At 35.9% G+C, this 72089-nt stretch overlaps 3 protein-coding genes and 4 long non-coding RNA genes across 8 annotated transcripts; 3 read left to right on the forward strand and 4 right to left on the reverse strand.

Annotated features, from left to right (window-relative positions):
* Positions 1–5764: 5764 nt before the first annotated feature.
* On the reverse strand, positions 5765–12500 carry LOC147557097 (uncharacterized). Its single transcript, XR_015233854.1, has 2 exons — positions 12019–12500; positions 5765–6137 (listed from the first exon to the last, which is right to left on the reverse strand). It is a non-coding gene; the product is annotated as an uncharacterized LOC147557097 (long non-coding RNA).
* A 24736-nt stretch (positions 12501–37236) lies between these two features.
* Positions 37237–37644, forward strand: LOC147557098 (uncharacterized). The gene is made up of 2 exons (XM_086658752.1): positions 37237–37404; positions 37498–37644. Exons 1-2 carry the CDS (start codon positions 37237–37239, stop codon positions 37642–37644), a joined length of 315 nt encoding a protein of 104 aa, XP_086514878.1.
* Positions 37645–39046: 1402 nt separating this feature from the next.
* LOC147557099 (uncharacterized) lies at positions 39047–40057 on the reverse strand. Its single transcript, XR_015235045.1, has 4 exons — positions 39988–40057; positions 39821–39872; positions 39382–39579; positions 39047–39280 (listed from the first exon to the last, which is right to left on the reverse strand). It is a non-coding gene; the product is annotated as an uncharacterized LOC147557099 (long non-coding RNA).
* A 3897-nt stretch (positions 40058–43954) lies between these two features.
* LOC147557100 (uncharacterized) lies at positions 43955–46608 on the forward strand. The gene is made up of 3 exons (XM_086658753.1): positions 43955–44062; positions 46207–46368; positions 46462–46608. The coding sequence occupies exons 1-3, from the start codon at positions 43955–43957 to the stop codon at positions 46606–46608; spliced, it is 417 nt and encodes a 138-aa protein (XP_086514879.1).
* A 1475-nt stretch (positions 46609–48083) lies between these two features.
* LOC147557101 (uncharacterized) lies at positions 48084–50847 on the reverse strand. 2 transcript variants are annotated; one of them, XR_015235046.1, is made up of 6 exons: positions 50533–50847; positions 49814–49929; positions 48952–49020; positions 48785–48836; positions 48346–48543; positions 48084–48244 (listed from the first exon to the last, which is right to left on the reverse strand). It is a non-coding gene; the product is annotated as an uncharacterized LOC147557101 (long non-coding RNA). The 2 variants fall into 2 exon arrangements; XR_015235047.1 differs by having other exon boundaries at positions 49814–49943.
* Positions 50848–52916: 2069 nt separating this feature from the next.
* LOC147557102 (uncharacterized) lies at positions 52917–55570 on the forward strand. The gene is made up of 3 exons (XM_086658754.1): positions 52917–53024; positions 55169–55330; positions 55424–55570. The coding sequence occupies exons 1-3, from the start codon at positions 52917–52919 to the stop codon at positions 55568–55570; spliced, it is 417 nt and encodes a 138-aa protein (XP_086514880.1).
* A 1402-nt stretch (positions 55571–56972) lies between these two features.
* On the reverse strand, positions 56973–57983 carry LOC147557103 (uncharacterized). The gene is made up of 4 exons (XR_015235048.1): positions 57914–57983; positions 57747–57798; positions 57308–57505; positions 56973–57206 (listed from the first exon to the last, which is right to left on the reverse strand). It is a non-coding gene; the product is annotated as an uncharacterized LOC147557103 (long non-coding RNA).
* Positions 57984–72089: the final 14106 nt, after the last annotated feature.

Genomic DNA, 72089 nt, shown 5'->3' on the forward strand with positions numbered 1-72089 from the left:
CAATCTCTTGAATTGTCATAACTCTTCTATTACGACATTCAGCCTGAAAATGCCCAAATCTTTGACATTTAAAGCACTTCTTCTTCAAATTCAGATCCATAGATTTTACTGAATTCTGAACGTCTGGCTTTTTGTTGCTCCCACTAACATCACCTTTCACAGCTCCTTTTGGAATTAAAGAAGAAACTAGATTGTAGGGTCTGGTGTAGTGCTTCTTCCCTACTTTGTTTTGCTTCTCTACCTTGATAGCAAGCTTCTTGACGTCATCAAGAGTCCAGAAAGGTTGCAGCTCCACCTTGGCTGAAATCTCATCATTCTAACTATGTTCAAAGTGTACAATAGTCCTCTCCTGTGGTTCTTGAACATCACACCGTAATTGCAGAAGATCAAACTCCCTTGTATACTCTTTTACTGTCTTCTTTTCTTGCTGCAAGTGTGTAAGCTTCAAGTACAAATCTTGCCTGTAATCATCGGGTAAAAATCTTCTCTTCATAAGTCGTTTCAGCTTCTCCGAAGACCTGATTCTGGTCTTGCCTTCTCTTAAACGCTGCGCTTTAAGAGTATCCCACCAAAGGCTAGCATAACCCTTTAGCCTTAAGGTTGCTATTTTATACTTCTTTTCATCATGATATGTATTGTATTCAAATGCTCTCTCCACTGATCTTAACCAATCAAGAAAGTCATCTGGATTTAGATTACCTTCAAAATCAGGAAATTAACTTTGAATTCTTCTTGACGATGTTGCTGTTGTGGACGATTGTCTCTTCTCCTTCTCCCATGTCCAGACCTGACACTAATATCGAAATCAGAAACACGTTCGTCGTTACTATAAGATGAACGGTCATCGTCTACTCGTTGTCTCCTTGGCGGCGCTTGCATATTCATGTTATTGAATGCCTGAACCATTTGCTGCCTCATTTCCTCCATTTCTCCACCAATACGTTCAGTGTGTGCTTGGTCGATTCAGTCCTCTGGGAAAATCCATTTTAATAAAACAGGCAATATAGTAACTTCACTCCAACAACCTGAATTATACCTCTGATACCACTTGATGCGTTTCGCCGGAAGCGTGAGTACGGAGTGAATGTAAAGATCGTAACCAGTAACTAGGAAGATCCGGATCACCAAAATTTGATAAAGTTGCCACCACAAAGTGCTGAAGAAACCGATTGAGCTAACACCATACCTAGATAAAGTTTTCACCACCAGATGATAAAGACGCTCGAAATCCACCACCAATGGCTCTTCCAAAACCAGAGGATAAAGGAAATGATCTAAACAGATTTAAAGTTACAAAAGACTCTACAATTTCTCAAATTTGTTTTCTGATGTTTCTATTGATAATAAGCCTCATTATATAGAGGATAATACATTGAAAGGAGTCATAAAAGCTAATCTACATGCATAGGGACTAGATACATTGGAAACAACCTAGTTTGAATGCATGAATGTAGAAATAAAAGACTAAACTTAATGTAGATGCATAAAAACGTAAATGACTCTTCAAGTCTTCGCTAATCCTCTTTAAAGCCCATATTTAATCACTGCTTAGTTGGTAATTATGACTTAGTTGGTCCAACTTCAGCAAAGTAACGCTCAGCCCGTTGGTAGGCTTGTCTGCGTATTCTAACGCTGCTTGCTCTGGTTCTGATTGTTCCAACCCTGGCTGATCCAGCACTGTTGCCCCCGCATCAGATTCGAGGAGCACTTCCATTTCTCAAGGGATCGAAGGCAGAGCAAAGCAACCCCTATCTTCTTCTCCACTCGCTTACTGTTCTTCGATTGTTCTTAAGATGTTTGCATACGAGTTCACCTGGTTCTGGTCGTTGACATTATTAGATGCCTCAAGGGTGTTAAAGCTTCTCCTTGCTCGACTCTTCCCGTGATCGTCAAAAAGATCAAAACCTTCTCGACACTTCTAGAAAACATCAAGGAGGTCATAGCTTCCTTCTTGCTCGACGCTAGTGGTAACATCTACTCTCACACTTCTGATCATTTCACTCCCGTAGACTCGAGCTCCGACCATTCTACGAGCCTGGCCACTCTCCGATTACACGTCAACGGTTACATCCCCAGCATTCTATTTATTATCCTTTATTACAGTTTGCTGACTTGACCGTCGGAGGGCCCTTGGCAGCCACCATCTACACGGGTTTGTTCGTGTCTGTTCACCTTCTTTTGCAGGTTTCTTCCATACGTTGCTGGTGTCCATCAATCAAGAATTCAACGTTTGGAATTCCAGAAGACGTTCACGCTTCTGACCTTCTGACTTCCGATCTGTAGACTTCTCACCGTCTAGAGATATCATTCTCAAATCGAAGCAGCTTGATATACATATAACTTCATCACATTGATTTAGTTTGCTAATATTTCAACATGAAAATTAAAATCTATATAACAACAGAATACAAAATATAGAAGAGACACATGTAACTAATTATATGTGTAGTTGCATAGAGAAAGATAACTACATAGCTAACCAGACTAAAGAGGAGGGTAGCAACACTTTGAGGAACTACCATAATTAAGAAATAGGGACTCGACATTGTGGGTCATATGTATCATATTGGAGAGAGAATAAAGATTCTGGGATGAAGTAGTAGTTTTATGTTTGATAATGCTATAAAAAACGTGAAACATGAAAATCCGAATTTTTTGTAAAGAAAATAGTTGAGAGGGAAAGTGGAGATAGAAAGTTCAATGAATGAAAAGAGAAAGAAAAATTGAAAAAATTGAGAATTATGAGAATAATTAAGACGAAGGTTCATAACCATCACAAAAAATAAATTTTGATCTGTTTATGTGGCAGTCTAGTCAGCATCTAGAAAAATTTATTTTGTCCTAGTCATATTGATCTGTTTTGTATAATAGACTGGGTATGACCCGTGCCTCCGGCACGGATGTTCTTGTAGAGCACTTTGAGTGCTATAATAACCCATAGATATTATAAATACACTTCTTACCAGCTATTATTAATTTGGTTTCAGAATATAACGTGAAACGAAACCTAGAGGTAAGTCATAAGTGATATTGGAAGATTTATTTTATAAAATAACCTACAATTTCCAGATAAACTGATGCATATTCTACACAATGGTAGCGTGTTATACCGATAAGTTGATGTATATATAGTAACTTAATCAACAATTTATTTATCAATTGAACGATATACATCATTTCTTGCATGCGACGTATTATCACCGATAAGGTTGTTGAGAATTCTTCATGCTCAATATGTCCAACATAATACTAAAGAGGGCCCATATTTCCCCCTCGCGTGCATATCTTCTCCAACTAAACAAACATTGTAGTGCCTTAATCTCTGCTGCATATTTCCTTCCTCGCATGCATATTTCCTTCGCTGACTCTAAAGTTCTAACTAACTAAGTACACAAAAACACCAAACTCACTCAATGGGCAGAGAGATTATATCACCAATCTCTGCTGACGTATTTGACGTATTCAGAAATCATGTCTTTGTTGATTTAGAATTGGATTGCCTCATTTGAAACAGATGAAATGGAGTAGTTGCAGAGTTCTTTTGTCCATTGAGGCGTGGAATCAAACATCTTCAAGATCTTAAATGGCCGCAGAAAAAGCTTTTCAAATGATTTCATATCTTTTTAACATGTTATACTGATTTAAACATCAAAAACTCTTACACTGAATCACTTCTCATGCCAACAACCAGTGTCTATTGGTGATCAACTTGGATCACATGTTATAAAGTGTATAGTTCAACCCGAGGACCTAATTTGTTGTCTAGAAACAAAAAGAACTCTTTGAATGAATCATATTCTCCTGCCAACAACCAGGCTCTATTGGCGAGCAAGGAAATATGAAATTCAATATCAGGTCTACAAATCAAAGGCTAAACACTGGTCATTTGCTCGAATACAATGTGCGTCGTTGATCACTTAAACTTTGAACTCAAAATAGTGCAGCATCCAATAACTCACATGACGAAACTTTATATTAGTAAGTCAAAACGACAAAAAATATAAGCTGACATACATCTCTCTTTTAACTTAGATAATGGGTAACAAAAATCGCTTAAAATCTCTCCACAAATCCACCTCACTATGTTGTTTTCAACCCAACCACGCTATCAAAGTAACAAACACCATAATCTCACTGAAGCAAGGTTTCACAGAAGCAAAAAATTAAAAGAAGTAAAAATATTGACCACCAAAAGCGCATTGGAGGGTCAAAATTCAATAGATTACATTGATAAAGCAAAGAAATCGGCAATTGTTCATGAAAATATAACGAAATTCTTACACATCTGCAAAATGTGTTAAACAGAACATAACAATATCCGCACCTTTTCTTCTCTTCATTCTCATTATTTGTAAAGAAATTTATAGATATCTCTAGATGAATCTTTCCACTAATCTTATAAAAGAATCCACAACTATTTGCAAGTATATAATCTTCAGGTAGAGAAGAAAAAGAAAAAAGAAGATACGAAAGCTATAGAAGTCCAACTTACCATAGTTGCAAGTTGATGGGGAGGTTGAGTAATACCAAAGGCTGCAACAAAGTGAAAGAATTGGAAACTGAAGATCAACCCACCTAAGTATCAAATAAGGTTGAAATTGAACACGATCATCTAAACCGTGCTAACTGCAGTACACCTTTTCCAGACAGAAACAGACAATCATTAAAAAAACTTCACTTAAACATTTAAATTAAAATTGGAATGGGGGTAACAATTAATTAATCTTCAAATAGTGTTAATCCTAACTTCAAGCAATCATAGGCATCTACTTCCAAATTAAAAAAGTGAAAAGGTTCATTCCTCTTTTGAGGAAAAACCAACTGTAAAATGAGAAAAAAAAGGTTAATATTTGTCTCGCCAATCCAATAGTGGATGATTCTCGCACACTTACAGGCAAGAAACTTGGCAAAACTTTTATGCTACAAAAGAGAGTAAAAGGTTAGTACGAAATCAGATTAACTGAGATAAATTCATGAAATAAGAATAACCGAGATAGTGAGAAATAACAGAAATTATAGGTGCATTTGGTCTCTCTAATTCAAAATGAAACACTTGCTCTGAATTAAGTCTCACAATAACAACACGCTTATGAAACTAACCTACTTACAATTATAGGTGTAATTTATAGTGTGATAGAAAGAATCACTCGCTTACTTGGTTTATTTGGTCGCGATTTTGTTGTTATGAAGGGGTTAATGATGTGACACGAATGTCACATTTGGAGAGCCTAACTTAGACTAATTATTCCTTTTCGAGTGTTATCAATAATATTTTATGTGTTTTTCATGTTAGGTACCTATTTTGGAGTTAGACATGAAAATCGGAATAAAGGGAACGAATTTCCACTATCATTTCATATCCCCAAAATGAGAGAAAAAGATTTCAAGCAAATCAAATGTCAAGTGGAGTCAATGACGAGTCCGACGGTAAAAACGGAAGTTGAATCGGAGTTCGGACGGGGAAGTTATGAAAGAAAGAAGCCAATGTCTTTTCTTGAAGGCACTCCCCTTGGTTCTAAATGTAGAGACAAGATGGAGGCACCTCTTGATTTCTAAACCAAGCCCAAAGCCCACAAAAATCAAAGAAGAAGTAAAGAGTAGAAAGTATATGGGCACCCTTCTTTATGGTCCAAGTCAAAATAGTCAAGAGTCAAAGTCAAGATGGACCTAGGGTTTGAGTAGTAAAAGAAGTAGGCTACTATTCATCTTCTTCTTCATTTTTTTGATTGAACAACCAAGCACTAAGCAAGAGAGAAAAGGAGACAAGGGGCTAGGGTTCTTCATCACCAAAAGAAGAGCTTGAAGAAAGAGGGAAAAGGAGAGCAAGAGGAAGGAGGAGCCGGCCCAAGCATAGGGCGGCCAGCACACTAGGCCGGCCGAGCAGCAGCTCGGGCTGCTGCTCGAGCAGCTAGAGAGCATGGGATGTGCAGCACAGACCAGACTGCACGGGACAGCAGCTGCTGTTCGGAACCAAGGAGCAGATCTGGCATTGGGAAGCTTCAAAAACACGAGCAGCAGCTCGGAGCTTGAAAAACAGCTCGGGATTTGAAGCCTAGAGCTCGGACGGTAGCTGCTATCACACGCGAAGCCACGAGACGGCAAGAAGAGATCGCGACTTGCTCGGATCTGGCCGAGACCTGGCCGGATTTTTGTGTTCTTGGATTTTTACCGGAATTCATCATATCTTGGCCGTACTTTAAAGAGCTTTCTGGCAACCTTCTTGACCGGAAACTTTAGGGCTTTTACTCCCCATCATCTTGGCTTGCTTCCTATATGGTTTGATTTGATTTTGAGCTACAAATTTCTAGAGAGAGAAAGCTAGGGTTAGCTTTAATGGAGGTTGTGTTCTAAATGGAGAAGATGATGGTGGTCGCTATGGGGAACCCAGAATTTGCTAAGGGGGGATCGGCTGCACCTTAAAGACTCGTATTTTCCGACGATCTTAGCCTCGAACCACATCGAAAAAGGTGGATTCTCTCATCATCTTCTTTCCATTTCTTATTTAATCACCATGTTTAGCTAACTTTAGTGAGTCGATTATATGAGATGAAATGTGATGAATTCGTGATTATGTTTAATATGATTTGATGTTTTGATTATAAATTGATGTTCATTTATTTCGATTATCGTTTCGATCGTATTTTCATGTGTCTTGTCAAGCACTTCGCATAGTTAATAGACGAAACGAAGTATTCGATATCGATTGTAGTCTAAGTCATAATTTCATGTGTTTTGTCATGCACTTCACATAGTTAGGCGACTAGACAACACTTTCGTTGACTCGGGATTAACCGATTATGACGCTTGTTTGACTAAGTATGATCCTCGGATATACGTAGTGCTTATGGACATCACCTTAGGAGTCGAATATCGATTATACTTTGGAACATTAGATCGAACCATACATAGTTATAGATTTATCATTATCGATTCCCGGAAATCGACACCTCTCTCGCTTATTTGTTGCCCGAATCGAGTCTTACCGTCTCCCGACTCTTGTTCCTCCGACTCTTCTCTCGAATCTCTCTCGCCCGTTTTACATATATTGTTTAGTTAGTTTTATTTGTTTTCTTTTGTTTCTTATTCAATATCATAAACCCCCATTTATCTTTGTTTCCTGTCCTTTTTAGTCTAAGTTAGTATTTGACATCTAAACCGAGGGATAAGACCCTTCGATATCCAAACTACCTTCCTATCCTTGGATCGATCCCGGTTTTATCGGTTACTACTTGATACCTCCGCTTGGGTGTGCAACCTTTTCGGGTGCATCAAGTTTTTTGGCGCCGCTGTCGGGGATAGGTTTAGTAGTTAGGATATCATTTGTTGTTTTGTTCATTTGATTAGTGTTATTTTCTTCTTAGACGTCTTTATTTTATTTTGTACTTTCTTAATTTCATTTTTTTTTAGGTACCGTTTTATAGAAAAGAGCCAAAAGTGACATAAAGGCGAAAGAAAAGGAAGGAATCGATAAGCTTAAGAAGAAAGGCGAACGAAACGAGAGGAGCACTCGATAGTATCGCATTCTATCTCTTCCTTTTTACTTGTGTGATTGTTTAGTTCTTTAAGTGTTAGCCCCCATTTTGTGATTGTGTGTTACTATCCTTGAACATTGTGAGAGCATGAGAAGTTGGTCATTTGATGAGAATGACCTTATGCGAACCCTTTCCAACACTAGTCGACCATCTACAAGTCATCAGGACTACTCAAATTTATATAGGAATGTTACGACTAGTGATAGGATAGGCGAGTTGAGTCTGACCGACCTAGGATGAGCATGGGTGAATATCGACGGATGTATGGAATCGGTCAGACGCGCCATGGACATGGTTGTAGGGATTATGAGCATGAGGGTAATCAACCCCGTAAGAGTCTTCGAGACTATGGACAAGAATTTGGGATGACCACACCTTCATGTATGAATTTGTCATTTGATGAGGACCGTAGTTCTATTAGTATTGATCGACCACGTCGAAGTCTTCGTGCCTATCGACAAGAATATATGAATGGTTCACTTAGGAATGACAATTCCCGACTCGATGATTCCACTCAAAGAGTCGAGTTTATGTATATATATGAAGGTAGTGAAGAAGGGACCTTGGAGACCATTAACCCGGTTTGTGCTATTTGTGCGAGCTTAGACCATTTGACCGAGTATTGTCCCATGATTCGTGTTCCGCGAGAGTCTTCTTCTAGTTATACTCATGTGCCTTATATCGAGGAGATGTCTGAAGACTCTCTCCAAACAATTTTAGAGTACCAAACTAGATTCAATCGAGAAATCAAAGAGATCACAGAATGGATTCTCAATATTGTTGATAGAATTGAGTCGGAGCCTATCATCGACGAGGAAGGGGTTTGCGCACCCCAAACTCAAGAGGAGACTATGAATGATGGTGAGGGTAATACACTTGACTCTAGTCTTAAGTTAAGTGTCGAAGAAGCTCCTGATAGACCTTTTGAGATGGAATTATCCGACGATCCTTGTTGCTCACTCCCTCGACCATTGTCATCTCACCATGATCAGACTACATTAGATTGTAATGTTCAGGATGATAGCTCTATGAGCAAGTTTGGGAATCACATGTTATTGAACTTTCCAATTTTTAGCACTAGTGATTACTTGGATGAGTTATGTAGAATGAAAGGTGTTATGCCTAACTTTGAGGCTCCCGATGCCTTTAAGGATGTCGATAACATTGTTGTTGAAGAGATAGCGGATAACTTGTTGGATTATTTACCTAAGGAACTTATGGACCTTGACTTGGTCCCCGAGCCTATTGCCTTACCCTTAGAGTCTAGTTCGACCTTCCCCGTGATCTCAGACTCGGTTGTTGACCCCTTCTGGGACACTTCAGACGTCTTCCCTGGCATGTCTAGGGACTTAGTGGATATTCTATCCACTAAGCTTGAGGATGACTTCTTGCCTTCGACTGACCTCCTCCCACTTCACTTATATGTCGACCCTTTTGACGACTTTTTAGTCGTCGCCCCTACCATTTATGCGTACTTAGTGGACCGTGCATCCACTAAGTTTGGGGATGGCTTATTTTCGCTATTAGTCTCACTTGCACTTCTTTCGTTTAATATTCTTGTGAGACTTTTAGCTTTTGTATATAGCTTTATTTGGGTTGACCCCCAAATATTTCGTCTTTTGCTTTATGATCGTTAGGCCGATTAAGGTGGCCTTTGATATTTGTGGGTAGCATCTCTGGAAACCCTCCACGAGACATAACTCGTGCTCTTGTGTGAAAACAAGAGAATCAAAGGCTAATTGTATAGCTCAATCCAATCGTGTATACCCGCGTTAGTGGTAGAGTTCTATATGGTCATGCTTTTTATGTGCTTCATTCTCATTATATTTTTGGATATTTTAGGAGCATCTCTTATATGTTTTACTTCTAAGGCGTGGTTTGTTCCAAGTTTGGGGATGGCGCGAGCTTAACATCAACTTGGAACCTCTTTATACATGTGCCTTGGTAGTATCATCTTTTATCTCCTTCGGTTATGGTAATATCTCTCCACTCTTATCTTTAAATTGATGTGCCTCTTTATCGTTTGGTGAGTGTATGCTTAGAACATTGAGGACAATGTTAGTTTTAAGTTTGGGGATGCGAGATATGACCATAACCAATGCATGACCATGGGTTTCAAAGACAAAAGGGTTCAAATTAGCCAAAATTTGAAAATTTTTGAACATTTTAAGTAGACTTGCATGTGATTATAGTGATAGTTTTAAGCATGTTGATGCATATGTGTCGAGTTGATGAGTTTTGTGATTGCTAATGGTCTTTGCATGAAAGTCGAGTCTTTGAGTGTTTGTGTTATACTATGGGAGTAACATCTTAGTGAAGAAGAAACATCTCTAAGAGACCTAGAGTAGTCATTAGTGGAGACTTAACCCATGTGAGAGCTCAAAGCCTAAATTGTCCTTCAAGTGTACTCTTCCGCGCTAACTCCGAGTAGAATGAAAAGCTACTCAACCTCGTACCTATTAAAAGAGCTCATTTGATCTCGTTTGCTCAACTTCCTTAGCCACTAAGAGTGACATTAGGATAACGAATTAACCTTGCCCTTGTAGTCCATGAAACCCAATAAGAGTGTCAACTAGAGGGAGGCGGATACTCCATTACCATCATCATCTTATATCCCGAGAATGAAGACATGAGAAGAAAGAAAGAAGAATGTCAAAGCAAGTATGAAATGGAAAAAGTTGATTGCAAGAATATAGTATTGTGTGAGTTATGTTTGTTATATGTGATTTTGTGTTATGAAAAAAAAAGAAAAAAAAGAAAGAAAGACAAAAACAAAAATAATGAATGATGAATAAAGTTGTTTATGTTATGTTTGAGCATGTTAGCTCTTTTGTGTGAGTGATGTGATTGTATATATGTGTATTTGTGTGTATGTTCATAAATAAGTATTCGAGCAAGAAACAAATGTGGAAGTGCTTGAGAGGTTCTATCAAGAAGAAGTCAACATTCTCGGGAATCCTCCATCGTCATCCATCTTTAGTATCCGTTAACCTTTGGAAGGCATTCTTAGAGGGTAGAATGGGTGAGAAGGGCGAGTGAGCTTCCCCACTTTATTTAGTGGCTAATTCCTTTGCGAAGATCATTCGTTCCAAAATGTTGTCCTCACCCCTTTTTATGTGTTGAGTCCATGTTAGTGATCACACTCACACATACGAGCGAACCATTCTTGAGTGATTTCATATTTGGAGTGTATGCCCGTGAGGCCGAAGTCGAGGCGAAATGTACTAAACTTAGGAATCAAGGTTTTGTGACTTCGAAACATAGATGTTGCTCATATTGGTATGACACTAGCACTTTAGGGTAACATCATTCGTGAAGGGGCCTTTAGCTTTTTCAAGAGCTTATTTACTTGATTCATTATGCATTGACATGCTTAAATCCTTTACTATATGTACCATGTTTATCTATGATTTGAATTTTGGACCCTTGTGTATTTGAAACCACGATGTTTGTGGGTGTCATCTGTGGAAACCCTCACGAGACGACACTCGTCCTTTAGGGGCAACCTAGGGGGTTTAAAGGTTTGTTGCATACGCTAAATGCAACCGGGATGCCTCCGAAAGTGAGTTAGGCTTTTATTTTGTTTTATTTGTTCGAGGACTAGCAAAGTTTAAGTTTGGGGATCTTGATGTGACACTAAAATGTCACATTTGGAGAGCCTAACTTAGACTAATTATTCCTTTTCGAGTGTTATCAATAATATTTTATGTGTTTATCATGTTAGGTACATATTTTGGAGTTAAACATGAAAATCGGAATAAAGGGAACGAATTGTCACTATCATTTCATGTGCCGAAAATGAGAGAAAAAGATTTCAATCAAATCAAATGTCAAGTGGAGTCAATGACGAGTCCGACGGTAAAAACGGAAGTTGAACCGGAGTTCGGACGGGGAAGTTATGAAAGAAAGAAGCCAATGTCTTTTCTTGAAGGCACTCCCCTTGGTTCTAAATGTAGAGACAAGATGGAGGCACCTCTTGATTTCTAAACCAAGCCCAAAGCCCACAAAAACAAAAGAAGAAGTAAAGAGTAGAAAGTATATGGGCACCCTTCTTTATGGTCCAAGTCAAAATATTCAAGAGTCAAAGTCAAGATGGACTTAGGGTTTGAGTAGTAAAAGAAGTAGGCTACTATTCATCTTCTTCTTCATTTTTTTGATTGAACAACCAAGCACTAAGCAAGAGAGAAAAGGAGACAGGGGCTAGGGTTCTTCATCACCAAAAGAAGAGCTTGAAGAAAGAGGGAAAAGGAGAGCAAGAGGAAGGAGGAGTCGGCCCAAGCATAGGCCGGCCAGAACACTAGACCGGCCTAGCTTTGGCCGGCTGAGCAGCATCTCGGGCTGCTGCTCGAGCAGCTACCGAGCAGCAGCTCGGAGCTTGAAGAACAACTCAAGATTTGAAGCCTAGAGCTCGGACGGTAGCTGCTATCACACGGGAAGCCACGAGACGGCAAGAAGAGACCGCGACTTGCTCGGATCTGCGCGAGACCTGGCCGGATTTTTGTGTTCTTGGATTTTGGCCGGAATTCATCATATCTTGGCCGGACTTTAAAGAGCTTTCCGACAACCTTCTTGGCCTGAAACTTTAGGGCTTTTACTCCCCATCATCTTGGCTTGCTTCCCATATGGTTTGATTTGATTTTGAGCTACAAATTTCTAGAGAGAGAAAGCTAGGGTTAGCTTTAATGGAGGTTGTGTTCTAAATGGAGAAGATGATGGTGGTCGCTATGGGGAACCCAGAATTTGCTAAGGGGGGATCGACTGCACCTTAAAGACTCATATTTTCCGACGATCTTAGCCTCGAACCACATCGAAAAAGGGGGATTCTCTCATCATCTTCTTTCCATTTCTTATTTAATCACCATGTTTAGCTAACTTTAGTGAGTCGATTATATGAGATGAAATGTGATGAATTCGTGATTATCTTTAATATGATTTGATGTTTTGATTATAAATTGATGTTCATTAATTTCGATTATCGTTTCGATCGTATTTTCATGTGTCTTGTCAAACACTTCGCATAGTTAATAGACGAAACGAAGTATTCGATATCGATTGTAGTCTAAGTCATAATTTCATGTGTTTTGTCATGCACTTCACATAGTTAGGCGACTAGACAACACTTTCGTTGACTCGGGATTAACCGATTATGACGTTTGTTTGACTAAGTATGATCCTCGGATATACGTAGTGCTTATGGACATCACCTTAGGAGTCGAATATCAATTATACTTTGGAACATTAGATCGAACCATACATAGTTATAGATTTATCATTATGGATTCCCGGAAATCGACACCTCTCTCGCTTATTTGTTGCCCGAATCGAGTCTTACAGTCTCCCGACTCTTCTCTCGAATCTCTCTCGCCCGTTTTACATATATTGTTTAGTTAGTTTTATTTGTTTTCTTTTGTTTCTTATTCAATATCATAAACCCCCATTTATCTTTGTTTCCTGTCCTTTTTAGTCTAAGTTAGTATTTGACATCTAAATCGAGGGATAAGACCCTTCGATATCCAAACTACCTTCCTATCCTTGGATCGATCCCGGTTTTACCGGTTACTACTTGATACCTCCGCTTGGGTGTGCAACCTTTTCGGGTGCATCAGTTAAGTTGCTGGAAAATTGTAATTCAGTGAGAATCAGCATAGTTTTTTCTTGCTTTATCAAGGAAGATGAGCTTGGATACTTTATTTGGGTTTTTTTAAACATGTTACAATTTGCTATAGGCCATAAGTAATTGAGATTCAGCATATCAGCTACATGTGGAAGTGATTATTATGGAACATGAGTTTATTGTAATCTTGTTGCTGCAATATAGTGGCAGACCTTTAGTGATCAAATTTAACTGACCATCCGATAACCCAAATTACCCTTATATTATGAAACATGCTGGATCTCCTCATTTTATAAACTAACCAAACCAGATATGTGAGAATGTATCCAAATAATGAGAAACATCACAAATATTAAAGTAAAAAATTATGAACAATCTATTATTTGAGGTCAATCCAATCTATTTTAACTTACAATAGTATTGTTACTAGTGTAAAAATTTCCGTGTTTCAAAATAAAAAGTAAGTAATGAAGATTACTGTTTATAGTGATTGGTCAGAACGGCTATGTAGTAGGATATGTGGAGTACACGAAGAAGAAAACTACAATCTGTATTTTCAGCAAACACTCATCACCATCGCTGGAACTACTAACTAATAGGAGTTGTGATCTTCTACATGCTTATGTGAAAGAACTGATTCCTTAATTCTTCTACATGCTCGAGTTTCTAGAAAATTAGTTTAATGTCGTCTTGCGAGAAAAGTAATCTGTAGAAAAGGTTTGTGATCTAAACTATCTTAGTCCATAGAGTTATTAGTCTCTATATACTATAGTTGTTCCTCACCTAAACAAACAACTATATAGTCCACATCTATTTGGCATGTTACACAATATATTTGTAGTCTATATTCTTAACTTTAAGTCTGCCTTTTCGGGATGTTTATTTATTACAGACATAAAGGCAAGAAAGTAGGTTATCCAAATAGAAAACAACCTAGTTAGGTTTTAGTACAATGTCAATTTTACAGGAACTGCAAACTAAAAGGCTAGATATGTTTATTTATGACAGACAGAGACATGCAAGTTATTGTAACCACATGACTATGAGTACACATACTGAATTGCCAACTTTTTGTCAATCTGAATGAATACCGGCCACGAATGTCCGAGGGCCAGGAAAAATTCCAGTAAAGTGAGCTTGTGAGAAGTCGAAACGACGATTCTGTAAAACAGATAGAAGTTTGTCACCCACTGCATCAATTCCTCATTCACATATAATACCAAACCACTTTCAACTTTAATCAAAATGAAAAAGAAAAAGGAAGGGACAAGTGACTCCATAAGACTCCAAAAAATTCAAGAACAACTATTTTATAAATTTAATCAAAATGAAGATAATAAGCTTTTCATCTTCTTCTTTTATGGTCGTTGATTTCTAATGTACCACTAAAAGAAAGTGTAAACTTCTGATATAAACTCTAATGCACCTCAATTAAAGGGGCTGCAAATGATCAATTTATTTTCACACTTCTAAACTCAAGTATTCAAATAAATTATATGAAAATAAAACTCAGATTCTGATCACTACAAAGACAAACACGACCTTAATCTGTTAATCGGTTGGACTGTCTATAAACTTCACAAAATCGTCTGTATATGCTACATTAATCTATAAACTAATTGTCTTCTGACTAATCATTCTCCTTAACCTATAAATCAGTTGGTTTTCTTTCTATTTTAAGGTTAACAATGCCACTTCGCCTCCTTGGGCTAAAGGAAATGAAAGATAGTTCATTAGAAAGCATCGTGAAGCGCCGAAGGCGGAATATGTTTCCATATTTTGTCTAAACAAAAGAGTGTCTGGCAGAAACTTAACTACACTTATGTCCTGACAGTGGCGCAATGTTGAAAGTGTGCTTTTAAACCAAATTTGAGTATGGGCTTAATATGAAATGTGGGCTTGAGTAAAAGTTCTATCAAACTAGAAGGGGTAAAGAAGGAAAAAAGACTCCTTAAATTAATTAAAGAGACGTAGTAGAGTTTCTTATGTCTATCACTTGAGTAAGCTTAGAGAGAGAAAGAACAATGGCTTTCTTTGGAGAAGATCCTTTTGTGAAGAAATTTGAAGTAATCAATTGGTATGTATCTATAACTATTATCTAATGTTTTTGAATGTCTTTTTCTTTTTTAATGAAAGGAACAACAACAATGTTAGTTTTTATGTTGAATGAAGATTTGTGATTGAAGGATAGTTAGTTTGAGTATATGGTGTTAGATCCTTATGTTATAGTTGTTATCTTTTCTTAAATATCCAACAAATGGTATCAGAGCCATATTATATTATCATTTCAATATTTTGAAAATCTATGGTTTGTGTGAAAAAAAATTGGGGATCTTGTAAGAAAAATGGCAAATATGGTGCAATCTCAAATACCTAGGTTAACGAAATAAAACTATGGACATTGGTCCATTCAAATGAGTGTATTGTTGGGATCTCAAGATTTGTGGGATGTTGTTCAAACTGGTTATGTAGAGCCAACTTTAGAAGAAGAGGATATTATGAATGACTTGCAAAAACGTGTCCTTAAAGATTCAACATAGAATGATAAAAAAAAGTTTTGTTTCTTATATATCAAGTGATTAATAGTTCTACATTTGAAAAAGTGTCTGAAGCAAAATCATCGAAAGAGGCTTGGAATATTCCCAAGAATTCTTTTAGAGGAGTTGATAAAGTGGCGAAGGCTCGTCTTCAAATTTTGTGTGGTGTATTTGAAAAGTTGAGTATGAATTAAGGAGAACTTGTCTTCGATTATGTTTCAAGAGTATTGTCTAATGTTAAAGAAATGAAAAGGTGTGGTGAAAAATGTGATGATGTTCGGGTGATGGCTCTTTGACACCTAAATTTGATAATGTGGTTATTGTTGTTGAAGAATCAAAAGACTTGGAATCCATGACGATAGATAAATTGATGGGAACTTTGCAAATCCATGAACAAATTGTGAGTAGAAATGTTGCAACCTCTTCAAATTGTTTGGTGGATCAAGTACTCCAAGCAAAACTCACTTTTAAAGAAAAACAATATACACCAAAAGAAAGAGACTATGAGAGTTATGGTAGAGGTTATGATAATCGTGGAAGAGGCTTTGGAAGCCAAAGAGGAAGAAATTTTTTAATAGAGGAAGAACAAATGAATCAAGAGGAAGAGGTAGAGGAAACTTTACTAGACCTTATAACAGCCAAGGTAGAGACAAAAGGAATATTGAATGTTATAATTGTCACATGCTTGGGCATTATAATAATGAATGTTGGTATAAAAATGAAGTTAAGGAAGAATCAAACCTTGTTGAAGATGAAATAGAAATTAATGTTGATCCTACATTGTTATTTTCCTGTGATGGTCTTGATGAATCACAAACGAATACTTGGTATTTCGATACCGGTGCAAGTAATCATATTTGTGGGAAAAGAGAATTGTTTGTTGAAGTAAACGAAAATGTAAAGGGGAATATAAAGTTTGGTGAATCCTCAAAGATTCCCGTGTTAGAAAAAGGTAATATTCTCATTCAACTAAAAAACAACAAAGATAGCTACATTTCCGATGTTTATTATGTTCCCGATATGAAGAATAATATTTTGAGTTTGGGGCAACTTTTAGAGAAGGGATATGATATTAGATTGAAGGATTTTCATCGCACTTTAAGAGATAGAAGTGGAACTCTTATTGCTAAGGTAAAGATGGCAAAAAATTTATGATTTCCTTTGAACATTCAACATGGTGATGTAAAATACTTAAACTCTATAGTGAAAGATGAATCTTGGTTGTGGCACTTGAGACTTGGGCATCTAAACTTTGACGGGATGGAGACCTTGGCAAGCAAGAATATGGTAAAGGGTTTACCATGTATTGATCACCCAAACAAAGTGCGTGAAGGATATATCTTTGGAAAACATCATCGAACACGTTTTTCTAAAGAAGGAAGGTGGAGCGCATCTAATTTATTGGAGCTTGTGCATACCGATGTTTGTGGTCCATTAAAGCCAATAACAAATGGAGGTAATAATTACTTTCTTACTTTTATTGATGATTTTAGTAGAAAAACATGGGTTTGTTTCTTAACATGGTTGAGAAACAAAGTGGTTTTATGATAAAGAAACTAAGATCCGATAGAGTGGAGAATATACCTCAAGAGCATTTGATATGTTTTGTAGAGATCATGGGATTGTTCATGAACTTACTCCGTCATACACACCACAACTAAATGGAGTTGCCGAAAGGAAAAAACGCACCATATTAAACATGGCAAGAAGCATGTTAAAAGAAAAAAGTTTGCCTAGAGAATTTTGGGTGAAGCCGTTACACGTGTCGTATACTTGTTAAATAGATGTCCCACTAAAAGTGTTAATATGAAAACACCTCAAGAGGCATGGGGTTATTACAAGCCTAGTGTAACTCATTTAAAGGTATTTGGATGTATTGCAAAGGTACCAGAAGCAAGAAGAACAAAACTTGATGACAAAGGTGAGAAATGTATTTTTCTTGGGTATAATGAGCAAACAAAATGTTACAAGTTGTTTTATCCAATTGTCAATAAAGCTCTTTTTAGTAGAGATGTGGTATTTGAAAAAGATTTGGCATGGGAATGGAAATGAAAAAAAATTACTCAAGTTAAACTTATGTTTGAAGGGGAAGAAGAAGAAGATGCACACCAAGAGAATTTCAAACAGACCCACAAACACCATCTTCCTCATCTCCATCATCCTCATCATCGGGGGGAAGTTCCAATGAAAACTAGAAATTTGAGAGAGATTTATGAAGTTGTGGATAATGAAGAAGAATTAAATTTGTGTTGTTTTCTCATGGATTGTGATCCTATTAGTTATGAAGATGTAATCCAAGAAGAAAAATGGAAAAATACAATGAATCAAGATATTAATGCAATTGAAAAAAATGATATTTGGGAAATGACAAGTTTGCCAAAGGGATACAAACCTATTGGTGTAAAGTGGGTGTATAAGACAAAGAAGAATGCAAATGGAGAAGTCCAAAGATATAAAGCAAGACTTGTAGTTAAAGGTTACAAGCAAAGAGCCGACATTGATTATAGTGAGGTATTTGCTCCTGTTGCTCGTATGAAAATAATAAGATTGTTAATCTCTATAGCGGCTCAATATTCATGGAAGATTTATCAACTTGATGTCAAGTCGGTATTTTTTTAATGGTATTCTAGAGGAAGAGATATATGTTGAACAACCTTTGGGGTATGTTAGAAATGAAAAAGAAGATAAAGTTTATAAGTTAAAGAATGCCCTTTATGGGTTAAAGCAAGCTCCATGTGCATGGAATGCAAGAATTGATAAGTATTTTCAAGAAAATGGGTTTGCAAAGTGTCCTCATGAGCACACTTTATATATGAAAGTGAAAGAAGATGGAGGTATGTTATTTGTTTGTCTCTATGTTGATGATTTGATATTCACCGGTAATGATTCAAGACTATTTGATGAGTTCAAGAAGAGCATGGTTAAGGAATTTGATTTGACCGATATTGAGTTGATGCCTCATTACCTTGGTATTGAAGTGAATCAAATGGAAAATGGCATATTTATTTCTCAAAGTGGATATGCTAAGGAATTTCTTAAAAGGTTTAAAATGGAGTCATGTAATCTGGTAAACACCCCTCTTGAAAGTGGAGTGGAATTGAGAAAATGCACAAGAAGAAGTGATGTCGATCCTACGTATTTCAAGAGTTTAATTGGAAGTTTACGTTATCTTAGATGTACACGACCGGATGTTCTCTATGGAGTTGGGCTAGTGAGTACATGGAGACACCGGATGAATCTCATCTTAATGTTGCAAAGAGGCTCCTTCGATATGTTAAAGGTACGCTCAATGATGGTTTATTTTTCTCTTGTGAACAAGATTTTAAGCTTATCGGTTATTCCGATAGTGATTCGGGTAGATGTTGGGTTTTACACCCTTCTACTAGTGTTTATAGCAGAAATAGGACATTTAGTGTCTACACTAGTATTCCCAGGATCACATGCATAAGCCCATAATAATACTAAGTAAAACTAGAAAGATAAATACCTTATTCGCTAGTTTTCCCTCGAACCTTTCCAATTGCTTATGAGAAGACCAAGAGCTTCAAGCGTAGCTCCTCTACTTGGGACACGAGCAATCAACTTGATCTCCCACCTTATTGTTTAGCTAACACACGAATGGTGGTTGGAAGAAGAACTCCTTTCTTCTTGACTAGATAGACAGTTAATGGGAATTAGTTCACTTTACTTGATATGGTAGAGTAAGAAATCTTAGAGAGAAATTCCACACCTTATTCTCTGCCCTAAGAGTGTTTATATAGAACCCTAATAAGAATCCACCTCCTTTTAGGCTTCCTAAAACACCCTTTAGAATAACATTTAAGGAAATTGTCGATAATAGCAACTATTGATATTTTCTCAATCTCGAAGGATATGACGTCCAAACCCAGCCAAAATTGGCAGATTTAATTTTCATAACATAAGGAAACGTACCTCAAAAAATCAGCCCAATCCGAGCCCTAAAAGTGCCTGAAACTGTCTAGGCCCAAAAACCCTGTTTTTGGCCCTTTTGTACTATCTTTGCCTAATTCCTTTTTAGGCCTATGAGATATGTTTATGGGACATTCCCATTGTTATATCTCACTCCCACTAGTCATATCCCAGATCAATTTGACACTCTTGTGTGTAACCCGTTGTATGATCCGATCGAAGTTAGCCGCGAATTACTTCGTAATTCAACGATCGTAGTTGGTCTCTAGCTACAACTCTACGATCCCTAAATCAATCGGACTTGATGATCTTCCACATCAATTGTCCTATCCGACAAATTGTTCGCATTGTCACCTTGGTCGAAGGACATCTCCTTCAACTCCTTCAGACTCCCACTTGGACTTAGAACAAGTACAATGTTCGATTCCCATGTCACTTTGTATCCCATCTGATACGTCACGTCATCCAGACTTTCTTGATCTCGAGTACAACTGTCAAAACAAATGATTAACTTTTAATCCATTTGAGCACGGCCATGCATTTTCAATTGGTGCTCGTCAAGTGACCCGAGGACACTGCATCCTAACATGTTTAGAAGGACATAATCCATTTTTGCGCTCCCACTCAACTTCATGTCTATCCTATCCTTCCTAGTATCATGTTTTGAGGAATCTCTTCAATCTTGTCTTTATGAGAAGTTTGACGATTCATCATTCTTTGGATGAACTTCTCATGTTGAGGGTTATTCCACCGTATAATCCCTATTAAGCACTCACGTAGTCGAATCGAATACACTATTCCTATAGCCCATGAAACTGCGCTATCCCATCGACTCCCGTACTAGTCTTTGTGAGTCATTGTTGTCCATGCAATGACCTGGACTAGGGAATTGATAATGAGTCACTCCAAGTTCACTTAGTAGGGTTTCATTCATCAGATCACGTATCTGACAAGCCTACTCGGAGTGCTTTCTTTATCTACGGATTGTCTCTTAAATACCAAACCAAATTTTAAGGACAAAAATAAAATTCCTTTTATTTTATTTATTGAATGTAAGTAATTAGGTACATAAACTCTTTTATGAATCCAAATTACATTTGTTGTCATTCCCCAATGTGTTTTATACCAATGCCCCTCAGGTGTGAATCATATTTGGGCTGAGGTAACGGTTTAGTCAACGGATCTGCAACATTGTCATCCGTGTGAACCTTGCAAATGACCACATCTTTTCTCTCTATGATTTCTCTAATCAAGTGGTACTTCCTTTGGATATGCTTGGATTTTTGGTGTGCTGTTGGTTCCTTGGCTTGGGCTATCGCTCTATTGTTGTCACAATAGAGAGTCACTCCCTCTTCTATGCCAGGTACGACACCAAGTTCTATTATGAACTTCTTTATCCAAACTCCTTCCTTTGCAGCTTCCGAGGCCGCTAGGTATTCTGCTTCAGTGGTAGAGTCTGCAATTGTGCTCTGCTTGGAACTTTTCCAACTCACTGCTCCTCCATTCAGATTGTACATGTAACCGGACTGCGATTTGAAGTCGTCTCTCAGTTTGAAAGCTTGCATCCACATGGCCTACAACCTTTAGAGTATCTTCCCCGCCATATGCGAGGAAGTGATCCTTAGTCCTTCTCAAGTACTTTAGAATATTCTTGGCGGCGTTCCAGTGCGCTTCGCCTGGATTTTATTGGTAACGGCTGCACATGCTCAAGGCATATGAGACATCTGGGCGAGTGCAGATCATGGCGTACATGATAGATCATATTGCCGAAGCATAAGGTACTTTCATCATGTGTGCTAGCTCATCAGGACTCTTAGGACACTGGTCTTTGCTCAGCACTATGCCATGTGTCATGGGAAGGAATCCTCTTTTGGAGTTTGTCATCTCGAACCGTTGAATAATCTTATCTATATAAGTTTCTTGACTGAGTCCGATCATCCTCCTTGATCTATTTCTATAGATATTGATTCCTAATATGTATTCTGCCTCCCCTAGGTCCTTCATAGAGAAGCATTTCCGAAGCGAGTCTTTAACTGATTCCAACATCGGAATATTGTTTCTTCTGATTAATATGTCATCGACATAAAGGACTAAGAAAACTCGGTTGCTCCCACTAACCTTCTTGTAAACACAAGACTCTTCTGCATTTTTGAGAAATCCAAATTCTTTTATTTTCTCGTCGAATCGAAGATTCCAACTCCGGCTTGCTTGCTTGAGTCCATAAATGGATTTCTTATGCTTGCAAACTTTTCCAGCATTTTTGGAATCTACAAAACCTTCGGGTTATGTCATGTGCACATCCTCTTCCAAGTGTCCATTTAGGAAGGCGGTTTTGACATCCATTTGCCAAATCTCATAATCATAATAAGCTGCAATTGCTAGAATGATCCGAATGGATTTAAGCATTGCGACAGGTGAAAAGGTTTCATCATAGTCTTTACCATGAATCTGTTTGTATCCTTTTGCCACGAGTCTAGCTTTGAAAACGCTAATGTTTCCATCCTTGTCAGTTTTTTACTTTGAAAACCCATTTGCATCCGATTGGTGTTGCTCCATCGGGCAAGTCGATCAAGTCTCATACTTGATTTTCTGACATGGAATCCATTTCCGATCTCATGGCCTTTAGCCATTTTTCGGAGTCGGGGCTCGTCATAGCTTGGTTGTAGGTACTCGACTCATTATCTTCTAACAGTAGGACATCTGTTTTCTGAGATAATTCCTGGAGCCTTTGAGATCTACGAGGGGCCTGAGCAACTTTTGGAGTGTTCTCAACTATTTGAGATGTCTCCTGCGAATTTAATTCGACTTGTGCGGGAGGTTCTACGAGTTTCTCTATCTCGACGTCATTTTCCTCTTCCATACTTTGTGGATAGATAAGAGCCGCTAAACCTCTTGATATCTCTATATCCGTGTTTATTTGTTGCTCATATCAAATTTCATCGATATCTACATTTCTCCCACTTGTCTACTTGGAAAGTAATTCCTTTTCAAGGAACACACCATCTCGAGCAACAAACACTTTGTTCTCAGATTCGTGGTAGAAGTAGTAACCCCTTGTCTCTTTTGGATAGCCCACAAAGAGACAGTTGTCTGATTTGGGTGAGAGTTTATCTCCTTGTAAACGTTTTACATAAACTTCGCATCCCTAGACTTTGAGAAAAGACAACTTTGGAACCTTTCCAAACCATAGCTCATATGGCGTCTTTTCTACAGCTTTTGACGGAGCTCGGTTAAATGTGAAAGCAGCCATTTCTAGAGCATACCCCAGAACGTTTTCGGAAGATTTGTTAAACTCATCATAGATCGAACCATATCTAACAAGGTGCGATTTCTCCTTTCGGAAACACCATTCATCTGAGGCGTTCCTGGCGGAGTGAGTTGAGATACTATACCACAACTCCTGAGATGATCGTCAAATTCTTGACTCAAATATTCAGCACCTCGATCGGATCGAATGGCTTTTATTTTCTTGCCAAGTTGATTCTCTACTTCGTTCTGAAATTGTTTGAACATGTCAAACTATTCGGACTTATGCCTCATGAAGTATATGTAACCATAACAAGTGAAGTCATCCGTGAACGTGATGAAGTAGCCATAGTTACCTCTCGCCAGAGTACTCATTGGTGTGCATACATCCGTATGTATGAGTTCCAAAGGTTCTTTGGCTCGGTCTACTTTTCCTTTTGAAGACCTCGTCATTTTACCCATTAAACATGATTCGCATGTGTCATATGATTCTAAATTACACGAACCTAGAAGTCCATGCTTATGGAGCTTCTTCATTCGTGTCATGTTAATGTGACCCAAACGACAATGCCAAAGGTAACTTGGATTCGAATCATCTGTCCGTAGCCTTTTGGTTTCTATGTTAAAGACTTCGTTCTCAATATTCGTAATATAGAGACCGTTGTATAACTTAGCAGTGGTATAAAACATTTCACCTTTATATAAAGAACAACGCTGTTTTTTTTTTAATAGGTGATATCCCTCTTTATCTAACTCTGGGACAGAGATAATGTTTCTAGAAATAGAGGGTACATAATAGCAATTATGAAGTTCTAAAACTAGACCAGTTTCTAAAGGTAGACTGAATGTTCCTACAGCTTTCGCAGCAACCGTTGCTCTATTTGCTACTCGTAGGACGAGCTCCCTTGCAGATAAATACTTGATTCCCTTAAGGCCCTGCACATCAAAAATGATATGAGCACCACATCCGGTATCGAATACCCAGGATTAAGAATCAAATGTATTTGCTAAGTTAACTTCGATAACATAGATACCTTGGTCGGAACCGTGAGTTCCTTCCTTCTTCCCTTTGTTCTTCTGAATCAGTTGAAGTTCTTTCTTTCATTCAGACATTCCAATGCCACTCCGGATTTCCTTAGAAGACCCGTACTTCCTCAACCGTGATTTGTTTTGGGACATGTCCCTTAATCGACGGATGATTGTGTGCGCATCCATTTTCCTGAATCTCTTTAGAAGATTAGGCTCCATGGTGGCCAACATAAGGCAAGTTACTGAAACTGATTTCATCCGGATACTTTTGGCCTACTTTTGCTCCTCGACCTTTGAGTTCGCAGTTATCTTTGGAATAGGGGTATCCAGTACGCTTTCTTTGTTTGTAGACTTGAGAACACTTCTCAATCTCTTTTCCCATTCAAGGAAGTTATCCATGTTTAATTTGTCCTCATCGAGGATTGAACATAGGTTGAAAAGATTGATTTTTGCCATAGTAAAACTACATGAAACAGAAAAAGGATTTTGCTAAGTATTACATTCGATAATTTTTGCAAAAAGTCCTAAGTTTTTTCCACATTATTCAAGATACAACGTGTCCCTAGATGAATAATGCGATTCCGAGATCCCATCTCTCAAGAACTAAGGGGACTAGGGCCCTGTCCTTGATTCTCATTGATTTAGGTGAGTGAACACTTTCACTGATCATACCATATGATTCTCGGTTGATGGATTACATGTTTAGTGTAAAATCCATCCTTTTGCCTCGAGTATCCAAGATTCTCTTGATGGTCTCGTTGAGTAGAACCATTTAGACATGTAGGCCTCTTCTATAGGCCTACCCGCAATGTCCCAAGGTAGAGGAGTGTCTTAATTTGGATAGGCACTATACTCAAAATTACTTTTAGGGACTTTTACGCTAGTCTGGCGTTTGTTTTAGTGAACTAATTAGCCTAACTAACGTCCACGACATAAAGCGTAAAAAGTAAGTAAATGCGCGCGAGAAAGTAAATCAAGCACATATGGATCCTAGTATGACCCCTAACCTGGAAGATCTAATCTCCTTTGGTTTGCTTTTTGTTTCGCCTTTTAGTTCGTCTAGATCTCCATCTTTGAACCTCCATTGATTTCTCCCACTGTTGGGTTTTACACCCTTCTACTAGTGTTTATAGTGGAAATAAGACATCTAATGTCTACACTAGTATTCCCAAGATGACATGCATAAGCCCATAATAATACTAAGTAAAACTAGAAAGATAAATACCTTATTCGCTAGTTTTCCCTCGAACCTTTCCAATTGCTTATGAAAAGACCAAGAGCTTCAAGCGTAGCTCCTCTACTTGGGACACGAGCAATCAACTTGATCTCCCACCTTGTTGTTTAGCTAGCACACCAATGGTGGTTGGAAGAAGAACTCCTTTCTTCTTGACTAGATAGATAGTTAATGGGAATTAGCTCACTTTCTCCTCTCTACTTGATATGGTAGAGTAAGAAAGCTTAGAGAGAAATTCCACACCTTATTCTCTGCCCTAAGAGTGTTTATATAGAAACCTAATTAAAATCCACCTCCTTTTAGGTTTCCTAAAACACCCTTTAGAATAAGATTTAAGGAAATTGTCGATAATAGCAACTATTGATATTTTCTCAATTCCCCAAGCAGATGGCGTCCAAACCCAGCCAAAATTTACAGATTTAATGTTCATAACATAAGGAAACGTCCCTCCAAAAGTCCGCCCAATCCGAGCCCTAAAAGTGTCGGAATTGGCCTCAGCCCAAAAACCCTGTTTTTGGCCCTTTTGTACTATCTTTGCCTAATTCCTGTTTAGGCCTAGGAGATATGTTTATGGGACATTCCTATTGTTATGTATCACTCCCACTAGTCATATCCTAGATCAATTTGACACTCTTACCTGTTGTAGGATCCGATCGAAGTTAGCCGCGAATTACTTCGTAATTCGACGATCGTAGTTGGTCTCTAGCTACAACTCTACGATCCCTAAATCAATCGGACTTGATGATCTTCCACATCAATTGTCCTATCCGACAAGTTGTTCGCATTGTCACCTTGGTCGAAGGACATCTCCTTCAACTCCTTCAGGAGAGACTTAGATGAAAGAAAGAGCGTATGCATTTGTTATCACTTGTAATATGCAACACACAATCAATGTTAAGCATTAAATGTTGAGCAAGAACACTAAAATCAACTTGACCTCATATCAAAATAGAAAGAGATAAATTAAATTAAACAGAAAGAGTATATGCATTTGTTATCACTTGTAATCGTATCTTTCAAGCCACAAATAAGTCTTACAAAGATCAGTCCAATTAAATAGAAAAGGAAGAAGAGAAGAAGCACAAAAAAGGAAAATGTTTAACCAACCTGGTGCTCTTTACATGATCAATGTAAAACAATTACATAAATGGAAAACAATACATTGAACTAACATTACTACGGAAACCAACACATAAATTTATACATGTTACACAATTAAGATAGCTTTTAGATTACTCTCCTCTTCAGTCATGAAGTTGGATTCAAACTAACTACAAATGGGAGATTTGCAAATGGGAGGTTTCGATGCCCCAAGTCGATGGAAATCAAATCACAGAAAAATTATAAGAGTAACAATTTTAGGATTTTAGTAAATTATTATAAATATATCAGGGCTCTTCCTAAATTTGTATAATTTGTTCTTCAGTGGTAACAATTTTGGGGTTTATAATCTTCAGTTTTTCATATTGGAACCTGGTGAGAGGAGGATAAAGAAAAAAGAAGTACAATGTAGAGAGAGATAGACAGAGTTGATACTAACCGCAGACATTAATTGGCCTAATTATAATGCGTTATGTTTTAATGTGCTATGTGTCATGTGTTAATTTATTATGTGTCATGTGTGTAGTTTGTTTCTCTCTCTAACTCACCTATATAATGAATACCTGTAACATTTATATTATATATATATATTTATTTATTTGTTTTATGTTATTTTTCGGTTTTGTTTATAATCTAGTTGTGGTTTAAATGCAATTGCAAGTTTTTCACGAAATCGGAGAAGATAGATTAATTATTACACAAGTTTCCATGGATGAGTTGCTTGTTGTTCAATGGCGTACATTGCCTAAGCTATCTTCTTTCTTAAGACGATGTGAAGAAGCTAATGGTAAGCCTTCCGCTTTTTATATTTCAGGTTCTAGTCTTATTATTTCCAAAGAAATGTCTATATGACCATTAGGAAAATAATTTTGGGTTTCAGGTAGAATTTTTCAATCATAAAGAGATCGACATAGGTTGTGGATTAGTGAGACAAGCTGCCGATCTTAGATATTCATCAACTTATGTTCTTGGAATTATACTGTGTAATGCTCATGATGATCCATTGGAAAAGGGAAAGAATTGCTGAAAAGAGTAGGCAGAAAAGGAAGTAAGGACATATCAAGATATGAAGAAATCGAAGAATGTAGAAACACAACAAAGAAGGTTGCTAGTTAATTATGGATCAACAACTTCTTAACTCGACCCAAAAAGAAAATGTGTAACAATCTAAAATGTGAAAGTCAAGCTCCTCGGAAAAGAAATTGTAATTGGTCACCTGATAATCAAGAGATGATGAAGATGTTTTTTGTACTATGATGTGGCGTTAAAATGCCACATTCAGATTACTTAACTTCGATGAGTTAGTTCGTTTCGGGTATTATCTCCCATAATTTATGTGTTTTTCTTGTTTGGTTTCTTATTTGGAGTAAGAAACTTGATTCGGAATAGAATGAGCATTTATCACATGGTTATCTCATGTGGGCGAGACAGAAGAAATGAGTATCGGGGGTATTTTGTCATTTTAGTCAAAATCAAAGGTCAAATGACAATTAGAGTCAATGATGAACCCAATGGTGAAAACGGAAATCCAATCGGAGTTTGGACGAGAAATTTATTGAAGAAGAAGTCGAGATGCATTTTAGTATTTTCTGACATTAATAGGATGAAGAGACAATGATGAAGGCACCCCTTGGTTTCTAAATGGAACTCAAAGTCATGCCCAAAAGAGAAGGAACAAGTAGAGGTTTTAGGAGTACTTCCTCTTTAAAACACCAAGTCAAAATGTTCAGAAAAGTCAGTGTATTTGGGGTTATAAAGAAAGAGTAAAGTCTGATTTTTGGGGGACCTTCTTTCTCTATTCGATTTTCAAGGTTTGAGAGCTAGAGCTTTCTTCACGAACACCTAGCAACTCAAGTTGTTCTTCAAGAATAATGGTTGCTCGGTCTTCAACAACACGTGACCTTCAAGATTCGATCGACACTCGATTACAACTCGGGCTGAAGCTTTTGACGGAATCTCATATCACTTGGCCGGATCTTCAAGACTTAGCCGAAGCTATTTAGGGTAGTCCGACCATCAGTTGGGTCAGACTCCTTAGGGGTTTTATTGGAGATCGTTTTGCCTTGATGTTCGTGTTTTTTTTATTGAGGTTTGGTGTGATATTTCTAGAGAGAGAAGTCTTAGTGAAGTTTTCTTGGTGGTTTTAGTTTGAGAGGATGTAAAAGAGTCTAGTTGCTAACGGGAATATCGGTTTGTTGAGGAGACGCCTATTTTGCACTGTTAAGGAAAAATGAGACCATTGCTAAGGGGATATTGGTAACACATACATATTCATATTTTCAAGATGATCCTAGCCTCGCGCCATACCGGAAAAGGGGGATTTCAACCTTAACTCTTGTTTTTCTTTATCTTATTCCCGTGTATTAATTGTTTCACCATGCTTCGCTAACTCTTGTATTCAGATACTCGTGAAACATGATTTGTTATGTGATGCATGACTTATAATTTGTTTTAAATGTAATTTGATATGGGAGGTTTCGATGGCCCAAGTCGATGGAAATCAAATCACAGAAAAATTATAAGAGTAACAATTTTAGGGTTTTAGTAAATTATTATAAATTTATCAGGGCTCTTCCTAAATTTGTATAATTTGTTCTTCAGTGGTAACAATTTTAGGGTTTATAATCTTTAATTTTTCATATTGGAACCTGATGAGAGGGGGATAAAGAAAAAAGAAGTACAATCTAGAGAGAGAAAGACAGAGTTGATACTAACCACAGACATTAATGGGCCTAATTATAATGTGTTATGTGTTAATGTGCTATGTGTCATGTGTTAATTTGTTATCTGTCATGTGTGTAGTTTGTATCTTTCTCTAACTCACCTATATAATGAATACCTGTAATATTTATATATTATATATATATTTATTTATTTATTTGTTTAATGTTATTTTTTGGTTTTGGTTATAATCCAGGTATGACTGTGGTTTAAATGCAGTTGCAAGTTTTTCACGAAATCGGAGAAGATAGATTGATATTTAAACAAGTTTCCATAGATGAGTTGCATGTTGTTAAATGGCGTACATTGCCTAAGCTATCTTCTTTCTTAAGACGGTGTGAAGAAGCTAACAGTCCCAAAGCTTTGGATATGCGAGGAATGGTAAGCCTTCCGCTTTGTATATTTCAGGTTCTAGTCTTATTATCTCCAAAGAAATGTCTATATGACCATTAGGAAAATAATTTTGGGTTTCAGTTAGAATTTTTCAATCATAAAGAGATCGACACAGGTTGTTGATTACTGCGACAAGCTGTCGATCTTAGATATTCAGCAACTTATGTTCTTGGAATTATACTGTTTAATTCTAATGATAATCCATTGGAAAAGGGAAAGAATTGCTGAAAAGAGTAGGCAGAAAAGGAAGTAAGGACGTATCAAGATATGAAGAAATCGAAGAATGTAGAAACACAACAACGAAGGTTGCTTGTTAAATATGGATCAACAACTTCTTGACTCGACCTGAAAAGAAAATGTGTAACAATCTGAAATGTGAAAGTCAAGCTCCTCGGAAAAGAAATTGTAATTGGTCACCTGATAAGCAAGAGCTGATGAAGATGTTTTTTGTACTATGATGTGGCGTTAAAATGCAACATTCAGATTACTTAACTTCGATGAGTGAGTTCGTTTCGGGTTTTATCTCTCATAATTTATGTGTTTTTCTTGTTTGGTTGCTTATTTGGAGTAAGAAGCTTGATTCGGAATAAAATGAAGCATTTATCACATGGTTATCTCATGTGGGCGAGATGGAAGAAATGAGTATCGAGGGTATTTTGTCATTTTAGTCAAAATCAAAGGTCAAATGACAAGTGGAGTCAATGATGAACCCAATGGTGAAAACGGAAATCCAATCGGAGTCTGGACGAGAAATTTATGGAATAAGAAGTCGAGATGCATTTTAGTATTTTCTGACATTAATAGGATGTAGAGACAATGATGAAGGCACCCCTTGGTTTCTAAATGGAACTCAAAGTCATGCCCAAAAGAGAAGGAACAAGTAGAGGTTTTAGGAGTAATTCCTCTTTAAAACACCAAGTCAAAATGTTCAGAAAAGTCAGTGGTTTTGGGGTTATAAAGAAAGAGTAAAGTCTGATTTTTGGGGGACCTTCTTTCTCTATTCAATTTTCAAGGTTTGAGAGCTAGAGCTTTCTTCACCAACACCTAGCAACTCAAGTTGTTCTTCAAGAATAAGGGTTGCTCGGTCTTCAACAACACGTGACCTTCAAAATTCGATCGACACTCGATTACAACTCGGGCTGAAGCTTTTGACGGAATCTCAAATCTCTTGGCCGGATCTTCAAGCTTTAGCCAAAGCTATTTAGGGTAGTCCGACCATCATTTGGGTCAGACTCCTTAGGGGTTTTATTGGAGATCGTTTTCCCTTGATGTTCGAGTTTTTTGATTGAGGTTTGGTGTGAAATTTCTAAAGAGAGAAGGCTTAGTGAAGTTTTCTTGGTGGTTTTAGTTTTAGAGGATGCAAAAGAGTCTAGTTGCTAACGGGAATACTGGTTTGTTGAGGAGACGCCTATTTTGCACTGTTAAGGGGAAATCTGAACATTGCTAAGGGATATTAGTAACACATACATATTCATATTTTCAAGATGATCCTAGCCTCGCGCCATATCGGAAAAGGGGGATTTCAACCTTAACTCTTGTTTTTCTTTATCTTATTCCCGTGTATTAATTGTTACACCATGCTTCGCTAACTCTTGTATTCAGATACTCGTGAAACATGATTTGTTATGTGATGCATGACTTATAATTTGTTTTAAATGTAATTTGATATGGGAGGTTTCGATGACCCAAGTCGATGGAAATCAAATCACAGAAAAATTATAAGAGTAACAATTTTAGGGTTTTAGTAAATTATTATAAATATATCAGGGCTCTTCCTAAATTTGTATAATTTGTTCTTCAGTGGTAACAATTTTAGGGTTTATAATCTTCAATTTTTCATATTGGAACCTGATGAGAGGGGGATAAAGAAAAAAGAAATACAATCTAGAGAGAGAAAGACAGAGTTGATACTAACCACAGACATTAATGGGCCTAATTATAATGTGTTATGTGTTAATGTGCTATGTGTCATGTGTTAATTTGTTATCTGTCATGTGTGTAGTTTGTTTCTCTCTCTAACTCACCTATATAATGAATACCTGTAATATTTATATATTATATATATATTTATTTATTTATTTGTTTAATGTTATTTTTTGGTTTTGGTTATAATCCAGTATGACTGTGGTTTAAATGCAGTTGCAAGTTTTTCACGAAATCGGAGAAGATAGATTGATATTTAAACAAGTTTCCATGGATGAGTTGCATGTTGTTAAATGGCGTACATTGCCTAAGCTATCTTCTTTCTTAAGACGATGTGAAGAAGCTAACAGTCCCAAAGCTTTGGATATGCGAGGAATGGTAAGCCTTCCGCTTTGTATATTTCAGGTTCTAGTCTTATTATCTCCAAAGAAATGTCTATATGACCATTAGGAAAATAATTTTGGGTTTCAGTTAGAATTTTTCAATCATAAAGAGATCGACACAGGTTGTTGATTACTGCGACAAGCTGCCGATCTTAGATATTCAGCAACTTATGTTCTTGGAATTATACTGTTTAATTCTAATGATAATCCATTGGAAAAGGGAAAGAATTGCTGAAAAGAGTAGGCAGAAAAGGAAGTAAGGGCATATCAAGATATGAAGAAATCGAAGAATGTAGAAACACAACAACAAAGGTTGCTTGTTAAATATGGATCAATTACTTCTTGACTCGACCTGAAAAGAAAATGTGTAACAATCTGAAATGTGAAAGTCAAGCTCCTCGGAAATGAAATTGTAATTGGTCACCTGATAAGCAAGAGCTGATGAAGATGTTTTTTGTACTATGATGTGGCGTTAAAATGCCACATTCAGATTACTTAACTTCGATGAGTGAGTTCGTTTCGGGTTTTATCTCTCATAATTTATGTGTTTTTCTTGTTTGGTTGCTTATTTGGAGTAAGAAGCTTGATTCGGAATAAAATGAAGCATTTATCACATGGTTATCTCATGTGGGCGAGATGGAAGAAATGAGGATCGGGGGTATTTTGTCATTTTAGTCAAAATCAAAGGTCAAATGACAAGTGGAGTCAATGATGAACCCAATGGTGAAAACGGAAATCCAATCGGAGTCTGGACGAGAAATTTATGGAATAAGAAGTCGAGATGCATTTTAGTATTTTCTGACATTAATAGGATGTAGAGACAATGATGAAGGCACCCCTTGGTTTCTAAATGGAACTCAAAGTCATGCCCAAAAGAGAAGGAACAAGTAGAGGTTTTAGGAGTAATTCCTCTTTAAAACACCAAGTCAAAATGTTCAGAAAAGTCAGTGGTTTTGGGGTTATAAAGAAAGAGTAAAGTCTGATTTTTGGGGGACCTTCTTTCTCTATTCAATTTTCAAGGTTTGAGAGCTAGAGCTTTCTTCACCAACACCTAGCAACTCAAGTTGTTCTTCAAGAATAAGGGTTGCTCGGTCTTCAACAACACGTGACCTTCAAAATTCGATCGACACTCGATTACAACTCGGGCTGAAGCTTTTGACGGAATCTCAAATCTCTTGGCCGGATCTTCAAGCTTTAGCCGAAGCTATTTAGGGTAGTCCGACCATCATTTGGGTCAGACTCCTTAGGGGTTTTATTGGAGATCGTTTTCCCTTGATGTTCGAGTTTTTTGATTGAGGTTTGGTGTGACATTTCTAGAGAGAGAAGGCTTAGTGAAGTTTTCTTGGTGGTTTTAGTTTTAGAGGATGTAAAAGAGTCTAGTTGCTAACGGGAATACTGGTTTGTTAAGGAGACGCCTATTTTGCACTGTTAAGGGGAAATCAGAACATTGCTAAGGGATATTAGTAACACATACATATTCATATTTTCAAGATGATCCTAGCCTCGCGCCATATCGGAAAAGGGGGATTTCAACCTTAACTCTTGTTTTTCTTTATCTTATTCCCGTGTATTAATTGTTTCACCATGCTTCGCTAACTCTTGTATTCAGATACTCGTGAAACATGATTTGTTATGTGATGCATGAGTTATAATTTGTTTTAAATGTTATTTGATATGGGAGGTTAATTTCGATGGCCCAAGTCGATGGAAATCAAATCACAGAAAAATTATAAGAGTAACAATTTTAGGGTTTTAGTAAATTATTATAAATATATCAGGGCTCTTCCTAAATTTGTATAATTTGTTCTTCAGTAGTAACAATTTTAGGGTTTATAATCTTCAATTTTTCATATTGGAACCTGATGAGAGGGGGATAAAGAAAAAAGAAGTACAATCTAGAGAGAGAAAGACAGAGTTGATACTAACCACAGACATTAATTGGTCTAATTATAATGTGTTATGTGTTAATGTGCTATGTGTCATGTGTTAATTTGTTATCTGTCATGTGTGTAGTTTGTTTCTCTCTCTAACTCACCTATATAATGAATACCTGTAATATTTATATATTATATATATACATATATATATATATATATATATTTATTTGTTTAATGTTACCTTTTGGTTTTGGTTATAATCCAGTATGACTGTGGTTTAAATGCAGTTGCAAGTTTTTCACGAAAGCGGAGAAGATAGATTTATATTTAAACAAGTTTCCATGGATGAGTTCCATGTTGTTCAATGGCGTACATTACCTAAGCTATCTTCTTTCTTAAGACGATGTGAAGAAGCTAACAGTCCCAAAGCTTTGGATATGCGAGGAATGGTAAGCCTTCCGCTTTGTATATTTCAGGTTCTAGTCTTATTATCTCCAAAGAAATGTCTATATGACCATTAGGAAAATATTTTTGGGTTTCAGTTAGAATTTTTCAATCATAAAGAGATCGACACAGGTTGTTGATTACTGCGACAAGCTGCCGATCTTAGATATTCAGCAACTTATGTTCTTGGAATTATACTGTTTAATTCTAATGATGATCCGTTGGAAAAGGGAAAGAATTGCTGAAAAGAGTAGGCAGAAAAGGAAGTAAGGACATATCAAGATATGAAGAAATCGAAGAATGTAGAAACACAACAAAGAAGGTTACTTGTTAAATATGGATCAACAACTTCTTGACTCGACCTGAAAAGAAAATGTGTAACAATCTGAAATGTAAAAGTCAAGCTCCTCGGAAAAGAAATTGTAATTGGTCACCTGATAAGCAAGAGCTGATGAAGATGTTTTTTGTACTATGATGTGGCGTTAAAATGCAACATTCAGATTACTTAACTTCGGTGAGTTAGTTCGTTTCGGGTTTTATCTCTCATAATTTATGTGTTTTTCTTGTTTGGTTGCTTATTTGGAGTAAGAAGCGTGATTCGGAATAAAATGAAGCATTTATCACATGGTTATCTCATGTGCGCGAGATGGAAGAAATGAGTATCGGGGGTATTTTGTCATTTTAGTCAAAATCAAAGGTCAAATGACAAGTGGAGTCAATGATGAACCCAATGGTGAAAACGGAAATCCAATCGGAGTCTGGACGAGAAATTTATGGAATAAGAAGTCGAGATGCATTTTAGTATTTTCTGACATTAATAGGATGTAGAGACAATGATGAAGGCACCCCTTGGTTTCTAAATGGAACTCAAAGTCATGCCCAAAAGAGAAGGAACAAGTAGAGGTTTTAGGAGTAATTCCTCTTTAAAACACCAAGTCAAAATGTTCAGAAAAGTCAGTGGTTTTGGGGTTATAAAGAAAGAGTAAAGTCTGATTTTTGGGGGACCTTCTTTCTCTATTCAATTTTCAAGGTTTGAGAGCTAGAGCTTTCTTCACCAACACCTAGCAACTCAAGTTGTTCTTCAAGAATAAGGGTTGCTCGGTCTTCAACAACAAGTGACCTTCAAGATTCGATCGACACTCGATTACAACTCGAGCTGAAGCTTTTGACGGATTCTCATATCTCTTGGCCGGATCTTCAAGCCTTAGCCGAAGCTATTTAGGGTAGTCCGACCATCATTTGGGTCAGACTCCTTAGGGGTTTTATTGGAGATCGTTTTGCCTTGATGTTCGTGTTTTTTTATTGAGGTTTGGTGTGACATTTCTAGAGAGAGAAGGCTTAGTGAAGTTTTCTTGGTGGTTTTAGTTTGAGAGGATGTAAAAGAGTCTAGTTGCTAACGAGAATACTGGTTTGTTGAGGAGACGCCTATTTTGCACTGTTAAGGGAAAATCAGAACATTGCTAAGGGATATTAGTAACACCTACATATTCATATTTTCAAGATGATCCTAGCCTCGCGCCATATCGGAGAAGGGGGATTTCAACCTTAACTCTTGTTTTTCTTTATCTTATTCCTGTGTATTAATTGTTTCACCATGCTTCGCTAACTCTTGTATTCAGATACTCGTGAAACATGATTTGTTATGTGATGCATGAGTTATAATTTGTTTTAAATGTTATTTGATATGGGAGGTTTCGATGGCCCAAGTCGATGGAAATCAAATCACAGAAAAATTATAAGAGTAACAATTTTAGGGTTTTAGTAAATTATTATAAATATATCAGGGCTCTTCCTAAATTTGTATAATTTGTTCTTCAGTGGTAACAATTTTAGGGTTTATAGTCTTCAATTTTTCAAATTGGAACCTGATGAGAGGGGGATAAAGAAAAAAGAAGTACAATCTAGAGAGAGAAAGACAGAGGTTATACTAACCACAGACATTAATGGGCCTAATTATAATGTGTTATGTGTTAATGTGCAATGTGTCACGTGTTAATTTGTTATCTGTCAGGTGTGTAGTTTGTTTCTCTCTCTAACTCACCTATATAATGAATACCTGTAATATTTATATATTATATATACATATATATATATATATATATATTTGTTAAATGTTATTTTTTTTTTTTGGTTATAATCCAGTATCACTGTGGTTTAAATGCAGTTGCAAGTTTTTCACGAAATCGGAGAAGATAGATTGATATTTAAACAAGTTTCCATGGATGAGTTGCATGTTGTTCAATGGTGTACATTGCCTAACTATCTTCTTTCTTAAGACAATGTGAAGAAGCTTTTGACGGAATCTCATATCTCTTGGCCGGATCTTCAAGACTTAGCCGAAGCTATTTAGGGTTGTCCGACCATCATTTGGGTCAGACTCCTTAGGGGTTTTATTGGAGATATCTTTTCCTTGATGTTCGTGTTTTTTTTATTGAGGTTTGGTGTGACATTTCTGGAGAGAGAAGGCGTAGTGAAGTTTTCTTGGTGGTTTTAGTTTGAGAGGATGTAAAAGAGTCTAGTTGTTAACGGGAATTCTGGTTTGTTGAGGAGACGCCTATTTTGCACTGTTAAGAGGAAATCAAAACATTGCTAAGGAGATATTGGTAACACATACATATTCTTATTTTCAAGATGATCCTAGCCTCGCGCCATATCGGAAAAGGGGGATTTCAACCTTAACTCTTTTTTTTTTCTTTATCTTATTCCCGTGTATTAATTGTTTCACCATGCTTCGCTAACTCTTGTATTCAGATACTCGTAAAACATGATTTGTTATGTGATGCATGACTTATAATTTGTTTTAAATGTTATTTGCTATGGGAGGTTTCGATGCCCCAAGTCGATGGAAATCAAATCACAGAAAAATTATAAGAGTAACAATTTTAGGATTTTAGTAAATTATTATAAATATATCAGGGCTCTTCCTAAATTTGTATAATTTGTTCTTCAGTGGTAACAATTTTGGGGTTTATAATCTTCAGTTTTTCATATTGGAACCTGGTGAGAGCGGGATAAAGAAAAAAAAGTACAATGTAGAGAGAGAAAGACAGAGTTGATACTATTCGCAGACATTAATTGGCTTAATTATAATGCGTTATTTGTTAATGTGTTATGTGTCATGTGTTAATTTATTATGTGTCATGTGTGTAGTTTGTTTCTCACTCTAACTCACCTATATAATGAATACATGTAACATTTATATTACATATATATATTTATTTATTTGTTTAATGTTATTTTTTGGTTTTGTTTATAATCTAGTTGTGGTTTAAATGCAGTTGCAAGTTTTTCACGAAATCGGAGAAGATAGATTGATTATTAAACATGTTTCCATGGATGAGTTGCTTGTTCTTCAATGGCGTACATTGCCTAAGCTATCTTCTTTCTTAACACGATGTGAAGAAGCTAACAGTCCCAAAGCTTTGGATATGCGAGGAATGGTAAGCCTTCCGCTTTTTATATTTTAGGTTCAAGTCTTATGATTTCCAAAGAAATTTCTATATGACCATTAGGAAAATAATTTTGGGTTTCAGGTAGAATTTTTCAATCATAAAGAGATCGACATAGGTTGTGCATTACCGAGACAAGTTGCCGATCTTAGATATTCAGCAACTTATGTTCTTGGAATTATACTGTTTAATTCTCATGATGATCCATTGGAAAAGGGAAAGAATTGTTGAAAAGAGTAGGCAGAAAAGGAAGTAAGGAAATATCAAGATATGAAGAAATCGAAGAATGTAGAAACACAACAAAGAAGGTTGCTAGTTAATTATGGATCAACAACTTCTTGACTCGACCTGAAAAGAAAATGTGTAACAATCTGAAATGTGAAAGTCAAGCTCCTCGGAAAAGAAATTGTAATTGGTCACCTGATAATCAAGAGATGACGAAGATGTTTATTGTACTATGATGTGGCATTAAAATGCCACATTCAGATTACGTAACTTCGATGAGTTAGTTCGTTTCGGGTATTATCTCTCATAATTTATGTGTTTTTCTTGTTTGGTAGCTTATTTGGAGTAAGAAGCTTGATTCAGAATAAAATGAAGCATTTATCACATGGTTATCTCATGTGGGCGAGACGGAAGAAAAGAGTACCGGGGGTATTTTGTCATTTTAGTCAAAATCAAAGTCAAATGACAAGTGGAGTCAATAATGAACCCAATGGTGAAAACGGAAATCCAATCGAAGTTTGGACGGGAAATTTATGGAAGAAGAAGTCGAGATGCATTTTAGTATTTTCTGACATTAAGAGGATGTAGAGACAATGATGAAGGCACCCCTTGGTTTCTGAATGGAACTCAAAGTCAGGTCCAAAAGAGAAGGAACAAGTAGAGGTTTTAGGAGTACTTCTTCTTTAAAACACCAAGTCAAAATGTTCAGAAAAGTCAGTGAAATAAAGAGTAAAGTCTGATTTTTAGGGGACCTGCTTTCTCCATTCAATTTTCAAGGTTTGAGAGCTAGAGCTTTCTTCACCAACACCTAGCAACTCAAGTTGTTCTTCAAGAACAACGGTTGCTCGGTCTTCAGCAACACGTGACCTTCAAGATTCGACCGACACTCGATTACAACTCGGGCTGAAGCTTTGGACGGAGTCTCATATCCCTTGGCTGGATCTTCAAGATTAGCTGAAGCTATTTAGGGTAGTCCGACCATCATTTGGGTCGGACTCCTTAGAGGTTTTATTGGAGATCGTTTTGCCTTGATGTTCGTGTTTTCTTATTGAGGTTTGGTGTGACATTTCTAGAGAGAGAAGGCTAAGTGAAGTTTTCTTGGTGGTTTTAGTTTCAGAGGATGTAAAAGAGTCTAGTTGCTAACGGGAATCCTGGTTTGTTGAGGAGACGCCTATTTTGTACTGTTAAAGGGAAATCAGAACATTGCTAAGGGGATATTGGCAGAACATCCATATTCATATTTTCAAGATGATCCTAGCCTCGCGCCATATCGGAAAAGGTGATTTCAACCTTAACTCGTGTTTTTCTTTATCTTATTCCCATGTATTAATTGTTTCACCATGCTTCGCTAACTCTTGTGTTCAGACACTCGTGAAACATGATTTGATATGTGATGCATGACTTATAATTTGTTTTAAATGTTTGTTTGACGTATTATACTTACGAGGGTGTAACCCGTGCCCGTGGGGCACGGACAGTTCTTTCAAATGCATAAAACAACTAAACACAGTCTTCGGTGCCTTGCACTGCCCTGGAGTCCCAAGAGTCGGGAAACCCCACGCTGAAATGTATGTATAGCTTTCCTCTCATGAATGGCCTCTGGTACATCGACAATCCTCATCATACACCGCCTTGAATGAATCTGCACATTCATATTGATATTAATTTTAACAATACCACCACAATATATCATGATCGCAGTTAATTTCACGGTCTTTTTATCAACGAAAAACTCCATCTTACCACGCTTCACAACTTTCCCAAGTTGGCCTTGATGGGTACATGCCTACTGCCCAAATAAGACAACACAAACTGAAACCCACGAAAGGCTTCGGTCCGAGTCAATGTGTGCTCGACAAATAGGTATCACCTTGTCTTTTGAACTTGGGGTGATCCTTGTGTGAACAACACAAATACTATTATCTCAAATATTGTGTCAAGCTGCAAACAAACAAAAAAAGTCCAAACTATTGCTATAACCGACATTCATAGAAGATAATAGTGTTTGTTTCTTATTCTAGATTCATATCTGAAATTCAAGTGTAAATCTAAATTGACTCGAAGAATTTGAATTAAGAGCCCCTTCTGTACGGTAACCTGACTCAAAGTGTTTGAGTCTGTAGACATAACTAATCAAAAAAGTTTAAAATTAATTGCAGTTCATGAAAAAAAGGGAGTTTACAAAGTTTGGAGTATCAGTTCGGCGTTGTTGTCACATACACCTTCTTCAAACCCTGTCAAAAAAAAAGGAAAACAAAATAAATACCTTAAATAAATAAAAAGGAATGTGTTTTAAAATCAGATTCCGGAGCTAACAGACATATGAAACAACAATAAAGAGATTCATACACTTCTCGAAATTTTCTTATCAGAGAGATCAAAGCATTTACATCTTCATCTGAATGCCTAGATGTTCATCTGTTCTTAAAACCATATAAGAAGAAAATTAGATTTTTCCGACTAAAGATTAAAATATTTAGAATAGAGATCAATAGAGAAAAATAAGAAATTATTGTAAATGGAGAGGCCATTTATGTAGATGGAACTTGTTGCGGAACCAAATAACAAAGAAATCATAAAACTCAACCAAGGTCTACATGTAAAGAAGAACAAAGAATAAGAATAATAACTTATTATTGAGTCGGTTGAGGAATAATCTAATTGACTCGATATCATAGTCTCAATTTCGGAAACCGTATGGAAGCCACAAATCTAAACGACTAAAACAAAGATCTCATAAACCCTAGGAAGAAGGAGAAAATGAATTAAAACAATTAAAGAAAACTAAGATATCTAAGCTACCTTATCACTACAATTTTAACAGTGCCCATTTGGTCAATACTTTGTTATAGTAATGCCTTATTACTTAGAAGATTATGCTACAATCTTTCACTACTAAGCCTAAAACGAAACCATACTTGAACACAGTAAAAAAGAGATGTAAATAAAGAAAGCATATAAGTAGTAGGAGCGAACTATGCTACATCACCTGAGTTTTGGAACAACTCAAGGAGATACTTGAAATCTAAAGAGAAGAAAGTTGAGATATAACATTAACTTTTCAAGCTCGGTCAGACATTTTACTCAATATAATAGGTCATGAGTTGAGTTTCCAATGGCGCTTCAAGCAGAAAATAGAGGCATGTATCTAAAAAAACAATTATGAATTTAAAACTGCTACTAACATAAGCACAACCAATGCGGACATAACCCTATTTTGCTGAAATAATGAAGCCAAAGTACTGGATTAGCTTCAGAGTTCACATTAACATGCGATTTAGATGCTTCAGTAAGCTTTGTTCCTGAAGTAATGATGCCAAATCCTACCTGCATAAAGAGTTCTTTGGATATAAAAATTAGGCACCACTCAAAATCTCGATATAACATCAACTCAAAGATCACTTAAAAACACAATGATGTACGAAAACAAATTTAATAAAACTCAAACTCTGAACCGATTTGATAACCCTAAGAAGAAGAATCTTTGGATATAAAAATTAGGCACCACTAAGAAGAAGAATCTTTTCTATTGGATAACCTAAATCAAAATTTTGAACCGATTTGATGTGAAAGTGAAGAGCGAGAGAGAAAAGCAGAGGTTCGTTCTATTTTGTAGCCCTAGGTTAAGCACTAATTTTTGTCATAAACCCTAAACCCTAAACACAAAATGACTTGGTACAAAATCTATTACTTAATTTTTCTCATAAACCCTAAACACAAAATGACTTGGTACAAAATCTATTACTAAATCAGAGAACCCTAATTACTTAAAAATACTTTGAGAAATCTGTTACTAAATTAGAGAACCCTAATTACTTAGAAATACTTTGAGAAAGATACCCAAAATGAGTTAAAAATGACCCTGTTTACTTAGAAATCAAAACCCTAAATACAAATCGATGCAGTAAGATAGAAGGAGAGGTTTCTAACCTTGGGAGAGAAAGTTGTATGGAGTGAAGAGGATAGGAGATGGGAAGAGGATGAGGAGAGAGAATGGGAGGGAGAGAAACCTGCGTGCGGGAGAAATGAGAGAGAAAGGGTTTTGGGAAGATGGGTGTTTTCAAAAAAAAGAATCTTTTGCAAGATGCTTTGTTTCTTTCCTTTCTCATTTTAAACCGTTGGATGGTTTATACTCCACATCACAACCATTTAATGTCGGAAAAACGTATGTAGGCCGTCTGATATAAATGTCCAAGCATAAATCTAAGCCGTTGGGAGGAGGGGGAAAGATACCCTCCTCTTTTATTATATAGATTAGTATCATATTTGTTCATTATCAACTCATTTGATAGTATATGCATTTGTTATCACTTGTAATCGTATCTTTCAAGCCACAAATAAGTCTTACAAAGATCAATAAAGTTAAATAGAAAAGGAAGAAGAGCAGAAACACAAAAAAGGAAAATGTTTTACCAAACTGGTGCACTTTACATGATCAATGTAAAACAATTACATAAATGTGAAAGAATACATTGAAATAACATTACTACGGAAACCAACACAAAAATTTATACAGGTTACACAATTAAGATAGCTTTTAGATTACTCTCCTCTTCAGTCATGAAGATGGATTCAAACTAACTACAAATGGGAGATTTGCAAATGGGAGGTTTCGATGCCCCAAGTCGATGAAAATTAAATCACAGAAAAATTATAAGAGTGACAATTTTAGGGTTTTAGTAAATTATTATAAATATATCAGGGCTCTTCCTAAATTTGTATAATTTGTTCTTCAGCGGTAACAATTTTAGGGTTTAACGGAGGGTATTTTGTCATTTTAGTCAAAATCAAAGGTCAAATGACAAGTGGAATCAATGATGAACCCAATGGTGAAAACGGAAATCCAATCGGAGTTTGGACGAGAAATTTATGGAATAAGAAGTCGAGATGCATTTTAGTATTTTCTGACATTAATAGGATGTAGAGACAATGATGAAGGCACCCCTTGGTTTCTAAATGGAACTCAAAGTCATGCCCAAAAGAGAAGGAACAAGTGGAGGTTTTAGGAGTAATTCCTCTTTAAAACACCAAGTCAAAATGTTCAGAAAAGTCAGTGGTTTTGGGGTTATAAAGAAAGAGTAAAGTCTGATTTTTGGGGGACCTTCTTTCTCTATTCAATTTTCAAGGTTTGAGAGCTAGAGCTTTCTTCACCAACTCCTAGCAACTCAAGTTGTTTTTCAAGAATAAGGGTTGCTCGGTCTTCAAAACACGTGACCTTCAAAATTCGATCGACACTCGATTACAACTCGGGCTGAAGCTTTTGATGGAATCTCAAATCTCTTGGCCGGATCTTAAAGCCTTAGCCGAAGCTATTTAGGGCAGTCCGACCATCATTTGGGTCAGACTCCTTAGGGGTTTTATTGGAGATCGTTTTGCCTTGATGTTCGAGTTTTTTGATTGAGGTTTGGTGTGACATTTCTAGAGAGAGAAGGCTTAGTGAAGTTTTCTTGGTGGTTTTAGTTTTAGAGGATGTAAAAGAGTCTAGTTGCTAACGGGAATACTGGTTTGTTGAGGAGACTCCTATTTTGCACTGTTAAGGGGAAATCAGAACATTGCTAAGGGATATTAGTAACACATACATATTCATATTTTCAAGATGATCCTAGCCTCGCGTCATATCAGAAAAGGAGGATTTCAACCTTAACTCTTGTTTTTCTTTATCTTATCCCCGTGTATTAATTGTTTCACCATGCTTCGCTAACTCTTGTATTCAGATACTCGTGAAACATGATTTGTTATGTGATGCATGTGTTATAATTTGTTTTAAATGTTATTTGATATGGGAGGTTTCGATGCCCCAAGTCGATGGAAATCAAATCACAGAAAAATTATAAGAGTAACAATTTTAGGGTTTTAGTAAATTATTATAAATATATCAGGGCTCTTCCTAAATTTGTATAATTTGTTCTTCAGTGGTAACAATTTTAGGGTTTATAATCTTCAATTTTTCATATTGGAACCTGATGAGAGGGGGATAAAGAAAAAAGAAGTACAATCTAGAGAGAGAAAGACAGAGTTGATACTAATCACAGACATTAATTGGTCTAATTATAATGTGTTATGTGTTAATGTGCTATGTGTCATGTGTTAATTTGTTATCTGTCATGTGTGTAGTTTGTTTCTCTCTCTAACTCACCTATATAATGAATACCTGAAATATTTATATATTATATATACATATATATATATATATATTTATTTATTTGTTTAATGTTACCTTTGGTTTTGGTTATAATCCAGTATGACTGTGGTTTAAATGCAATTGCAAGTTTTTCACGAAAGCGGAGAAGATAGATTTATATTTAAACAAGTTTCCATGGATGAGTTGCATGTTGTTCAATGGCGTACATTACCTAAGCTATCTTCTTTCTTAAGACGATGTGAAGAAGCTAACAGTCCCAAAGCTTTGGATATGCGAGGAATGGTAAGCCTTCCGCTTTGTATATTTCAGGTTCTAGTCTTATTATCTCCAAAGAAATGTCTATATGACCATTAGGAAAATAATTTTGGGTTTCAGTTAGAATTTTTCAATCATAAAGAGATCGACACAGGTTGTTGATTACTGCGACAAGCTGCCGATCTTAGATATTCAGCAACTTATGTTCTTGGAATTATACTGTTTAATTCTAATGATGATCCATTGGGAAAAGGAAAGAATTGCTGAAAAGAGTAGGCAGAAAGGGAAGTAAGGACATATCAAGATATGAAGAAATCGAAGAATGTAGAAACACAACAAAGAAGGTTGCTTGTTAAATATGGATCAACAACTTCTTGACTCGACTGAAAGGAAAATGTGTAACAGTCTGAAATGTGAAAGTCAAGCTCCTCGGAAAAGAAATTGTAATTGGTCACCTGATAAGCAAGAGCTGATGAAGATGTTTTTTGTACTATGATGTGGCGTTAAAATGCCACATTCAGATTACTTAACTTCGATGAGTTAGTGCGTTTCGGGTTTTATCTCTCATAATTTATGTGTTTTTCTTGTTTGGTTGCTTATTTGGAGTAAGAAGCTTGATTCGGAATAAAATGAAGCATTTATCACATGGTTATCTCATGTGGGCGAGACGGAGGTAATGAGTATCGGGAGTATTTTGTCATTTTAGTCAAAATCAAAGGTCAAATGACAAGTGGAGTCAATGATGAACCCAATGGTGAAAACGGAAATCCAATCAGAGTTTGGACGAGAAATTTATGGAATAAGAAGTCGAGATGCATTTTAGTATTTTCTGACATTAATAGGATGTAGAGACAATGATGAAGGCACCCCTTGGTTTCTAAATGGAACTCAAAGTCATGCCCAAAAGAGAAGGAACAAGTAGAGGTTTTAGGAGTACTTCCTCTTTAAAACACCAAGTCAAAATGTTCAGAAAAGTAAGTGGTTTTGGGGTTATAAAAGAAAGAGTAGAGTCTGATTTTTGGGGGGCCTTCTTTCTCTATTCAATTTTCAAGGTTTGAGAGCTAGAGCTTTCTTCACCAACACCTAGCAACTCAAGTTGTTCTTCAAGAATAAGGGTTGCTCGGTCTTCAACAACACGTGACCTTCAAGATTCGATCGACACTCGATTACAACTCGAGCTGAAGCTTTTGACGGATTCTCATATCTCTTGGCCGGATCTTCAAGCCTTAGCCGAAGCTATTTAGGGTAGTCCGACCATCATTTGGGTCAGACTCCTTAGGGGTTTTATTGGAGATCGTTTTGCCTTGATGTTCGTGTTTTTTTATTGAGGTTTGGTGTGACATTTCTAGAGAGAGAAGGCTTAGTGAAGTTTTCTTGGTGGTTTTAGTTTGAGAGGATGTAAAAGAGTCTAGTTGCTAACGGGAATACTGGTTTGTTGAGGAGACGCCTATTTTGCACTGTTAAGGGGAAATCAGAACATTGCTAAGGGATATTAGTAACACCTACATATTCATATTTTCAAGATGATCCTAGCCTCGCGCCATATCGGAAAAGGGGGATTTCAACCTTAACTCTTTTTTTTTTCTTTATCTTATTCCCGTGTATTAATTGTTTCACCATGCTTCGCTAACTCTTGTATTCAGATACTCGTAAAACATGATTTGTTATGTGATGCATGACTTATAATTTGTTTTAAATGTTATTTGCTATGGGAGGTTTCGATGCCCCAAGTCGATGGAAATCAAATCACAGAAAAATTATAAGAGTAACAATTTTAGGATTTTAGTAAATTATTATAAATATATCAGGGCTCTTCCTAAATTTGTATAATTTGTTCTTCAGTGGTAACAATTTTGGGGTTTATAATCTTCAGTTTTTCATATTGGAACCTGGTGAGAGCGGGATAAAGAAAAAAGAAGTACAATGTAGAGAGAGAAAGACAGAGTTGATACTATTCGCAGACATTAATTGGCTTAATTATAATGCGTTATTTGTTAATGTGTTATGTGTCATGTGTTAATTTATTATGTGTCATGTGTGTAGTTTGTTTCTCACTCTAACTCACCTATATAATGAATACATGTAACATTTATATTACATATATATATTTATTTATTTGTTTAATGTTATTTTTTGGTTTTGTTTATAATCTAGTTGTGGTTTAAATGCAGTTGCAAGTTTTTCACGAAATCGGAGAAGATAGATTGATTATTAAACATGTTTCCATGGATGAGTTGCTTGTTCTTCAATGGCGTACATTGCCTAAGCTATCTTCTTTCTTAACACGATGTGAAGAAGCTAACAGTCCCAAAGCTTTGGATATGCGAGGAATGGTAAGCCTTCCGCTTTTTATATTTTAGGTTCAAGTCTTATGATTTCCAAAGAAATTTCTATATGACCATTAGGAAAATAATTTTGGGTTTCAGGTAGAATTTTTCAATCATAAAGAGATCGACATAGGTTGTGCATTACCGAGACAAGTTGCCGATCTTAGATATTCAGCAACTTATGTTCTTGGAATTATACTGTTTAATTCTCATGATGATCCATTGGAAAAGGGAAAGAATTGTTGAAAAGAGTAGGCAGAAAAGGAAGTAAGGAAATATCAAGATATGAAGAAATCGAAGAATGTAGAAACACAACAAAGAAGGTTGCTAGTTAATTATGGATCAACAACTTCTTGACTCGACCTGAAAAGAAAATGTGTAACAATCTGAAATGTGAAAGTCAAGCTCCTCGGAAAAGAAATTGTAATTGGTCACCTGATAATCAAGAGATGACGAAGATGTTTATTGTACTATGATGTGGCATTAAAATGCCACATTCAGATTACGTAACTTCGATGAGTTAGTTCGTTTCGGGTATTATCTCTCATAATTTATGTGTTTTTCTTGTTTGGTAGCTTATTTGGAGTAAGAAGCTTGATTCAGAATAAAATGAAGCATTTATCACATGGTTATCTCATGTGGGCGAGACGGAAGAAAAGAGTACCGGGGGTATTTTGTCATTTTAGTCAAAATCAAAGTCAAATGACAAGTGGAGTCAATAATGAACCCAATGGTGAAAACGGAAATCCAATCGAAGTTTGGACGGGAAATTTATGGAAGAAGAAGTCGAGATGCATTTTAGTATTTTCTGACATTAAGAGGATGTAGAGACAATGATGAAGGCACCCCTTGGTTTCTGAATGGAACTCAAAGTCAGGTCCAAAAGAGAAGGAACAAGTAGAGGTTTTAGGAGTACTTCTTCTTTAAAACACCAAGTCAAAATGTTCAGAAAAGTCAGTGAAAGAAAGAGTAAAGTCTGATTTTTAGGGGACCTGCTTTCTCCATTCAATTTTCAAGGTTTGAGAGCTAGAGCTTTCTTCACCAACACCTAGCAACTCAAGTTGTTCTTCAAGAACAACGGTTGCTCGGTCTTCAGCAACACGTGACCTTCAAGATTCGACCGACACTCGATTACAACTCGGGCTGAAGCTTTGGACGGAGTCTCATATCCCTTGGCTGGATCTTCAAGATTAGCTGAAGCTATTTAGGGTAGTCCGACCATCATTTGGGTCGGACTCCTTAGAGGTTTTATTGGAGATCGTTTTGCCTTGATGTTCGTGTTTTCTTATTGAGGTTTGGTGTGACATTTCTAGAGAGAGAAGGCTAAGTGAAGTTTTCTTGGTGGTTTTAGTTTCAGAGGATGTAAAAGAGTCTAGTTGCTAACGGGAATCCTGGTTTGTTGAGGAGACGCCTATTTTGTACTGTTAAAGGGAAATCAGAACATTGCTAAGGGGATATTGGCAGAACATCCATATTCATATTTTCAAGATGATCCTAGCCTCGCGCCATATCGGAAAAGGTGATTTCAACCTTAACTCGTGTTTTTCTTTATCTTATTCCCATGTATTAATTGTTTCACCATGCTTCGCTAACTCTTGTATTCAGACACTCGTGAAACATGATTTGATATGTGATGCATGACTTATAATTTGTTTTAAATGTTTGTTTGACGTATTATACTTACGAGGGTGTAACCCGTGCCCGTGGGGCACAGACAGTTCTTTCAAATGCATAAAACAACTAAACACAGTCTTCGGTGCCTTGCACTGCCCTGGAGTCCCAAGAGTCGGGAAACCCCACGCTGAAATGTATGTATAGCTTTCCTCTCATGAATGGCCTCTGGTACATCGACAATCCTCATCATACACCGCCTTGAATGAATCTGCACATTCATATTGATATTAATTTTAACAATACCACCACAATATATCATGATCGCAGTTAATTTCACGGTCTTTTTATCAACGAAAAACTCCATCTTACCACGCTTCACAACTTTCCCAAGTTGGCCTTGATGGGTACATGCCTACTGCCCAAATAAGACAACACAAACTGAAACCCACGAAAGGCTTCGGTCCGAGTCAATGTGTGCTCGACAAATAGGTATCACCTTGTCTTTTGAACTTGGGGTGATCCTTGTGTGAACAACACAAATACTATTATCTCAAATATTGTGTCAAGCTGCAAACAAACAAAAAAAGTCCAAACTATTGCTATAACCGACATTCATAGAAGATAATAGTGTTTGTTTCTTATTCTAGATTCATATCTGAAATTCAAGTGTAAATCTAAATTGACTCGAAGAATTTGAATTAAGAGCCCCTTCTGTACGGTAACCTGACTCAAAGTGTTTGAGTCTGTAGACATAACTAATCAAAAAAGTTTAAAATTAATTGCAGTTCATGAAAAAAAGGGAGTTTACAAAGTTTGGAGTATCAGTTCGGCGTTGTTGTCACATACACCTTCTTCAAACCCTGTCAAAAAAAAAGGAAAACAAAATAAATACCTTAAATAAATAAAAAGGAATGTGTTTTAAAATCAGATTCCGGAGCTAACAGACATATGAAACAACAATAAAGAGATTCATACACTTCTCGAAATTTTCTTATCAGAGAGATCAAAGCATTTACATCTTCATCTGAATGCCTAGATGTTCATCTGTTCTTAAAACCATATAAGAAGAAAATTAGATTTTTCCGACTAAAGATTAAAATATTTAGAATAGAGATCAATAGAGAAAAATAAGAAATTATTGTAAATGGAGAGGCCATTTATGTAGATGGAACTTGTTGCGGAACCAAATAACAAAGAAATCATAAAACTCAACCAAGGTCTACATGTAAAGAAGAACAAAGAATAAGAATAATAACTTATTATTGAGTCGGTTGAGGAATAATCTAATTGACTCGATATCATAGTCTCAATTTCGGAAACCGTATGGAAGCCACAAATCTAAACGACTAAAACAAAGATCTCATAAACCCTAGGAAGAAGGAGAAAATGAATTAAAACAATTAAAGAAAACTAAGATATCTAAGCTACCTTATCACTACAATTTTAACAGTGCCCATTTGGTCAATACTTTGTTATAGTAATGCCTTATTACTTAGAAGATTATGCTACAATCTTTCACTACTAAGCCTAAAACGAAACCATACTTGAACACAGTAAAAAAGAGATGTAAATAAAGAAAGCATATAAGTAGTAGGAGCGAACTATGCTACATCACCTGAGTTTTGGAACAACTCAAGGAGATACTTGAAATCTAAAGAGAAGAAAGTTGAGATATAACATTAACTTTTCAAGCTCGGTCAGACATTTTACTCAATATAATAGGTCATGAGTTGAGTTTCCAATGGCGCTTCAAGCAGAAAATAGAGGCATGTATCTAAAAAAACAATTATGAATTTAAAACTGCTACTAACATAAGCACAACCAATGCGGACATAACCCTATTTTGCTGAAATAATGAAGCCAAAGTACTGGATTAGCTTCAGAGTTCACATTAACATGCGATTTAGATGCTTCAGTAAGCTTTGTTCCTGAAGTAATGATGCCAAATCCTACCTGCATAAAGAGTTCTTTGGATATAAAAATTAGGCACCACTCAAAATCTCGATATAACATCAACTCAAAGATCACTTAAAAACACAATGATGTACGAAAACAAATTTAATAAAACTCAAACTCTGAACCGATTTGATAACCCTAAGAAGAAGAATCTTTGGATATAAAAATTAGGCACCACTAAGAAGAAGAATCTTTTCTATTGGATAACCTAAATCAAAATTTTGAACCGATTTGATGTGAAAGTGAAGAGCGAGAGAGAAAAGCAGAGGTTCGTTCTATTTTGTAGCCCTAGGTTAAGCACTAATTTTTGTCATAAACCTTAAACCCTAAACACAAAATGACTTGGTACAAAATCTATTACTTAATTTTTCTCATAAACCCTAAACACAAAATGACTTGGTACAAAATCTATTACTAAATCAGAGAACCCTAATTACTTAAAAATACTTTGAGAAATCTGTTACTAAATTAGAGAACCCTAATTACTTAGAAATACTTTGAGAAAGATACCCAAAATGAGTTAAAAATGACCCTGTTTACTTAGAAATCAAAACCCTAAATACAAATCGATGCAGTAAGATAGAAGGAGAGGTTTCTAACCTTGGGAGAGAAAGTTGTATGGAGTGAAGAGGATAGGAGATGGGAAGAGGATGAGGAGAGAGAATGGGAGGGAGAGAAACCTGCGTGCGGGAGAAATGAGAGAGAAAGGGTTTTGGGAAGATGGGTGTTTTCAAAAAAAAGAATCTTTTGCAAGATGCTTTGTTTCTTTCCTTTCTCATTTTAAACCGTTGGATGGTTTATACTCCACATCACAACCATTTAATGTCGGAAAAACGTATGTAGGCCGTCTGATATAAATGTCCAAGCATAAATCTAAGCCGTTGGGAGGAGGGGGAAAGATACCCTCCTCTTTTATTATATAGATTAGTATCATATTTGTTCATTATCAACTCATTTGATAGTATATGCATTTGTTATCACTTGTAATCGTATCTTTCAAGCCACAAATAAGTCTTACAAAGATCAATAAAGTTAAATAGAAAAGGAAGAAGAGCAGAAACACAAAAAAGGAAAATGTTTTACCAAACTGGTGCACTTTACATGATCAATGTAAAACAATTACATAAATGTGAAAGAATACATTGAAATAACATTACTACGGAAACCAACACAAAAATTTATACAGGTTACACAATTAAGATAGCTTTTAGATTACTCTCCTCTTCAGTCATGAAGATGGATTCAAACTAACTACAAATGGGAGATTTGCAAATGGGAGGTTTCGATGCCCCAAGTCGATGAAAATTAAATCACAGAAAAATTATAAGAGTGACAATTTTAGGGTTTTAGTAAATTATTATAAATATATCAGGGCTCTTCCTAAATTTGTATAATTTGTTCTTCAGCGGTAACAATTTTAGGGTTTAACGGAGGGTATTTTGTCATTTTAGTCAAAATCAAAGGTCAAATGACAAGTGGAATCAATGATGAACCCAATGGTGAAAACGGAAATCCAATCGGAGTTTGGACGAGAAATTTATGGAATAAGAAGTCGAGATGCATTTTAGTATTTTCTGACATTAATAGGATGTAGAGACAATGATGAAGGCACCCCTTGGTTTCTAAATGGAACTCAAAGTCATGCCCAAAAGAGAAGGAACAAGTGGAGGTTTTAGGAGTAATTCCTCTTTAAAACACCAAGTCAAAATGTTCAGAAAAGTCAGTGGTTTTGGGGTTATAAAGAAAGAGTAAAGTCTGATTTTTGGGGGACCTTCTTTCTCTATTCAATTTTCAAGGTTTGAGAGCTAGAGCTTTCTTCACCAACTCCTAGCAACTCAAGTTGTTTTTCAAGAATAAGGGTTGCTCGGTCTTCAAAACACGTGACCTTCAAAATTCGATCGACACTCGATTACAACTCGGGCTGAAGCTTTTGATGGAATCTCAAATCTCTTGGCCGGATCTTAAAGCCTTAGCCGAAGCTATTTAGGGTAGTCCGACCATCATTTGGGTCAGACTCCTTAGGGGTTTTATTGGAGATCGTTTTGCCTTGATGTTCGAGTTTTTTGATTGAGGTTTGGTGTGACATTTCTAGAGAGAGAAGGCTTAGTGAAGTTTTCTTGGTGGTTTTAGTTTTAGAGGATGTAAAAGAGTCTAGTTGCTAACGGGAATACTGGTTTGTTGAGGAGACTCCTATTTTGCACTGTTAAGGGGAAATCAGAACATTGCTAAGGGATATTAGTAACACATACATATTCATATTTTCAAGATGATCCTAGCCTCGCGTCATATCAGAAAAGGGGGATTTCAACCTTAACTCTTGTTTTTCTTTATCTTATCCCCGTGTATTAATTGTTTCACCATGCTTCGCTAACTCTTGTATTCAGATACTCGTGAAACATGATTTGTTATGTGATGCATGTGTTATAATTTGTTTTAAATGTTATTTGATATGGGAGGTTTCGATGCCCCAAGTCGATGGAAATCAAATCACAGAAAAATTATAAGAGTAACAATTTTAGGGTTTTAGTAAATTATTATAAATATATCAGGGCTCTTCCTAAATTTGTATAATTTGTTCTTCAGTGGTAACAATTTTAGGGTTTATAATCTTCAATTTTTCATATTGGAACCTGATGAGAGGGGGATAAAGAAAAAAGAAGTACAATCTAGAGAGAGAAAGACAGAGTTGATACTAATCACAGACATTAATTGGTCTAATTATAATGTGTTATGTGTTAATGTGCTATGTGTCATGTGTTAATTTGTTATCTGTCATGTGTGTAGTTTGTTTCTCTCTCTAACTCACCTATATAATGAATACCTGAAATATTTATATATTATATATACATATATATATATATATTTATTTATTTGTTTAATGTTACCTTTGGTTTTGGTTATAATCCAGTATGACTGTGGTTTAAATGCAATTGCAAGTTTTTCACGAAAGCGGAGAAGATAGATTTATATTTAAACAAGTTTCCATGGATGAGTTGCATGTTGTTCAATGGCGTACATTACCTAAGCTATCTTCTTTCTTAAGACGATGTGAAGAAGCTAACAGTCCCAAAGCTTTGGATATGCGAGGAATGGTAAGCCTTCCGCTTTGTATATTTCAGGTTCTAGTCTTATTATCTCCAAAGAAATGTCTATATGACCATTAGGAAAATAATTTTGGGTTTCAGTTAGAATTTTTCAATCATAAAGAGATCGACACAGGTTGTTGATTACTGCGACAAGCTGCCGATCTTAGATATTCAGCAACTTATGTTCTTGGAATTATACTGTTTAATTCTAATGATGATCCATTGGGAAAAGGAAAGAATTGCTGAAAAGAGTAGGCAGAAAGGGAAGTAAGGACATATCAAGATATGAAGAAATCGAAGAATGTAGAAACACAACAAAGAAGGTTGCTTGTTAAATATGGATCAACAACTTCTTGACTCGACTGAAAGGAAAATGTGTAACAGTCTGAAATGTGAAAGTCAAGCTCCTCGGAAAAGAAATTGTAATTGGTCACCTGATAAGCAAGAGCTGATGAAGATGTTTTTTGTACTATGATGTGGCGTTAAAATGCCACATTCAGATTACTTAACTTCGATGAGTTAGTGCGTTTCGGGTTTTATCTCTCATAATTTATGTGTTTTTCTTGTTTGGTTGCTTATTTGGAGTAAGAAGCTTGATTCGGAATAAAATGAAGCATTTATCACATGGTTATCTCATGTGGGCGAGACGGAGGTAATGAGTATCGGGAGTATTTTGTCATTTTAGTCAAAATCAAAGGTCAAATGACAAGTGGAGTCAATGATGAACCCAATGGTGAAAACGGAAATCCAATCAGAGTTTGGACGAGAAATTTATGGAATAAGAAGTCGAGATGCATTTTAGTATTTTCTGACATTAATAGGATGTAGAGACAATGATGAAGGCACCCCTTGGTTTCTAAATGGAACTCAAAGTCATGCCCAAAAGAGAAGGAACAAGTAGAGGTTTTAGGAGTACTTCCTCTTTAAAACACCAAGTCAAAATGTTCAGAAAAGTAAGTGGTTTTGGGGTTATAAAAGAAAGAGTAGAGTCTGATTTTTGGGGGGCCTTCTTTCTCTATTCAATTTTCAAGGTTTGAGAGCTAGAGCTTTCTTCACCAACACCTAGCAACTCAAGTTGTTCTTCAAGAATAAGGGTTGCTCGGTCTTCAACAACACGTGACCTTCAAGATTCGATCGACACTCGATTACAACTCGAGCTGAAGCTTTTGACGGATTCTCATATCTCTTGGCCGGATCTTCAAGCCTTAGCCGAAGCTATTTAGGGTAGTCCGACCATCATTTGGGTCAGACTCCTTAGGGGTTTTATTGGAGATCGTTTTGCCTTGATGTTCGTGTTTTTTTATTGAGGTTTGGTGTGACATTTCTAGAGAGAGAAGGCTTAGTGAAGTTTTCTTGGTGGTTTTAGTTTGAGAGGATGTAAAAGAGTCTAGTTGCTAACGGGAATACTGGTTTGTTGAGGAGACGCCTATTTTGCACTGTTAAGGGGAAATCAGAACATTGCTAAGGGATATTAGTAACACCTACATATTCATATTTTCAAGATGATCCTAGCCTCGCGCCATATCGGAAAAGGGGGATTTCAACCTTAACTCTTTTTTTTTTCTTTATCTTATTCCCGTGTATTAATTGTTTCACCATGCTTCGCTAACTCTTGTATTCAGATACTCGTAAAACATGATTTGTTATGTGATGCATGACTTATAATTTGTTTTAAATGTTATTTGCTATGGGAGGTTTCGATGCCCCAAGTCGATGGAAATCAAATCACAGAAAAATTATAAGAGTAACAATTTTAGGATTTTAGTAAATTATTATAAATATATCAGGGCTCTTCCTAAATTTGTATAATTTGTTCTTCAGTGGTAACAATTTTGGGGTTTATAATCTTCAGTTTTTCATATTGGAACCTGGTGAGAGCGGGATAAAGAAAAAAGAAGTACAATGTAGAGAGAGAAAGACAGAGTTGATACTATTCGCAGACATTAATTGGCTTAATTATAATGCGTTATTTGTTAATGTGTTATGTGTCATGTGTTAATTTATTATGTGTCATGTGTGTAGTTTGTTTCTCACTCTAACTCACCTATATAATGAATACATGTAACATTTATATTACATATATATATTTATTTATTTGTTTAATGTTATTTTTTGGTTTTGTTTATAATCTAGTTGTGGTTTAAATGCAGTTGCAAGTTTTTCACGAAATCGGAGAAGATAGATTGATTATTAAACATGTTTCCATGGATGAGTTGCTTGTTCTTCAATGGCGTACATTGCCTAAGCTATCTTCTTTCTTAACACGATGTGAAGAAGCTAACAGTCCCAAAGCTTTGGATATGCGAGGAATGGTAAGCCTTCCGCTTTTTATATTTTAGGTTCAAGTCTTATGATTTCCAAAGAAATTTCTATATGACCATTAGGAAAATAATTTTGGGTTTCAGGTAGAATTTTTCAATCATAAAGAGATCGACATAGGTTGTGCATTACCGAGACAAGTTGCCGATCTTAGATATTCAGCAACTTATGTTCTTGGAATTATACTGTTTAATTCTCATGATGATCCATTGGAAAAGGGAAAGAATTGTTGAAAAGAGTAGGCAGAAAAGGAAGTAAGGAAATATCAAGATATGAAGAAATCGAAGAATGTAGAAACACAACAAAGAAGGTTGCTAGTTAATTATGGATCAACAACTTCTTGACTCGACCTGAAAAGAAAATGTGTAACAATCTGAAATGTGAAAGTCAAGCTCCTCGGAAAAGAAATTGTAATTGGTCACCTGATAATCAAGAGATGACGAAGATGTTTATTGTACTATGATGTGGCATTAAAATGCCACATTCAGATTACGTAACTTCGATGAGTTAGTTCGTTTCGGGTATTATCTCTCATAATTTATGTGTTTTTCTTGTTTGGTAGCTTATTTGGAGTAAGAAGCTTGATTCAGAATAAAATGAAGCATTTATCACATGGTTATCTCATGTGGGCGAGACGGAAGAAAAGAGTACCGGGGGTATTTTGTCATTTTAGTCAAAATCAAAGTCAAATGACAAGTGGAGTCAATAATGAACCCAATGGTGAAAACGGAAATCCAATCGAAGTTTGGACGGGAAATTTATGGAAGAAGAAGTCGAGATGCATTTTAGTATTTTCTGACATTAAGAGGATGTAGAGACAATGATGAAGGCACCCCTTGGTTTCTGAATGGAACTCAAAGTCAGGTCCAAAAGAGAAGGAACAAGTAGAGGTTTTAGGAGTACTTCTTCTTTAAAACACCAAGTCAAAATGTTCAGAAAAGTCAGTGAAAGAAAGAGTAAAGTCTGATTTTTAGGGGACCTGCTTTCTCCATTCAATTTTCTAGGTTTGAGAGCTAGAGCTTTCTTCACCAACACCTAGCAACTCAAGTTGTTCTTCAAGAACAACGGTTGCTCGGTCTTCAGCAACACGTGACCTTCAAGATTCGACCGACACTCGATTACAACTCGGGCTGAAGCTTTGGACGGAGTCTCATATCCCTTGGCTGGATCTTCAAGATTAGCTGAAGCTATTTAGGGTAGTCCGACCATCATTTGGGTCGGACTCCTTAGAGGTTTTATTGGAGATCGTTTTGCCTTGATGTTCGTGTTTTCTTATTGAGGTTTGGTGTGACATTTCTAGAGAGAGAAGGCTAAGTGAAGTTTTCTTGGTGGTTTTAGTTTCAGAGGATGTAAAAGAGTCTAGTTGCTAACGGGAATCCTGGTTTGTTGAGGAGACGCCTATTTTGTACTGTTAAAGGGAAATCAGAACATTGCTAAGGGGATATTGGCAGAACATCCATATTCATATTTTCAAGATGATCCTAGCCTCGCGCCATATCGGAAAAGGTGATTTCAACCTTAACTCGTGTTTTTCTTTATCTTATTCCCATGTATTAATTGTTTCACCATGCTTCGCTAACTCTTGTATTCAGACACTCGTGAAACATGATTTGATATGTGATGCATGACTTATAATTTGTTTTAAATGTTTGTTTGACGTATTATACTTACGAGGGTGTAACCCGTGCCCGTGGGGCACGGACAGTTCTTTCAAATGCATAAAACAACTAAACACAGTCTTCGGTGCCTTGCACTGCCCTGGAGTCCCAAGAGTCGGGAAACCCCACGCTGAAATGTATGTATAGCTTTCCTCTCATGAATGGCCTCTGGTACATCGACAATCCTCATCATACACCGCCTTGAATGAATCTGCACATTCATATTGATATTAATTTTAACAATACCACCACAATATATCATGATCGCAGTTAATTTCACGGTCTTTTTATCAACGAAAAACTCCATCTTACCACGCTTCACAACTTTCCCAAGTTGGCCTTGATGGGTACATGCCTACTGCCCAAATAAGACAACACAAACTGAAACCCACGAAAGGCTTCGGTCCGAGTCAATGTGTGCTCGACAAATAGGTATCACCTTGTCTTTTGAACTTGGGGTGATCCTTGTGTGAACAACACAAATACTATTATCTCAAATATTGTGTCAAGCTGCAAACAAACAAAAAAAGTCCAAACTATTGCTATAACCGACATTCATAGAAGATAATAGTGTTTGTTTCTTATTCTAGATTCATATCTGAAATTCAAGTGTAAATCTAAATTGACTCGAAGAATTTGAATTAAGAGCCCCTTCTGTACGGTAACCTGACTCAAAGTGTTTGAGTCTGTAGACATAACTAATCAAAAAAGTTTAAAATTAATTGCAGTTCATGAAAAAAAGGGAGTTTACAAAGTTTGGAGTATCAGTTCGGCGTTGTTGTCACATACACCTTCTTCAAACCCTGTCAAAAAAAAAGGAAAACAAAATAAATACCTTAAATAAATAAAAAGGAATGTGTTTTAAAATCAGATTCTGGAGCTAACAGACATATGAAACAACAATAAAGAGATTCATACACTTCTCGAAATTTTCTTATCAGAGAGATCAAAGCATTTACATCTTCATCTGAATGCCTAGATGTTCATCTGTTCTTAAAACCATATAAGAAGAAAATTAGATTTTTCCGACTAAAGATTAAAATATTTAGAATAGAGATCAATAGAGAAAAATAAGAAATTATTGTAAATGGAGAGGCCATTTATGTAGATGGAACTTGTTGCGGAACCAAATAACAAAGAAATCATAAAACTCAACCAAGGTCTACATGTAAAGAAGAACAAAGAATAAGAATAATAACTTATTATTGAGTCGGTTGAGGAATAATCTAATTGACTCGATATCATAGTCTCAATTTCGGAAACCGTATGGAAGCCACAAATCTAAACGACTAAAACAAAGATCTCATAAACCCTAGGAAGAAGGAGAAAATGAATTAAAACAATTAAAGAAAACTAAGATATCTAAGCTACCTTATCACTACAATTTTAACAGTGCCCATTTGGTCAATACTTTGTTATAGTAATGCCTTATTACTTAGAAGATTATGCTACAATCTTTCACTACTAAGCCTAAAACGAAACCATACTTGAACACAGTAAAAAAGAGATGTAAATAAAGAAAGCATATAAGTAGTAGGAGCGAACTATGCTACATCACCTGAGTTTTGGAACAACTCAAGGAGATACTTGAAATCTAAAGAGAAGAAAGTTGAGATATAACATTAACTTTTCAAGCTCGGTCAGACATTTTACTCAATATAATAGGTCATGAGTTGAGTTTCCAATGGCGCTTCAAGCAGAAAATAGAGGCATGTATCTAAAAAAACAATTATGAATTTAAAACTGCTACTAACATAAGCACAACCAATGCGGACATAACCCTATTTTGCTGAAATAATGAAGCCAAAGTACTGGATTAGCTTCAGAGTTCACATTAACATGCGATTTAGATGCTTCAGTAAGCTTTGTTCCTGAAGTAATGATGCCAAATCCTACCTGCATAAAGAGTTCTTTGGATATAAAAATTAGGCACCACTCAAAATCTCGATATAACATCAACTCAAAGATCACTTAAAAACACAATGATGTACGAAAACAAATTTAATAAAACTCAAACTCTGAACCGATTTGATAACCCTAAGAAGAAGAATCTTTGGATATAAAAATTAGGCACCACTAAGAAGAAGAATCTTTTCTATTGGATAACCTAAATCAAAATTTTGAACCGATTTGATGTGAAAGTGAAGAGCGAGAGAGAAAAGCAGAGGTTCGTTCTATTTTGTAGCCCTAGGTTAAGCACTAATTTTTGTCATAAACCCTAAACCCTAAACACAAAATGACTTGGTACAAAATCTATTACTTAATTTTTCTCATAAACCCTAAACACAAAATGACTTGGTACAAAATCTATTACTAAATCAGAGAACCCTAATTACTTAAAAATACTTTGAGAAATCTGTTACTAAATTAGAGAACCCTAATTACTTAGAAATACTTTGAGAAAGATACCCAAAATGAGTTAAAAATGACCCTGTTTACTTAGAAATCAAAACCCTAAATACAAATCGATGCAGTAAGATAGAAGGAGAGGTTTCTAACCTTGGGAGAGAAAGTTGTATGGAGTGAAGAGGATAGGAGATGGGAAGAGGATGAGGAGAGAGAATGGGAGGGAGAGAAACCTGCGTGCGGGAGAAATGAGAGAGAAAGGGTTTTGGGAAGATGGGTGTTTTCAAAAAAAAGAATCTTTTGCAAGATGCTTTGTTTCTTTCCTTTCTCATTTTAAACCGTTGGATGGTTTATACTCCACATCACAACCATTTAATGTCGGAAAAACGTATGTAGGCCGTCTGATATAAATGTCCAAGCATAAATCTAAGCCGTTGGGAGGAGGGGGAAAGATACCCTCCTCTTTTATTATATAGATTAGTATCATATTTGTTCATTATCAACTCATTTGATAGTATATGCATTTGTTATCACTTGTAATCGTATCTTTCAAGCCACAAATAAGTCTTACAAAGATCAATAAAGTTAAATAGAAAAGGAAGAAGAGCAGAAACACAAAAAAGGAAAATGTTTTACCAAACTGGTGCACTTTACATGATCAATGTAAAACAATTACATAAATGTGAAAGAATACATTGAAATAACATTACTACGGAAACCAACACAAAAATTTATACAGGTTACACAATTAAGATAGCTTTTAGATTACTCTCCTCTTCAGTCATGAAGATGGATTCAAACTAACTACAAATGGGAGATTTGCAAATGGGAGGTTTCGATGCCCCAAGTCGATGAAAATTAAATCACAGAAAAATTATAAGAGTGACAATTTTAGGGTTTTAGTAAATTATTATAAATATATCAGGGCTCTTCCTAAATTTGTATAATTTGTTCTTCAGCGGTAACAATTTTAGGGTTTAACGGAGGGTATTTTGTCATTTTAGTCAAAATCAAAGGTCAAATGACAAGTGGAATCAATGATGAACCCAATGGTGAAAACGGAAATCCAATCGGAGTTTGGACGAGAAATTTATGGAATAAGAAGTCGAGATGCATTTTAGTATTTTCTGACATTAATAGGATGTAGAGACAATGATGAAGGCACCCCTTGGTTTCTAAATGGAACTCAAAGTCATGCCCAAAAGAGAAGGAACAAGTGGAGGTTTTAGGAGTAATTCCTCTTTAAAACACCAAGTCAAAATGTTCAGAAAAGTCAGTGGTTTTGGGGTTATAAAGAAAGAGTAAAGTCTGATTTTTGGGGGACCTTCTTTCTCTATTCAATTTTCAAGGTTTGAGAGCTAGAGCTTTCTTCACCAACACCTAGCAACTCAAGTTGTTTTTCAAGAATAAGGGTTGCTCGGTCTTCAAAACACGTGACCTTCAAAATTCGATCGACACTCGATTACAACTCGGGCTGAAGCTTTTGATGGAATCTCAAATCTCTTGGCCGGATCTTAAAGCCTTAGCCGAAGCTATTTAGGGTAGTCCGACCATCATTTGGGTCAGACTCCTTAGGGGTTTTATTGGAGATCGTTTTGCCTTGATGTTCGAGTTTTTTGATTGAGGTTTGGTGTGACATTTCTAGAGAGAGAAGGCTTAGTGAAGTTTTCTTGGTGGTTTTAGTTTTAGAGGATGTAAAAGAGTCTAGTTGCTAACTGGAATACTGGTTTGTTGAGGAGACTCCTATTTTGCACTGTTAAGGGGAAATCAGAACATTGCTAAGGGATATTAGTAACACATACATATTCATATTTTCAAGATGATCCTAGCCTCGCGTCATATCAGAAAAGGGGGATTTCAACCTTAACTCTTGTTTTTCTTTATCTTATCCCCGTGTATTAATTGTTTCACCATGCTTCGCTAACTCTTGTATTCAGATACTCGTGAAACATGATTTGTTATGTGATGCATGTGTTATAATTTGTTTTAAATGTTATTTGATATGGGAGGTTTCGATGCCCCAAGTCGATGGAAATCAAATCACAGAAAAATTATAAGAGTAACAATTTTAGGGTTTTAGTAAATTATTATAAATATATCAGGGCTTTTCCTAAATTTGTATAATTTGTTCTTCAGTGGTAACAATTTTAGGGTTTATAATCTTCAATTTTTCATATTGGAACCTGATGAGAGGGGGATAAAGAAAAAAGAAGTACAATCTAGAGAGAGAAAGACAGAGTTGATACTAATCACAGACATTAATTGGTCTAATTATAATGCGTTATGTGTTAATGTGCTATGTGTCATGTGTTAATTTGTTATCTGTCATGTGTGTAGTTTGTTTCTCTCTCTAACTCACCTATATAATGAATACCTGAAATATTTATATATTATATATACATATATATATATATTTATTTATTTGTTTAATGTTACCTTTGGTTTTGGTTATAATCCAGTATGACTGTGGTTTAAATGCAATTGCAAGTTTTTCACGAAAGCGGAGAAGATAGATTTATATTTAAACAAGTTTCCATGGATGAGTTGCATGTTGTTCAATGGCGTACATTACCTAAGCTATCTTCTTTCTTAAGACGATGTGAAGAAGCTAACAGTCCCAAAGCTTTGGATATGCGAGGAATGGTAAGCCTTCCGCTTTGTATATTTCAGGTTCTAGTCTTATTATCTCCAAAGAAATGTCTATATGACCATTAGGAAAATAATTTTGGGTTTCAGTTAGAATTTTTCAATCATAAAGAGATCGACACAGGTTGTTGATTACTGCGACAAGCTGCCGATCTTAGATATTCAGCAACTTATGTTCTTGGAATTATACTGTTTAATTCTAATGATGATCCATTGGGAAAAGGAAAGAATTGCTGAAAAGAGTAGGCAGAAAGGGAAGTAAGGACATATCAAGATATGAAGAAATCGAAGAATGTAGAAACACAACAAAGAAGGTTGCTTGTTAAATATGGATCAACAACTTCTTGACTCGACTGAAAGGAAAATGTGTAACAGTCTGAAATGTGAAAGTCAAGCTCCTCGGAAAAGAAATTGTAATTGGTCACCTGATAAGCAAGAGCTGATGAAGATGTTTTTTGTACTATGATGTGGCGTTAAAATGCCACATTCAGATTACTTAACTTCGATGAGTTAGTGCGTTTCGGGTTTTATCTCTCATAATTTATGTGTTTTTCTTGTTTGGTTGCTTATTTGGAGTAAGAAGCTTGATTCGGAATAAAATGAAGCATTTATCACATGGTTATCTCATGTGGGCGAGACGGAGGTAATGAGTATCGGGAGTATTTTGTCATTTTAGTCAAAATCAAAGGTCAAATGACAAGTGGAGTCAATGATGAACCCAATGGTGAAAACGGAAATCCAATCAGAGTTTGGACGAGAAATTTATGGAATAAGAAGTCGAGATGCATTTTAGTATTTTCTGACATTAATAGGATGTAGAGACAATGATGAAGGCACCCCTTGGTTTCTAAATGGAACTCAAAGTCATGCCCAAAAGAGAAGGAACAAGTAGAGGTTTTAGGAGTACTTCCTCTTTAAAACACCAAGTCAAAATGTTCAGAAAAGTAAGTGGTTTTGGGGTTATAAAAGAAAGAGTAGAGTCTGATTTTTGGGGGGCCTTCTTTCTCTATTCAATTTTCAAGGTTTGAGAGCTAGAGCTTTCTTCACCAACACCTAGCAACTCAAGTTGTTTTTCAAGAATAAGGGTTGCTCGGTCTTCAACAACACGTGACCTTCAAGATTCGATCGACACTCGATTACAACTCGAGCTGAAGCTTTTGACGGATTCTCATATCTCTTGGCCGGATCTTCAAGCCTTAGCCGAAGCTATTTAGGGTAGTCCGACCATCATTTGGGTCAGACTCCTTAGGGGTTTTATTGGAGATCGTTTTGCCTTGATGTTTGTGTTTTTTTATTGAGGTTTGGTGTGACATTTCTAGAGAGAGAAGGCTTAGTGAAGTTTTCTTGGTGGTTTTAGTTTGAGAGGATGTAAAAGAGTCTAGTTGCTAACGGGAATACTGGTTTGTTGAGGAGACGCCTATTTTGCACTGTTAAGGGGAAATCAGAACATTGCTAAGGGATATTAGTAACACCTACATATTCATATTTTCAAGATGATCCTAGCCTCGCGCCATATCGGAAAAGGGGGATTTCAACCTTAACTCTTGTTTTTCTTTATCTTATTCCCGTGTATTAATTGTTTCACCATGCTTCGCTAACTCTTGTATTCAGATACTCGTGAAACATGATTTGTTATGTGATGCATGAGTTATAATTTGTTTTAAATGTTATTTGATATGGGAGGTTTCGTTGGCCCAAGTCGATGGAAATCAAATCACAGAAAAATTATAAGAGTAACAATTTTAGGGTTTTAGTAAATTATTATAAATATATCAGGGCTCTTCCTAAATTTGTATAATTTGTTCTTCAGTGATAACAATTTTAGGGTTTATAATCTTCAATTTTTCATATTGGAACCTGATGAGAGGGGGATAAAGAAAAAAGAAGAACAATCTAGAGAGAGAAAGACAGAGGTTATACTAACCACAGACATTAATGGGCCTAATTATAATGTGTTATGTGTTATTGTGCTATGTGTCACGTGTTAATTTGTTATCTGTCAGGTGTGTAGTTTGTTTCTCTCTCTAACTCACCTATATAATGAATACCTGTAATATTTATATATTATATATACATATATATATATATTTATTTATTTATTTGTTTAATGTTATTTTTTGGTTTTGGTTATAATCCAGTATGACTGTAGTTTAAATGCAGTTCCATGGATGAGTTGCATGTTGTTCAATGGTGTACATTGCCTAAGCTATCTTCTTTCTTAAGACGATGTGAAGAAGCTTTTGACGGAATCTCATATCTCTTGGCCGGATCTTCAAGACTTAGCCGAAGCTATTTAGGGTTGTCCGACCATCATTTGGGTCAGACTCCTTAGGGGTTTTATTGGAGATAGTTTTTCCTTGATGTTCGTGTTTTTTTTATTGAGGTTTGGTGTGACATTTCTGGAGAGAGAAGGCTTAGTGAAGTTTTCTTGGTTGTTTTAGTTTGAGAGGATGTAAAAGAGTTTAGTTGCTAACGGGAATTCTGGTTTGTTGAGGAGACGCCTATTTTGCACTGTTAAGAGGAAATAAAAACATTGCTAAGGAGATATTGGTAACACATACATATTCTTATTTTCAAGATGATCCTAGCCTCGCGCCATATCGGAAAAGGGGGATTTCAACCTTAACTCTTGTTTTTCTTTATCTTATTCCCGTGTATTAATTGTTTCACCATGCTTCGCTAACTCTTGTATTTAGATACTCGTAAAACATGATTTGTTATGTGATGCATGACTTATAATTTGTTTTAAATGTTATTTGCTATGGGAGGTTTCGATGCCCCAAGTCGATGGAAATCAAATCACAGAAAAATTATAAGAGTAACAATTTTAGGATTTTAGTAAATTATTATAAATATATCAGGGCTCTTCCTAAATTTGTATAATTTGTTCTTCAGTGGTAACAATTTTGGGGTTTATAATCTTCAGTTTTTCATATTGGAACCTGGTGAGAGCGGGATAAAGAAAAAAGAAGTACAATGTAGAGAGAGAAAGACAGAGTTGATACTATTCGCAAACATTAATTGGCTTAATTATAATGCGTTATTTGTTAATGTGTTATGTGTCATGTGTTAATTTATTATGTGTCATGTGTGTAGTTTGTTTCTCTCTCTAACTCACCTATATAATGAATACATGTAACATTTATATTACATATATATATTTATTTATTTGTTTAATGTTATTTTTTGGTTTTGTTTATAATCTAGTTGTGGTTTAAATGCAGTTGCAAGTTTTTCACGAAATCGGAGAAGATAGATTGATTATTAAACAAGTTTCCATGGATGACTTGCTTGTTCTTCAATGGCGTACATTGCCTAAGCTATCTTCTTTCTTAACACTATGTGAAGAAGCTAACAGTCCCAAAGCTTTGGATATGCGAGGAATGGTAAGCCTTCCGCTTTTTATATTTTAGGTTCAAGTCTTATGATTTCCAAAGAAATTTCTATATGACCATTAGGAAAATAATTTTGGATTTCAGGTAGAATTTTTCAATCATAAAGAGATCGACATAGGTTGTGGATTACCGAGACAATTTGTCGATCTTAGATATTCAGAAACTTATGTTCTTGGAATTATACTGTTTAATTCTCATGATGATCCATTGGAAAAGGGAAAGAATTGTTGAAAAGAGTAGGCAGAAAAGGAAGTAAGGAAATATCAAGATATGAAGAAATCGAAGAATGTAGAAACACAACAAAGAAGGTTGCTAGTTAATTATGGATCAACAACTTCTTGACTCGACCCGAAAAAAAAATGTGTAACAATCTGAAATGTGAAAGTCAAGCTCCTCGGAAAAGAAATTGTAATTGGTCACCTGATAATCAAGTGATGACGAAGATGTTTTTTGTACTATGATGTGGCGTTAAAATGCCACATTCAGATTACTTAACTTCGATGAGTTAGTTCGTTTCAGGTATTATCTCTCATAATTTATGTGTTTTTCTTGTTTGGTAGCTTATTTGGAGTAAGAAGCTTGATTCAGAATAAAATGAAGCATTTATCACATGGTTATCTCATGTGGGCGAGACGGAAGAAAAGAGTACCGGGGGTATTTTGTCATTTTAGTCAAAATCAAAGGTCAAATGACAAGTGGAGTCAATAATGAACCCAATGGTGAAAACGGAAATCCAATCGGAGTTTGGACGGGAAATTTATGGAAGAAGAAGTCGAGATGCATTTTAGTATTTTCTGACATTAAGAGGATGTAGAGACAATGATGAAGGCACCCCTTGGTTTCTGAATGGAACTCAAAGTCAGGTCCAAAAGAGAAGAAACAAGTAGAGGTTTTAGGAGTACTTCTTCTTTAAAACACCAAGTCAAAATGTTCAGAATAGTCAGTGAAAGAAAGAGTAAAGTCTGATTTTTGGGGGACCTGCTTTCTCCATTCAATTTTCAAGGTTTGAGAGCTAGAGCTTTCTTCACCAACACCTAGCAACTCAAGTTGTTCTTCAAGAACAAGGGTTGCTCGGTCTTCAGCAACACGTGACCTTCAAGATTCGACCGACACTCGATTACAACTCGGGCTGAAGCTTTGGACGGAGTCTCATATCTCTTGGCTGGATCTTCAAGATTAGCTGAAGCTATTTAGGGTAGTCCGACCATCATTTGGGTCGGACTCCTTAGAGGTTTTATTGGAGATCGTTTTGCCTTGATGTTCGTGTTTTTTTTATTGAGGTTTGGTGTGACATTTCTAGAGAGAGAAGGCTTAGTGAAGTTGTCTTGGTGGTTTTAGTTTCAAAGGATGTAAAAGAGTCTAGTTGCTAACGGGAATCCTGGTTTGTTGAGGAGACGCCTATTTTGTACTGTTAAAGGGAAATCAGAACATTGCTAAGGGGATATTGGCAGCACATACATATTCATATTTTCAAGATGATTCTAGCCTCGCGCCATATCGGAAAAGGGGGATTTCAACCTTAACTCGTGTTTTTCTTTATCTTATTCCCGTGTATTAATTGTTTCACCATGCTTCGCTAACTCTTGTATTTAGATACTCGTGAAACATGATTTGATATGTGATGCATGATTTATAATTTGTTTTAAATGTTTGTTTGACGTATTATACTTATTAGTATCATATTTGTTCATTATCAACTCATTTGATAGTATATGCATTTGTTATCACTTGTAATCGTATCTTTCAAGCCACAAATAAGTCTTACAAAGATCAATAAAGTTAAATAGAAAAGGAAGAAGAGCAGAAACACAAAAAAGGAAAATGTTTTACCAAACTGGTGCACTTTACATGATCAATGTAAAACAATTACATAAATGTGAAAGAATACATTGAAATAACATTACTACAGAAACCAACACAAAAATTTATACAGGTTACACAATTAAGATAGCTTTTGGATTACTCTCCTCTTCAGTCATGAAGATGGATTCAAACTAACTACAAATGGGAGATTTGCAAATGGGAGGTTTCGATGCCCCAAGTCGATGAAAATCAAATCACAGAAAAATTATAAGAGTGACAATTTTAGGGTTTTAATAAATTATTATAAATATATCAGGGCTCTTCCTAAATTTGTATAATTTGTTCTTCAGCGGTAACAATTTTAGGGTTTATAGTCTTCAGTTTGTCATATTGGAACCTGATGAGAGGGGGATAAAGAAAAAAGAAGTACAATCTAGAGAGAGAAAGACAGAGTTGATACTAACCGCAGACATTAATTGGCCTAATTATAATGTGTTATGTATTAATGTGATGTGTGTCATATGTTAATTTATTATGTGTCATGTGTGTAGTTTGTTTCTCTCTCTAACTCACCTATATAATGAATACCTATAATATTTATATTATATATATATATATATATATTTATTATTTATTTATTTGGTTAATGTTATTTTTTTGTTTTGTTTATAATCTAGTATGACTGTGGTTTACATGCAGTTGCAAGTTTTTCACGAAAGCGGAGGAGATAGATTGATATTTAAACAAGTTTCCATGGATGAGTTGCCTGTTGTTTAATGGAGTTCATTGCCTAAGCTATCTTCTTTATTAAGATGATGTGAAGCTGCCGATATTTAGGTTTCGGGTAGAATTTTTCAATCATAAAGAGATCGACACAGGTTGTTGATTACTGCGACAAGCTGCCGATCTTAGATATTCAGCAACTTATGTTATTGGAATCATACTATTTTATTCTCATGATGATCCATTGGCAAAGGGAGAGAATTGCTGAGAAGAGTAGGCAGAAAGGGAGTAAGGACACATCAAGATATGAAGAAATCAAAGAATGTAGAAACAAAACTAAGAAGGTTGCTAGTTAAATATGGATTAACAACTTCTTGACTCGACCCGAAAAGAAAATGTGTAACAATCTGAAAAGTCAAAGTCAAGCTCATCGGAAAAGAAATTGTAATTGGTCACCTGATAATCAAGAGATGATGAAGATGTTTTTTGTACTATGATGTGGCGTTAAAATGCCACATTCTGATTACTTAACTTCGATGAGTTAGTTCATTTCGGGTTTTATCTCTTATAATTTATGTGTTTTTCCTGTTAGGTAGCTTATTTGGACTAAGAAGCTTGATTCAGAATAAAATGAAGCATTTATCACATGGTTATCTCATGTGGGCGAGACGGAAGAAAAGACTACCAGGGTATATTGGTCATTTTAGTCAAAATCAAAGGTCAAATGACAAGTGGAGTCAATGATGAACCCAATGGTGAAAACGGAAGTCCAATCGGAGTTTGGATGGGAAATTTATGAAAGAAAGAAGTCGAGATGCATTTTAGTATTTTCTAACATTAAGAGGATGTAGAGACAATGATGAAGGCACCCCTTGGTTTCTAAATGGAACTCAAAGTTAGGCCCAAAAGAGAAGGAACAAGTAGATATTTTAGGAGAGCTTCCTCTTTAAAACACCAGGTCAAAATGTTCAGAAAAGTCAATGGTTTTGGGGTTAGAAAGAAAGAGTAAAGTCTGATTTTTGGGGGACCTGCTTTCTCTATTCAATTTTCAAGGTTTGAGAGCTAGAGCTTTCTTCACCAACATTTAGTAACTCAAGTTGTTCTTCAAGAACAAGGGTTGCTCGGTCTTCAACAACACGTGACCTTCAAGATTCGATCGGCACTCGATTACAACTCGGGCTGAAGCTTTGGCCAGAATCTCATCTCTTGGCCGGATCTTCAAGACTTAGCCGAAGCTATTTAGGGTAGTTCCGACCATCATTTGGGTCGGACTCATTAAGGGTTTTAGTGGAGATCGTTTTGCGTTGATGTTTTTGTTATTTGATTGAGGTTTTGTGTGACATTTCTAGAGAGAGAAATCTTAGTGAAGTTTTCATGGTGGTTTTAGTTTGAGACGAAGTACAAGAGTCTAGTTGCTAACGGGAATCTTGGTTTTGTTGAGGAGACGCCTTTTTTGCACTGTTAAGGGGAAATCAAAACATTGCTAAGGGGATATTGGCAGCACATACATATTCATATTTTCAAGATGATCCTAGTCTCGCGCCATATCGGAAAAGGGGGATTTCAACCTTAACTCGTGTTTTTCTTTATCTTATTCCCGTGAATTAATTGTTTCACAATGTTTAGCTAACTCTTGTATTCGGATACTCGTGAAACATGATTTGATATGTGATTTATGACTTATAATTTGTTTTAAACTAGGGTATATCCCGTGCTCTAGGGCACAGACACTTGCATCAATCAAATGTTACGAAATTTAGTGTTATATTTTATTGAGTGAGAGATTTTTATTAGTTATTATTCTTTTGTTTATTTTCTCTTAAATTAGTTATTATTTTATTGAGAGAGAGAGAGAGAGATTTTAATTTCTTTTTTTAACCTTTGAAATTTATTTTGTTTCTTTTTTTCTTATATTAGAATTTTTTTTTCTAAGAAGGAAAGGATTATTATTTTTTAAATAGGTAACTTTATTTCTACGAAGGACTATATTTTAAAATTTGAAAAGGACCTCTAGACAATATCCCTTATTAAAAAAGGATGTTTATCCCAGTCATCGTTTTCCCTTCTGTTTTATATAATAGGTGTAATTTGATTAACTTTGTCTAATTTTATAAATTAGAAGCCTTGATCTTAATCTCCTATTTACATATAGTTTGATAATCGATGCTTAGTAAGTTTTGATCGATTATTCTTAGTTTGACGTATTATACTTTTTAGTGTCATATTTGTTCATTATCAACTCATTTGATAGTGTGTTATTAGTTTGATATTCGATGCTTAGTAACTTTTGATCGATTGTGTTTAGTTTGAGATATTATGCTTAGGATTGTCAATGTGAGTGAAGTTAACTAACTTTTCATGCTAATAGATAATTAGTATTTGTCACTATCGATCTTGTGGATCGAAGTATCCTTTTCACTCGACTCTTCTTGCAACTCTTGTCTCCGAATTTCTCTTGTCTCTAATTTAGATTAGTTTTATTTGTTTTCTTTATTTCCTATAAATAATTCAAAAACCCAATTATCATCTTTCCGTTTTTAGTCTGAGTTAGTCAGTGACACCTAATCCGGTGGTCTAGACTCTCTCTATATCCTAATTACCTCCCTATCTTCGTGGATTGACCTCAGTCTTACCGAGATATTACTTGACACCCGTATACTTGCAGGTGGTGACCTTTTAGGGTAACCTTTTTGGCCCATCATTTCATAAGAAACTGACATAGTTAGCTCATTGCAATTCTATTATTCAGTAACTTCTAAACATTAATACATCAAATTAAAATGAACACATGACTCATCAGTGCAGCATAGCTTCATGTGTTTGACAAACCACTGCTTGAAGATTACTTGACCACGGTTTAAAGTAAATGCCAAAATTAAGACGAAGGTCGAATTATAATGGTGAGTCGCGGGAAAATCCCAAGAATGGAGTACTCCGTCTAAAAGTTTGTGACAATTAACAATACCTTTCCAAATAACACCAAATTGAGACTCGAGATAGGAACACAAATTTATTATATAAATTTGTAAAATGATTCAAGTTACTACCTGCATATTTTTAGTGTAACATCTAAGCATTATGCATTGTTCAACAAAAAAAAAAAATCTAAGCATTATGCATGTTCGTTATGTCAGAAATATCCAATGATCATTGGATATGAACATTGCATTAGAAGTACCACCTCCCATAAAAAAATTTCCTTAAGCTTTAACATCTCAAGCTAATATCAAACACGAGTCAACAACTTAAAGGAATATACGAGGTAGATCAGTTTCATGGAAAAATAGTTCATTGTGATTTTCATATATAAACTATAAGAGTAAACATACTCATTAATGAACCTAAAAACAGAATTTAAACTTTTGAACACACCAATCCATCCAAAAGACATGGATTTAAAAAGAATACAAAAAATAATGAATTTAAACTCTAATTAACAAGAAGAAGCTTAATTATCCTATAGCAAACCAAATAGTGGTTGTGATTATGAATCTGATCAAAACTTGAGAAATCTGAGATAGTCTTGGCTAATTACCAAAATGAATTAGATCAATTAATCATTAAAAAGTTTAAATGAACCGACTCAAATCATAAACAGAAGATTGATATGAAACGAAATTTTGGCTTCATCAACTGCCCATCGATTACAATGTTTAACATCATGTGATTGTGATATAACCACAAGTACTTCAACAAGTTTCACCATGATACAACCACAAGTAGTTCAACAAGTTTCACCATTATCAAAATTCGAGGGAGACAACGAAGTAGCGGACGAAGTGACAGCTCTAAGATTCAGAAACTCTAAGATTCAGAAACTCTAGATTCTATTTTAGAAAGGGAAAGAAGTAAGTTTGCTAGAGGTTTTAAAGTTGATCATAAATGTTATGTTTCTTTTAGCTTCTTTGTTTTAGACCGGAAAAGATATTGAAACATCATATACTTAATATGATCAAACACAAAGCCGAGAACATCAAAAGGATTTGGAGAAGATGTCAAGATCGTATTTTTACTCATGCACCGAGGAAACGTCAGTGATAACAAAGGTGGCATAAACCGAGTTCTTTGTATATGCCTTCAAACATTCCTCCATTTCTATAACACCAACAATAATCCAAACCGACCTAAAAATCCATCAAAAGAAAAAAAACCCAATACTCACCAACTAAGGCCACACTTTC

This window comes from Eschscholzia californica, unplaced genomic scaffold (genome assembly GCF_041429995.1).
Source record: "Eschscholzia californica isolate CP2 unplaced genomic scaffold, dmEscCali1.0.p SCAF_2, whole genome shotgun sequence".
Lineage (NCBI taxonomy): Eukaryota > Viridiplantae > Streptophyta > Magnoliopsida > Ranunculales > Papaveraceae > Eschscholzia > Eschscholzia californica.

What these genes read in the sequence shown, in the direction of transcription:
- LOC147557098 (XM_086658752.1), top strand. Translation starts at nt 37,237, where the DNA reads ATGCAGTTGCAAGTTTTTCACGAAATCGGAGAAGATAGATTGATTATT. An exon ending in CTTTGGATATGCGAGGAATG is followed by an intron (nt 37,405 to 37,497) that starts GTAAGCCTTCCG and finishes TTTGGGTTTCAG; the next exon opens with GTAGAATTTTTCAATCATAA.
- LOC147557102 (XM_086658754.1), top strand. Translation starts at nt 52,917, where the DNA reads ATGGATGAGTTGCATGTTGTTCAATGGCGTACATTACCTAAGCTATCT. An exon ending in CTTTGGATATGCGAGGAATG is followed by an intron (nt 53,025 to 55,168) that starts GTAAGCCTTCCG and finishes GTTTAAATGCAG; the next exon opens with TTGCAAGTTTTTCACGAAAT. An exon ending in CTTTGGATATGCGAGGAATG is followed by an intron (nt 55,331 to 55,423) that starts GTAAGCCTTCCG and finishes TTTGGGTTTCAG; the next exon opens with GTAGAATTTTTCAATCATAA.
- LOC147557100 (XM_086658753.1), top strand. Translation starts at nt 43,955, where the DNA reads ATGGATGAGTTGCATGTTGTTCAATGGCGTACATTACCTAAGCTATCT. An exon ending in CTTTGGATATGCGAGGAATG is followed by an intron (nt 44,063 to 46,206) that starts GTAAGCCTTCCG and finishes GTTTAAATGCAG; the next exon opens with TTGCAAGTTTTTCACGAAAT. An exon ending in CTTTGGATATGCGAGGAATG is followed by an intron (nt 46,369 to 46,461) that starts GTAAGCCTTCCG and finishes TTTGGGTTTCAG; the next exon opens with GTAGAATTTTTCAATCATAA.